Consider the following 61,673-nt stretch of genomic DNA (forward strand, 5'->3'; position numbering starts at 1 on the left):
ACGAAAGAAAATAAATTTGTATAATAAGCTAATTTTTGTACATACTGAATTTATCACATATTTCTTTGCTAATAAGTTATCATTAAAGCATTTCTCAATTGAATTTTGCTACATACAAGTAAAGTCACGTACTAATCTGCATACCAATACTGATTCATTCATACTTAAAATTTAAATTAACATTGTTTTCAATAAAATTTACTTTTTGACCAATCACATCAAATTAATATGCAGATTAGTGCATAATTGTGCTTGTAACTATATTTTTCCTTCTCAATTATCAAACGACATGAAGTCCAATAGTAAAAAGAGATATGTCTCGTTTGGTTGTTGAATTCAACTTAGTTCAACTCAGTTCAGTCTAATTTTAAACTCAGTCTAATATCTAAATGAGTTTTGCTACATACAAGCACAGTTGCGCACTAATCTGTGTACTAATACTGATTTATTCATACTTAAAATTTAAATTAACACTGTTTTTAATAAAATCTACTTTTTCATCAATCACATCATATTGGTGCACAGATTAGTGCACAATTGTGCTTGCAACTATATTCTTCCTATCTAAATACTCAACTCTCAAATTACTAAACTCATCATAACTTAAAACTTTTTTACATGTGGGACCCACAACCTTTTTCAATTTAACACATCTTTATAGGTGAGGCCTGCAACATTTTTCAATTTTTTATAAATAATATTAAACTCATCTTAACATATAAACAAATTTAAACTTATTTTAGATGAGTTCTACATAACTTACTCTACTAACTCAACTTACTATTATTTATAAAAAATTTAGTTTAATTCAACTCAGTTCAACATCTAAACAGAAGCATGATGTTAACAAAATTCAGAAATAATGAAACCAGCCGTAGCAGTTTACATAGCAATAGTAAATAGAGAAAAATGAATATATAATTAATACCAAGTCAACCCAACCCAGTTCAAAACCACCACCAAGTCATTTCCTGTTACGATCTATATATCTTATTATTAATAAGTGCCAATAGCTTAAGCTACAGTTTTTTCGTCTAATATTTTCATTTCCAATTTTACCCTTACTTTTATTCCAAAATTTCGATCGGTTTGCTTATATTTTTCATTTGCTGACAAATGTTTTGGTCTTTTTATTTCCACCTCCGTGTTCCAATGTCTTCGTCACATCTATGAACTTATCACTTCTTCTTTGTTCTTGTTGCCTATCCGACATTCACACCCATTTCTCACAAACCTCTCTCTCTCTCTCTCTCTCTCTCTCTCTCTCTCTCTCTCTCTCTCTCTCTCTCTCTCTCTTCACTTATTCCTCTTCACCGCCACACCCTCGCCTCTAGCAAAGCAAAACAGAGACACCACCGCCTCCGTCAGTGAAGCACGGTCTCTCGCGTCGGATCTCTGACCCGTGGTTTGATCATCCATCCTCCTTTCCAACCTCAACCCCGCATGGCTCCGGTCTCAGCCCGACGAAGACGAAGATGGAGACAAAGGCAGAGAAATACCATCCTCCATCTGAATGAGAAATAGAGGTCGGTGAAGAAGAATACCGATGGATCTTCCCAAAGCTAAGTTTTTTTTCAAAATTTTTTTTCCAAACGACGAATGTTTGAATGATTACTTTACTGAACCATCAAAATCGGAAGATTTTGTTCAATGTTTTTGGGTTTTTTTTTTTTTTTTGGTGTGATGGACATCCGTATGATTTTGATTCCTTCTGTTGGGGTTATTTTCTGTGAGAAAATGATCTATCGGATCATATGCATATAAGCATATGTGGCTTTTATTCTGTTGATCTCTCTCTGCACTTTTTTAATTTATGTATTATTTTCTTTATGGATTTGATGATATGTTCTGTGATTTTGTTTGCAGGGGAAGGAGAATATTACTCCGATTGGCTCAAAGATCACAATAATTTCAACTTCGTGCCTTGTTTTTTATGTATTTGTTTATCATAACCAATGTTTCATTTGTTTGCTTAGGAAAGCCTAATGGGTTTTTTATTACTCTGCTTGATTGAAGTGTTTGGTAGAGTTAAAAATTTCCTGAAATGTTTATGCTCTCACTGCCTTGTATCAGGATCACATGCGACAAGCTGGCGATGATTATAGTCATAGAAGTGCACCATGACGATAGCCTCGGATCGCTTTTATATATATGTGAATTTCTTCATCTCTATGAAATTTTTAATAACTCTTTAAAACTTTTTTCCAATGAAGAAAGATATATATGATAGTATTTGGTTTGGACGGAAAGTGGGCAAGTTGAGTGGAGTAGGTCGATCCATGATTAGAGCAGAGTCACGATCAAGTCGACATCTAACCTAACATTGGTGGAGCCCCATACAGAAACAATTCATCTGAACTTGGTGCAAAAATCAATGTTTGTGTATTTCCGTAGGACAAGACCTTCATAAAATTATTAAAAGAATTTTAAGCGGTGGACTTCAGACGGTAAAATAGTATTTCTCTTATATATGCATGCTTCTTTTGATTTTGTTTGTTTGGCATCTAGCCAACTGCCAACACCATTGATCTATATAATATTCTAATATAATATTTCTTGTCATCATGGTGCAAATATATCCTCATCTTTTTGAAGAATAAAATGGAGGAGGAGTTATATTATCTTGGACCCAAAACATTTTTTTTTTTTTCTTTTTTAGTTTTGAGAGAAGCCAAATTAAAGCATGCAACCAAGACCTTACAAAATGGATACATAGAATTAATTACAAAATATTCAACTTGATCTATCTTTGATTTCCTCTATCTATAGATATATATACATGATACATATAATTATACTTTGGGGGACAGAGGAATTGCTACATACGGACCCTCAAAACCAATAATTGGAAGATACGAGAGAGCTCTTGTACGGTTATACCAATCATCAAACTTTAAGGTGATCTCAGGTACCCAATATTAAGGCTATTTAATTTTGAAAACAATGAATACTGTTTACTTGGAAGATAAGGCAGAACTATTTATAGAGAGAGAGAGGCTTTGCCAGCTGGTTCAAAGGACAGAGACATTAAGAAACATATATGTTAAGTTATTGATCACTAGATTGTGACCTTTAACAGCTTGTACAGTCGAAGATTTTAAAAAACTTCAAATGCATGGGGTCATGCATCCATATCTATATGATCTACTTCAATTAATGTGATTACTGTACTTTCACCCTTTGATTTAATTAGTTGGCATTTCTCTTCTACTTTTACTTTATTCAATATTTTGCTTGTTTTGAAAACACACATAATATCTGACCTCTTTTCTGAATGTGCACACCAAACTCGAAAAAGTAGGGTTTGTTTAGATATCAAGATTGAAAAAGACAAATGAAATAGTCGTGCCTTTATTACTTAGTTTAATAAATAACTCAAAATGATCATTTTGGATATATAGTATGTCAACTTTCTTTTCTATATACACATATTAAAATAGCTTGAATATCAAACTCCCAACAAATAATATTAAATTATTCAGGAAACTAACATTTATTGACTGTCTTGTAACAACTCCCAGAAACGGGTCACACTAAAACAAAAGAAATAGAATTTTAAAACATTTTAATTTTTTTTTTTTACATTTTAGATTCTCAACAAAATTTTATTTATAACTCATATATTAAGCAAAAACATTTAAATGAACTGTGTATTAATATCTAGATAACAAAAAACTTTTATAAACATTATTATTAAATTTTAAGTCATTATTAATGTATAAATTAAAAAAAAATTACAACATTCTAAATTTTATTTATTTATGTTTTTAATTCTTAATATAATTTTATACAAAATTCATATATGAATTGAAACAATTTAAATGAAGTATATGCTAATAGTTAAATAATGAAATTTTTTTATAAACATTATCATTAAATTTACAGAAAGGACGTGCATTGATGAACTTAAGCCGATCACCCTCAATCCACTTCTAAATATTTATCCACACCTCCATGTAAAAATTATCATTTTAGAAAAAGTGTGTAGGAAAACAAAAAGGGATGAGGCCTGGGGATTATATTAATATTTAATTATAACGATTTGAAAATGCATTATTAGTATAATGGTTTAGGTGGTTCACTTTGACGTAATGGCGATTTAGGTGATTTGAATTTTAGAGCCTTGGAATCAATGACTTTTAATATTCAAATATTATTCCAAAAGGAGGCCAGGCCAGGAACCTTTGGCGGTACTGGCCTGTGGTAATGGACAATTGACAAAGATGTGTAAAAAAAACCTACATATATAATATGCTGTTTGATGAAAATTATTCTAATGATAAACAAAAAAAATGATATAAATAATTTTACTATTTATAAGTAAGAAGTAATAAAGAATGAAAAGAACTAATTTGGTAATCTAATATAATTAATGGCATATAGTTTAGAGATGTACTTTTGAATGACCCCTAACCCACCTAATCACAATTCACACAGGTCAGTAGAAGAGGGACATGGGGCTCCACTCTCCTTTGACAAAGTAAAAAGACTGTTCAATAGGCTTTGATAAATCCCTTTCTTAATAGAAATGCTTAGGTTCTTTTTTTCCAAAACGTGAGTATTGGTTTGGTCCTCAACCACTCCCCTCGCTCTCATAAAATAGAGACAACTAAAATAGTGGTCTACTGTTGGACCAAAAAGTGACCCATTTGGGTGTCTGTATTGTGACATTATGCATAACTACTATCTGGATTGCTTTCTATATATATATATAACTATAACTATTACAACTACCATTGTAAAAAACTAAACAAAATATCCATTTCGTTGTTGACTTATTGTGGCATAAGCCATCTATTTCCCAGTAGCGGTTGTCATGGGGAGGAAAATCGTGGCTAAATAACATATTTCTTGTAGTGTTTGTGCTAATCTACATTCGATAATTTTGGGCGTTTGTAAAGATGGAGCCCATAAATAATTGAATTATATAATGATCGACAACTTTGAATTCAAATTTACAAATTCTCAACACGAAATTAACACAATTCAAAACGAAAATTAGCGGATAAACGTCAAGGATCCTTATTAATGGTGAATAAAACTATTCTATTTCTTGGCGGTACAGGTGGAATCGGATAAGAACAATGGAGAAGTCATCGTTTGAATAGTTGAAAACCCATTACGTGAATTTTTTAAAACTTTCATGATGCTCATCTAATCTCTATCGAATAAAAAAGCTTATAGGAAAAGTTGGTGCTAAGTCCCTTTCTCGAAAGCTCCCTCCTACCAACACATCTAAGAGCTCTCGCTCGGATTTGGTTTTGAGGAGACAAAGACCTATGTTCATTCAAAGAACAAAACAACAGTTAGTTCTTGATTATCAACTTACTATGGTTCAAATCTTTTTCTTCTAATATAATCAGATCCTAATAAAAACCATGAAAAATCAGTACCTGATTTGATCTTTGGAACCGAATCGTTTGTTGCAGGATTGCTTTTGGATTCAATGCACGACACCCCACCTGCACCATAAATTAAAAAGAATTAAATACGTAAGCAGTCGAAATAAAGAGATAAAATGATCGACATACTAACTTTATTCAATAATTAAATAAACTCTTCCATTTTATGTACACGTGTTATTGATTCCGGTACATGATTTGGCATATTCTCCCTCTCTTACATCTTCCCTGCCAACGTGCATGTATCATTCGACACATAGAGGTGCTGATAATTATTAGATGTGTCAACAACTTGAAGGAGCTTTCAAAGCATTTTCACGTGCTGGCTTAATTTACGAACCAAATTCAAAATGGTAGCTGGATTATCTTCTAAGTTCTCAAAGCATTCGCATTAGATTGACTATTTTAATTTTTAAAATTTGAAAAATATGTAATTTTTTATTTTTTAGCTAATCACTTAACTCTTAAAATTTATATTAAATTAACCATCACATTCTCTATAATAATAAAATATTATTATTTTTTAATTTTTAATTTTTTTTCTAATGTTCGATAACTTGCGATAATCATATTTATTTTCATATTCATAATCTAATAATCTATAATATAATAATTTTATATGTATATAGATGACAAAATCTCATATATAAATAAAAATTCCATATGTATAATCTATAATAATCACATATCTATAATATAATAATCTCAAAATATAACAAAATAATTTATTATTTTGTCTTACTAAATATCTTGTTGAACTTAAACAGTAGGGTTTTAACTTTTTTTTCACAACAAAAATGCACATGCATGCCAGACCCTACCGAAATACTATTGAGAGCGATATGAGAGACTTCATTAGAAAAGAAAGACTCCCTCATAATATTATCTATTGTTAATTACACAGTGCAAAGTGGGGCTAATCGACATCACCTCTATCCATGAGCAAACATTTTCTTAGATGCCTCACCATGCCAAAAAGTCAACAGAAAGACTCAAAAGTCTCCACAATATTTCACAGGGACGTGGATATGCGTGTGCAATTGTGCATGGAATATGTTGCGTGGGTTGGAATAATGATACGCTATTCTCGCACGTTTTTGGAGCCTATGAAAAAAAAAAGGGGGCCGACGCCGGGGCCGGCGACCAGGCAATAATTTAGAGAATAATTATTTATTAATATCGGTGGGTCTCGCTTGTTTACACTGAATTCCAATTTTACATTTTGTGATTCCGAAATTAATTAATTAACTAATAAAAAAAACCCAATTAAAATATAAAATACTGAAGTAGTATTTTTGGCTTTGTCTGTGTCAAACGTATTGAATTTATCAAATCTAAGGCTTAATTATTATTATTTTAAAAAAAAGTAAATAACTAAAAAAAAAATACTGAACCAACGCCACAAAAAACCATAAGACTTTTCATATGCCCCAGGCCATCTTATTTAAGTGATCACATGTTTTGCTCCGGCCACGAACTTTGTTTTTTTTTTTTTTTTTCTGAGGGAAATATACTACTATTAAAAAACTAAAAAAAATACAGTTAAGTACTATTATATTTGTTAGTTTTAAAAAATAAAGATAGACAATTTCAGAAAATATAATAAACGGGTAGGATAATGTATTAAATATAATGTTATATCATGTTCATAGTGTTGCGAGTAGAGCAGTTAATCTAACAATGTAACGGGTCGAAGACAGACTTAGTTGAGCATCCAAACAAGTCGTAATTCACAAAAAAAAAAAAAAAACCGAAAACCGTTTTAAGGATGGCTGGTTTTCATTTGGTGGGACAGAATCCACTTCTCAGCACAAAAATATTGCATGTGGGTTTCTCTTGTGTGTATTGTCACGTACACAAACCTCCCACATTCCTCTAACGAAATAAAAGTAGGAAAAATATAGTTGTAAGCACAATTGTGTACTGATCTGTACACCAATGTGATGTGATTGATCATAAAGTAGATTTTATTGAAAACAATGTTAATTTAAATTTGAAGTATGAATGAATCAGTGTTGGTACACAGATTAGTACGCGACTGTGCTTGCATATAACAAAACTCATAAAAGTATTCCCCATTGAGCCACCCCGACTTCTATCATTTCGCTCCTCACCTTCTCTTTCCTCTCACTTCTTTTCTCTACTTTTTTTGCCCTATCTCATAGGGTTTTCATGTCCTGGTAGTTTTGTTACTCTCATGAACTCCTGGCCTAAAACTCTGTACAAAGAGATTTTGGCCGTTGTCTTCTTTGGGTTTCTCTTTTTTGTTTTCTTTGGAGGGTTTTCTGGTGGAAAACGGTGCGGATTCGACCTCCTGGGTTTTTTCAGCCGTACCCATGTCTGAGATCTTCGATTTCAGTGGTAAGCTCTCGATTGCCTTAGAAAAACATAAGCGATATACTTTAAATATTCTTCTAAATGACATAGTTAGTAGAGAATTCATCAAAATTAAGCCGTTAACCTCTGTCTCTCTCTCTGTTTTTTTAACAAAAACGGTGGCCCTTTGTTTTAGACCAGACAACTCTGATCCGTAGAATTTTTACAGGCCTTCTATAGCTGTCAGGCGCCGCAGCTATGATACTACGTTGCTCTTCTGTAGTTGTCAGGCGCCGCATAACTATGACACTACTTTGCTCTTCTGTAGATGTCAGGCACCGCAGCTATGATACTACATTGCTCTTGTCTGTTGTAGAGAAATACTTCACAAGAGATGAGTCGTCATAATTTTCTCTATAAAAGAATTATTCAGTTCATCTTCTTTCGCATCTCATCTTCTTCACTTTTCTGAAATTAGTTTGCATTCTTACTCTGCAATCTCTTTCTGCTTTCTCACTTTGCAATGGCTCAGCAATCTTCTCATTACCACTACATGAGGTATTCTGCACCTCATTCACCAGTTGTTTCTGCTTCTTCCGTAGGTGCTATTGTGCAATCTAATAATGATCTGACTAATAAGTCAGATAATGAACTTATCTACGAGCTTGTGAGTCTCGGTACCCGATACTCATCAGCCATTGTCGCATATTCTCAGCGACTACAATCCAGGACTGGTGGGGTTGACAAACTCCACGAGAATATTGCTATCCTTCAGCGGCTTCTTATGGAGTCCAACATGAAGATGGAAGCACTAAAGCGAGATAACAAAGATTTAAAATCTTTGCTTAAATCTTCTTTTCGAGTGGCTACTCCTTTAGATAGGAAAGGCATGCAGATTTTTGAAGAGCAAGAGCGTTTAAAGATTGAGGCGAAAAGCCTCAAATTTCTGTAATTTTGCTTCGACATAATAAAATAATACTTCACAAATATTCATATTTGTATTTCTATCTTCTGTTAGATCTTCTATGTGTTCCATTTTATTTTTCCTTTAATAATGCACAATTTCTTACAAAACCGTAATATAAATCTGAAATATTAATTGTATTTAAGAGATGGTATTTTAGATCTAATAATTTTATTCATCTCCTCCATGAATGTTCTCTAAATCCCAATTGAAACTTGTCATTTTACAAATTTTTTAGTTACAATTCACTTGTAAAATTTTTGCTTGTTATTTGGAAAAATTCCAGTGGATCAAGATATCAACAATCATGACAGTGTTGCTGCTCTTCTGTTAAATATGTTGATTCACATGAATAACCTCAGTTGTTTCAGTATACTGAATGAGATGTACTTATTTTTTTTGTTCTTTATTTTAGGACATTTTGAACTTTTGCCATTTATTGTAATAATAATATAATTAAAGATGAACTGATGACTACTGCATAATATGCATGGAATTCTACTTGCAGTGTACTAAAATGAAGTAATTTGCTATGTTATATGTAATCAACACATTTCCTAATCAATTTGTGCTATTATCTGCTTCTACAAATTATTGATATGCTTTAGTGTTCCCAGAAGAGCAAAAGCACATAGTGAAACAGCTTCTGAATTTCAGGTCAGTGATGGAGAATCCCTCATTTCTCATTAACTTCTAACTGACACTTACTTATCAAATGACACCTAGACAGAAAAATAAATCCATAACTCATTTTGTTGTTTATATCTGTGTAGTGTAATATTTTGTTGTTTATATGTTTATTATGAAGAGGAAGAAAATTGTTAAAATATAGATGAAATTCTGTCTATTTATAGCTAAATGAAAAATTTTTAAATTGTTACACTTAAGAAAAATATCGACTGGGCACACGTGCATCGCACGTGCTGCTTTACTAGTATATATATATATATATATATATATACTAAACGCGGAAATGGCTTTGGAAAGTTTCAGCTACATATTTTCCTTTTCAGAACAAATTTTCATTTTTCCGTTCTAATATGTTTTAATTTGCACCCAGGATAAAAAAAGTCATCTCCAAACAATATTTTAAGATATAAATTAAATAATAAAATTTATTTATTTATTAATAGAGATCTTAAATATTTGAATATTTATTTTATATTCTATCATAAATAGCATAGAATGAAATTAAGAGAACAAATAACATGCACATGGCAAGTTGCAAGTCCGCGGCATATATATTCAACTACACATTTTAATTGCAGGCAAAATGACAACCCTCAGAAAATGAACCATAAAAAAAAAATAAAAAATAAAAAATAAAATCAATTTCCCTTTCGTATGTCCATTTATATACTTTATGAGTGAAGTTACAGTCACCAACTTTGAATCTAAATTTAGATATCGATAAGTGCAAAATATTTTTAAATATATTTTTTTAAAAAATAAAATTTATAATATTAATAAAATAATCAGTTACTTAATTATTAAATAAAAAAAATATCCAAAAAAATAAATCGTGGTCAAATATGTTAAAATGTTTTTATCGTTGAAAAAAAAAATGTTAAAATGTTTTTATCATGCACCCTACCTACTACTATAGCCGCAGAGATGGAAAATGACCCTCTCGTCTTCATTTTACGTCAAAATCAACTGTGAATTTTTTATAATGTTTTATCCCAAAATTGAGTATAATCTGGCTTTGGTGTACAAGTCTCAAATAGATTTATATAAATCTCAAATAAAGAAATTTTATACAAATTCTTGTAAAAAAGTAGACACCATTTAAAAAAAGTATAAAAAAAAATTATTCTTTATTAGCGAAACACTGGAACCCACTTTTTTTTTTTTTTACAAAGAGCTTTTATGTAACTTGTCTATTAGATACTTGTATCTAGCATTATTCGATTTGTAGAATTAAGATTCAAATTATATATATTATAGATATATATATATATATATATTTTTTTGTGATAATTTTAGAGTCTGGAATTTGATCTAGATAATCTTTTTGGCATCATGTCTAGACAACATTTTCTATTGATTATATGTAGGCCTAGTTCTAGATAACTTGACTTCAAAAAAACATATAAAAAATGAAGTAATTATTAAAAACATATAAAAAATGAAGTAATTATTAAGTATTCCGAAAGATGGACAAGCGATACTCTTATTCTTCTATGTAAGCCATGTCAATTAAAATCGGTGCAAACATGAACTATCTTAATTACATGATATATTGTGATTGGATCGAAGTATCACATCACCTGTATTTCTAGGGTACCTAATAGTTTTCCTACAAAGTAAATGTATATTGAGATTACAATACCCATTCATATTGATTGGAAAAGAGTAGGATGCTATATAAAACTACACCCTATAATAAAAGGCTAATGTTTATCTAGCAGTTAGGCCTACTATCACATCTTCAATCGGTGGTAAGCATGCATGCTTGAGGGAAGCACTATTGTTCTAGATCATTTGGTTCCGGAAGCTCACGTCTTCGTAGATGATGAAGACAATGATTCAGAGATAAAGCTCATGAATCTATGATCAAAGCACGTAGTACTCATACAATCTTTGTCACTCTAAGCTCTCAGCTCGATTTCCAGAATAGGGAAACTTCTCTGGCCTCTTGCAATCTCTGTTTCTTTAGAAACTAAGGCTTGCAACATGCAGTACTCATGACTTACACCTCTAATCAATTCTAGGGTAATGATTGCTACTACCCATCTCCTACCCCAAATCTAAAAACCCGCACCTCTCCCCTCCTCCCTCATCCCCTTTGGCTTCGCACCTCTCCGTCCTTCGTCCTCAGCACTTAGATTTCGGCTAGGGCTCGATGCACCTCTCCAGCCGCACACACTATTAGAGCAGCATGCACAATAAAGTCCAAATGTATTGAAGCTGTAGGATCATGATGATCAAACCATTCGTGGCAACATCAACAGACCTGAATTGCAGAAGCTGCCCTCATAGCTCACACTTGATCACCACTGATTTTATTGTAAATAGTTTACTAGAAAGGGACATGGATGAGTTGTTATGTATATTTTGGTCTTTACAGTAAGATACTTTTTATTCTTAGTAGGTTAGTTAACTATCCTAGATAAACGAGATGATGTTTTCCTTTACCCTATTGACAAAGTGTTATTCGTTTTCATTTACAACCAAACAAAGCATACATACGACGAGGCTGTGGAGGGGTTGAGACTACATTCATTGTTTTCCTGCAAGTAGGGGAGATGTCCCTCATCTTACAAGCCACAATTGGTACGCAATTCGCTTGCTTGTAGAAGAACTAAAAATGCTTCTTCTTTTTTGGTTATCTTGCAGAAGCAAAAGACTTTAGAGATTGAGGCTAGAATGAGCGTCTCAGGCATGTTGGAACAGAAGGTAAATTTGATTAGACTCAAAACTACTAGAAATTTTATTTGTAAGTAGTTTAAATATATGAAGTTTGAGTCTTGGCTACCCAAAAAAATGAAGAACAAAGAGGCTTAGTTAGATGGTAAACATTTCTAATACATGAAATTGGAGTTAGATGCTGTTCTAATCTGGATCAGAGTCAATGCTGAAAAGCAGCTGGCTTAGTTAGAGGGTACATCATTTCTAATAGGTCAACAACCACCCTCATGTGAAAGACATCTTAGGGCAATTTCCATGTATTTTCCGTGGAGTTCTAAAATTGGTTCTGAATTCACTAGTTAGTAAAGAATCAGAAAGATTTAGCTATGACTTTCAGTGTGCAGAGCTTCAACAGATTACTATTTTCAACTCTTTGGCTTTTCCTAAACATTTCTTCATATCCTTCCAATGAGAAATACTAGAGTATGAATTTGCCAGACTATGCCAAACTTCAAACTCATTAACTTTATCATCCTCAACCTATCAAATACGAAAACAGAGAGAGATGAATTAAGAACAAGAAAAGTAATACTAAAAAGTCATAGCAACTAATTTCAAGGGAAGGCATCGTCTACATTCTCTTAAGGTAAAGCAAACTCCCTTTTTATAATGATACCAAACTTATACAAGCTTAGGATGATTCCATCGTTAGTTACTTTACATGGAAGTGTCATCTGTTGTTCACTTCTTGCAAATCACACATCTATACAGGACTCGAAATGAACCAAATTAAGAGTCTGCAGACATGCATGCAATAGATGATTCTATGACATTTAATAATGCAAAGCTCACTCAAGGCCACTAGTAATGACCAAAAATAAGGTTAGTCATGGATTAAATGAAAAGATTTTTTAATTTTCTTTTATTTTTAATTTTAATGAGTTATATGAAGAGAAAGAAGATATAAGTGTTGATGACTTTAAAATCTTGAGAATTCTCAAATTATTTTAAATATATGGTCATTTAAAACGTAGAATGAATGACATGGTTGCCTGGTTATTCATAAAACTAAGTAGCTACTTGAGTTCAAATGTAGATTTTTTCATACAACGCTAACTACCAGGTTATAGAGCTGTTTCTAAATTTTCCTTTGAAATTTAGCAATTTTCTCTACAAAACTATGTCTAATGTAAAATAGTTTGAGGATTCTCTGAATAAATAAAGTGACTTCATTAACAAAATACATAAATACATCTACAACCACTACTAAATAGCAAGTAATAACTCCATCCTTACAAGCGGCAACCTAACAGAACCGAAACCAAAACATTGAAGGTGCTAGACAACAGGTTTAAAATAGGCTAAATTTTCTTTTCTTTTCTCCCCACTTTTTTTTTTAAATATTATTTTAGAGTATATCAAACTACTAAATATATGAGTGGAAAATAACAGAACTGAAACCACCAATTTTTGTGCAACTTTCTATGCATTGCAGAGTTTTCAATTTTATTCTAGCTAGCAATGAAATCTTTACTAGATTTGTTTTGATAATTCTCCTTCCACCATCTGTACCTTATAGATAAGAGATAACATGTTTTTATCTCACAAGGAACCACCCCCTACACCTTTCCATGTCACTGAGATGCAAGAAGAAATGAAAGATTCCAATGTTGTCTTGTTTGATGAAGCCTAATGGAAGAAAAAAAAAAAAATATCAAAACAGATCTATCTTGGTGCAACTTCCAATCCAGTAGTGGACGTCTTTTAGAATCCACCAATAATTCAAAGGAAAAGTCTTCTTACACTTGTTGCAAATCTAAAAGCTATGAATATATTAATTGCCAGTTTTTAGCATCTTAAAACCCCAAAAAGGAGAAGCTACTCAACTCTGTATCACTATATTTTTAGTTAGAACCATTTCTCTATTTAATTCTTGGTTATTTATTCTTTATACCAAAAATTGTAGCATGGATTGTCCATATTATGTATGTTTTTGTATTGATGCAAGATGAAGTAATTAGGCTGATCTGTTTGTTTCCCATTGAGTGCCTGCGAGACAATGACCTTTTATTAGTTAAAGGTGTCGTTTTAACTCAACCTCTAACTTATGAGTAGGGTTCTTAGTTTTTATTTTTCATTACAATATTGACAATAATAAATGTTAACTAGAGTATGACAAAGTCTCTATATATGTGATATTTCGAGAAGAGTAGTGCTATCGTGCCGCCCAACTTTGACCGTTGGGCGTGCCCGCTAGCGTAAATTTCTCTTATTATTTTTTTCTTCTTTTCTTTTTTATATTTTTAAATATTTAAAAAAAAATTATACCAATACACTAGCATACTAGCATTTTTCTTCCAGGAATACACAATCTGAATAAAGATATTTTTTTAATAATTATTATTCATAATTACAACCAAGAAGGGAGATTCAATACAATTTGATAAACAATTTACAAGTCACTAGCTTTGCCAACAAATTTGATAATCAAGTAATTACTTTATTGCCTTTGAATAAATTTATATAATATGATTTTTAATGTTCTAAAATATTCTCTAGATGGAGAAAGGGAATGAGCATGCATCTCTCATAACACCTCCTACTGCAAATCCAGTAACAAATCCATCAACCCAGATACTCATTGATCAAAGTTAAAATTTAGTTTTTGTTCATTATCATGACTAGTTTTGTTCCGTAGATGAAACCAAGACCATTCTATCCACTTGGATCAACGTCTCCTACTGCAAATCCATAAACCAATCTAGTAACCCAGATGAAATGAATATTAAATCAAGTTCATTTGATTGTTCTAATAATATCTATACTTTGTGTTGCTTGTTTCCTAAATTTAATTTGTCTACTTTTGCATGTAAAAAAGGAACAAAGAACGGAATTAAATGACGTGCAGCTATATTAGTACATCTTTGTTTCACAATCATTACTATTTTATATGTTAGGTGATACCAATACCATTTTATCCGAATTCCTCAAACTATATGCATGGTTGCCATCCACCAATGCCACATACGTGGTTACCACCATTTGTGGAGTGTCCTGATGCCAACTCATCTACATGGAATAGTTAAGTGATAAATTCGTTCGTTAAGTAGTGCGCTTATTTGTAACCATTTTTGTAATTGTCTTAAAACATTTTGTGGGTGTAAATTGTAAGAAAATCAGTTGTCCCTATTTCACTCATAAGTTAACCCTTCAATTGGTTTACACTCCACAAGTTCAAGCCATTTAGATGAAATCCAAAATGCCACACTTGACTCTATCAGAAAAAGTATGTCTATGCCCTCTACTCATGATACTGTTGAATCCAAAGATGACGATTAGTCCGAGACACAAAATGCTGTGCATATTGGGGGGGGGGGATATCGTTGAGGAGCCGAAGTTGGGGATGATGTTTAGATCGATGGAGGAAAGACATAAAAAGGACATACACTCTTATATGAAATAGTTAGGACATAGTTGATGAGAGGCCTAAAGTGAGCAGATATTCACGTATCATCAAGAGATGCTACGAAGTAGCCACAAATGTAGCAACATGCAATGAGCATACTGAGGATATGCTAGTTAAGTTAGATGCAATGAACTTAGGCTACCGCACCAACAAGCCACCCCATCAAACTTGTTTGAACGTTGCAGTTACAATTGCTGATACAACGACAATTGGGAATTCGAAAAAAGTACTGAGTCCCCTTGTAGTGAGAGGAAAAGACAAACCACCATCTCTTAGAAAAAAATCAATGACTGAGAGAGTGAAACCCACAATGAAGAAGGCTACTCAAAAAGGAAAACGTAAACAGATAAACTCAATGCTCTGTTCTGAATATTTTAGCTTCATATTGTGTAATTTTTTGTTAAGAGTAATGATATATAGATATATTTATTTATTTTTGCTTTGTAGCTGCATGGAAGAGAAAGTGAAGTTGTTGCAATGTGTAGGAATTTATTTGGGCAAACAGATGTTGGGACACAACAAAGTGTTCCCGTTCAACTTACATACGAGTTTTTAATGTTAGGACAAATTATATTGTGTTTTTAATGCTAGGAAAAATTATATGCACTAGGGGTTACTTTGATCTAAGATTTTGCTTATATATTGTTAGCCACCTCAAAACACTACCGTAGTGTTGGACTTTAGTGTCACCGAGTTAGGCATTGTAGTGATTAAGACTCAAGAAATTGTAAACCATCTTCTTTAACTTGGTCATACTCTCTAAATGTTTCATATTTCGTGAGCATGTTGGTTTGATTTTTAACTATTATATGATGTTCACATATGCAACTTGGGGTGGATGGAACCCAGCTGGATAGCTTGCTTGGAACACAACCATGGCTATAGGTCAAGGTGGGAAATATAGAATCATTTTATCACTTGTAGTTTGTATTTGGAACTTTTGGAGTTGGTCATTTTACCACTTGTGGTTTGTATGACACTTGGTCTTCATGTATTTCTTATTAAATTTTATGATGGTGGGGGAAGCAATCTTGGGTTGCAGGCGGAACTTATTCATACAATGAAGGAGCAACCAAGTCTGATATTGGGATGTGCATTTATGACACATCCTTCTGCATTTGCGTCTATTTCTGTTAGTCATTGCTCACAGTAGTTAGCTATCCACGTTAATCAAGGGAACATGTTTTCTTCTACCATCACAAAAACTAAATGCATAATTCCTTCGATTTTCTAAAGTTTTACTTTAGTGTTCCTTGACGATGATGTTGAAAGTTTGTATCATTAAGATCTTATATGTTCTCTTTTCGTTGTTGATCTTAGGACAGAATTGGTGGGTTTGGTCAAGTACCGACTTTGGTTCGATCCGATATCGATTTTATTTTTCTTAAAACTGGTCAAAATCGGTCGGTTCTGATTTTTCTTTTTTTAAAACTGAATCGGATCAAACTAGACCGGACCGGTTCATATATATATATTAATTTTTATATATAATATATAACTATATATAAAATATTTTTATATTATATGATAAATTACTAATTAATAAAATTTTAAATTTTAAAATCTTATATCACTATAGTTTATTGTATTAATAGTTATATTAATACTATATCACTATATATTATAAATATACTATAATATATCACTATATTATATATTATAATATAATATTATATAATATAGTATATAGTATATTAAAACTAGAAAATCAGACTAGAAACCAGTAAAACCAGAGTACCGATTTAGGAGGGTAACTGGTGCGTAATCAGTTTTAAAAAATACAAAACCGGTACATACCGGTTCAATCCTAAATTTTGTCCAAAACCAGACTAGACCGGACTGATTACACCCCTAAATTGATTACTGCACTTACTGTGGCAACGGTTGTTCCTGCTTGGTATTTTTCACATTTACCATAGACTACCATTTGTGAGAGTAGATACCCCTCTTTCCCTGGTCAATCGGCCTTCCTTCTCTATTCAGATAAATTGTGGTGTTGAACTTTAACTGTATGGTACAAATCTCCCAACCAAAAGTGTATATAGTCTCAAGCTTAGCAAACATGTGAATATTTGAATGTTAGTTAATGTGATTACATTGATCTACCTCTCCTTTTTTCGTATATGGAACTTTTTAATATAATTTCTTCTCTTTTTCTTGACTATTTGGGTTTTAGTTTTTTGAAGAATTTTACACTTTTGGTTATTTAAAAATAGAAAAAACAGAAATTATAGTGAGATCTTCTTTATTTACATAGGGCTTGTATGTGACTTATCAATTTGATGCTTGTGCCTAATATTACTTGAGTTGTAGAATTAAAATTAAAATTATATTTTTTATTTTTATTTTTGTGGTAATTTTACTTAGAGTTGGGAATTTGATCTAGATAATCTTTTTGGCATCATGTCTGGGCAACATTTTCTATCGATTATATGTATGCCTAGACATGGGCCATGACTATTTTATTCAGATCAATAATATTTATCTTACTAATTAAAAAAAACAAGAAAACAAAAATATATATGCCTAGTTTTAGATAACTTGACTTAAAAAAGAAGAAATAATTATTAAGTACTCCCAAAAGATGGACAAGCGATGCTCTTATTCTCCTATTGTATGCCATGTCAATTAAAATAGTGCTAACATAAACTATATTAATTACATGACATATTGTGATAGGATACTGTCACGTCATCTATATTTCAAGAGTACCTAATAGTTTTCCTACAAAGTAAATGTATATTGAGATTACAATACCCATTCATATTGATTGGGAAATGGAGCAGGAAGCGATTTAAAACTACACCCTATAATAAAAGGCTGCTACAAGAAATTTATGGTGTTTTAAAAATCTCAACTACATTTTATCGATAAAATCTTTAAAATTAAAATTAAAACAAAAAAAAAATACTATAACCATCCCAAGGGGTGGCCGGAAATCCATACCGCCCGAGTGGCCACAGATAGCCACTAGAATCTGGTAAATAACAAACAACAGTCATCTTTCAACTGTTGTTTAGACATCTTAAGTCAATAGAATATTCTAAAGAAAGAACAAGAAAGAATATGATAATCTTTCTTATTTTCCCCTTCCTCAATATTAATCACTCAAATTAACATTGTAAAGATCTTTGAGAAGCTTGCTCGATGAAGAATGGTCTCAGGTGTCGTCCTTACTGGGGAGAGAGATGGAGGAATCAATCCAAGGTCCATCCTCCATTGATATGCCTCTCCGCATGTGACTGCGACTGTCTTGAGACGATGAAGAGATATGAGTTTGGCTGTCTTCGGATCGCTTCTCAAAGGCTCTGAACTTGGCATCGGGGTTTGTTTCACTGCGCTTGATTATTGGTGCCTGAACTGCAATTTTTCCGTCAAGCATACTTATTACGGAAGACATTGATGGTCTGAGAGTTGGAGAGGGGTTGGTGCATAAGACAGCCAAGTTGAGCATTCTCATTGCCTCTTCAGACGAGTAGCTTGACCCAAGACTTGGATCCACTAGGTCTAGAAGGTTTCCTTGCTCTTGTAGGACATAGGCCTTCAGTTAAATGTAAAAAACAAAACACACAGAATTATTCATTATCATGCATACTTGCACACGTGCGCAGTAAGAGAAGCTTTGAGTTCGCAAAATATTTCGTGTTCTATTTTTTTTTTTTTGAGTGAATACAGAAATAGACCATACGTTTGTGAATTACTTGAGTGTTCAGAATCACTTTAGCATTTCAAGAAATAATATAAATCATGAGAATTACTTTAGCATTTCCAGAAATAATATAAATAAGAACCCTTTTTTCATTGTTTAAAAAGTTTATAAAAAAACAAAAATCAATTTTCTGTCATGAGTTTATATACACGATTACAATATACACATGCTACCATAGTAAGTTGAGATAATTTTATTTATGTGTCCAAGGCAACCTTAATCATGGTAAACTAAATATATCAGTAAGAAGTAAGAAGTATATACTAAGAGATATATTACCCAGTCCAGAAGAAAAACGAACTCGTCCTTTGGCCTGTAACTTGTGTTGCTCTTCCCACTAACAATCTCCAAGGCAACTACTCCAAAGCTGTATACATCTGCTTTGTCAGTCAAGTAACCCCTCATTGCGTATTCTGGAGCCATATAACCTCTGAAGAAAAGCATAAAACACTAGGACAGTGAGGAATTATGCCATTAGATAAAATGAAATACAGCCTAGAGAGGCTTCTAATATCCATTACAATGGCGTCTAACATATTTTCTAAATAATGTGTAAAATCATTACTCGTATTTTTTTTTAGTACCCTAGCAAAAGATCTTTTATACAATAAACAAATCGTGTTTAGAGAAGCTTAATGAAGAGGACAATGTAGAGAGAGATGGGACTCACATTGTTCCAGCAATTCTTGTGCTGATATGTGTGTTCTCTTCTTCATCAAGTTTAGCTAAACCAAAGTCAGATATCTTGGCATTTAGATCCCTATCAAGGAGAACATTTGTTGCCTTTATGTCTCTGTGAACTATTTTCAATCTTGATTCCTCATGAAGATAAGCTAACCCCCTGGCTATTCCCAAGCATATTTTCTTCCTTGTAGGCCAATCCAAGTGTAGCTTGTGCTCCTCGCGACCTAAATTGAAAACCAAGAGAGTTTTCAGTTATAAGTTAAACTATTGAAATACGCAAAAAATGGTTGTCCTTGAAGGATTTACCAAAAAGTGCACGGGCAAGACTATTGTTTTCCATGTATTCATATATTAGTAACAACTGGTTTCCTTCGATACAGCATCCGTAGAGCCTCACAAGATTTGGGTGCAGTACTGCAGATATCATGCCTATCTCGGTGACAAATTCACGGCTCCCTTGCTTTGATTTGGAGGATAGCTGCTTAACAGCGATTAGAGCACCATCTAATAGTTCACCCTAAGACCAAGCAAAGCAATTTCAGAAAAGTACTTTCAAATATGTTTTTTCTATGGCTAAAATTGTTGCAGGTGGTCGTTCATAACTACCTTGTAAACCGGCCCAAAACCTCCTTCACCTATCTTATTTGCAGGGTCAAAGTTACTGGTGGCAGCTTTAATTTGTCTCAAGGTAAAATGACCTGTTTGTAGATCTAGTCCACGTAGTTCTGTAAGAAGAAAAGAATTCAGAGAACTTCCACAAAAGAGATGGAAGGAAACAGAAAAGAAAAAATAAAGAATGTGATGGAATGTGTCTCTGCCAGTATACACAATGAAACACAGACATAAACACATCCATAAAAATGAGGATCCCTTTGTCCTCCAATTGGGATGTTAAAGGCTGATTAAACCAAAATGCAGTCCATTCTACATGTTGGTCTTGAACTTTAGTATCTTCTCCAGGTATCACATCAACAAACACATAAAACAGCCAATAAATAGAACATATAAGTTCAAATGAGAATTAGAAATCCCAGCATTTATTAACAGTGACAATGCCAGCCATTACGAATTTCTGAAGGGTATGGACCTATTACTAGCCAATAATGGCATAAAAATGCCGAAGATAGAGAAAGAGAAGACCACCATCTTACATCCACTTCGTGTTTATGCATATTTATGAGTTGTGCATGTGCAGGTGTGTGTATCAGAGAGAAAGAGAGAGAAGGAGAGAAAGGGGGGGGGGGTGGGCAGTTCAGCTTCTAGCTAAAATTATCCATCAGTGGGTAGCTAGACAATACTTTTTATGTGTGCGTGTATTTGTGCAATTAACTCACCATTATCTTCAAGGTCTTTCCCCCCTAGATAACCCTTCGTTCGGAGAGCTGCCAAAGCCAGTACAAGGAGCACACACGACGCAAGTACAATGCCAGCAATAGCTCCGGTAGATAGACCACGTGAAACATCAAAGTCTACGAGAAGAGAGGGATGTTTACATGAGAAGTTCCGCATAAAAATTATAGAGATCCTAAGTCATGGCAAAAAAGCTTACTTGGTTCTACTGAAATGGCAGAAATAAGAGGACCATAGACAGGTCTTTCAGGAATGGCGGTAGTTCCTTTCCCTGCCCAGTACAAATGAATTTCCAGAGTGCTACCTTCAACAGAAACATCAAATTCCTTGAAGGTGCCGTTACCAGCAACTTTAGCTTCATCCATAATATTAAAATCCTTCAAATATAATTTCCCCTGATAAAAAAAAAAAAAAATTCAAAGTCAAACCTCATAAAATTCAAACAAAAAATTACATCCATTCTCTTTTAAACCCAAACAAAACATTGACAGTTATCACATAACATACTGTCTCCTGATCTTAAGAAACTTTTATCAACTTACTTGAATTGAGACATCAAATATGCGCCTCCCCAGGCTGCTAAATGTCTGATCATCAGAAAACATTATCTCAGCAAAGTAGAGCTTTACTTTGTAGCTTCCCTTTCGCAAACAAAGGCCGTAGTACTTAAGTGATAGTGGGGAAAGTCGGGCTGTTTGGTAGAAGTCTGGGCCAGTCACGTTCAAAGAACCTGAACTCTCCGCGAGGTAGCTAGTCTCTTGTTTACCCGTGAAAACCCCTGTACTACTGTAAGCCCATTTATAAGAAGGAGAACTAAATTGCGAGAAGCCACCCCTATTGGAATCAGCTTCATACTCCTTCCCCATGAATGTGATACTCGGCCCTCCACAATTAATAAACAATTCATAATCTGCAGATATCATAATAACCATTTCATCTAATACTTCCATAGGTGTCTCCAATGAATAGACTTCTAAGTGCAGTTCTTAAAATGAACAATCTTTATTTGTATCTATGCTTACTTTGTGCTTTTCTTGGACAGGGAAGGCCTTTCTTCAAACACCAACTGGTTCCAGAAGTTGAAATTTTAGGTTCAGTCAAATAAATCTGTTTTGAATGCGCAAAATAAATGTGTCTTAAAAAGCAAAGAACTTACGAGCTGTCCTCAGGAGATGAATGACTGGAAACCATATTCCTGTATGATGATATGCATAATTTAAATGTAAGAGGGATGAATATATCAGTCATATGTACACACAAACTACCATTTATACAACAAAAGATTAATATTGAATTCATTTTCTTATCTCTTCAACGGGAATATATTTGCATTCAGAAGTCATTAATGCTAAAAAAACTTACACTGACTCGTCAGCACAAGAAATGGTTGGTGACCCTGAAAAATTGTTGTAAGATATATCCCTGTTGAAAAATCAGGTGCATTGGAAATTTAATTGACAAATCAGACCAATATTCAATAACTACAGATCTAAATATCTAAGCAAAATCGTCCTATCAAATAATATCTAAGCAAAATCTAAAACCAAATCCCTAGACATCAAAACCAAAATCTAAGAAAGCAATAAAACAATCAACACTAAGAGTTTGGTAACAAAGTGAGACTCATTTGAAAAACCTCTTCAAAATCTAAAGGATGGTGTTAGTGGGCCGCCCAGCACTTACCGCTGGGTGTACCGCTAGCAGTGCTAGGCGGCCCACTAGCACAAATGAAGATTTCTTTTTTTATTTTTATTTTGTAAAGATTTTTTTAACATTTTTAATCATTAAAAAAATTTAAAAAATATACAATTTTACTAATAATCACTTCCTTAATTATTAAGTAAAAAAATTAATTAAAAAAATTAAAATGCATGAGTGGTAAGATTGAGCAGTTAGATTAAGGGAGTCCACTAGCATTTTCCAAATCTAAAACCAAACCCAAAGTTATCTACTATAGAAAAGTTTTGTTACAAACTGTTCCTACGTACAAACCCTTGTAGCTCCGAAAGACCCAACTTGCAACCCCACCAAATGACCCGTTTGCCACCCTAACTTTGTGGCTCTAAAACCTGTAACCTTTTTCTATATGAATAATCTTGACGGAAGAACCTCTTTCGCTTCAAACTGGAACTCCAGTGGCTGTAGGCTTTTCTGTGGTTTAGTATGAAAATAATAAACAATGAGAGAGAATCTTGATGATTCGATATGTTTCATGTAGTTTTCTCTCGAGGAAGACAATATAGGAGCTGTTGTGGCCTCTCTCTAACCTAGAAGTCGTGCATAATGATCAGTGTATAGTTAGAGTTTCTTTAGGTCATTTAGAGACTTTGAATCTAAGTGAATGTTGTTTCCTACAATGTTCTCTGAAGAAAAGGTCAGGCAACTGCCAAGCAAACTCTTTATCTAGTTTTTCGATTAGCTCAATGTCAAGCTATTTTGACCTAGTAAACATTAGAACTTGAAGATCCTTGTAAACTATGAATCAATAAAGAATTTAGTCAGCTTTCCAATGCCACCAAGATCACCTCAATAAGATGCCAGGATCAAAAGTTAAGACTGATTTAACATGCCAACACTTTTTGTTTCAATTGCAACCTAGGCTCTAGCCAACATATTTACAACCTAAGCTTTGTCATAAAAATATGCCAACATATTATTTTTATATCAACACCTACAATATCATCATAACATTGTTACACTTCTTACCTAAGAAAGAATGAAAAACAAATAAAATGTCACAATTTATCAAATGAGTCTCACAATCCAGAACACAAAAATCACTGGTGTATAGAAAATTTCACAGCCAAATGAAATGAAGATACTCAGCTTAAAGTAGACTTACAAGTTCTTTTTGCTGTTCAATACCCACTTAGGTACTTGCCCACTTAATGAGTTGTTGTTTAAGAACCTACATGCATAACATACATGTCATCTCATTTCTTGCCAAGTGAATGGTCATTGTTGCAAGGAGACAATTTGAGAACCAAATTAAACATGAAATATTTGCATAAATAAACTAATATTTAGTTCCGATGATTATCAGCTTACATAAAATCTAGATCCAAGCTTTCCACTGGAATTTGGCCACTGATATTGTTGAAGCTCAGGTCTCTACGAGGGGAAAAAAACTCGTATGAACATATATATAATTATTTGTTTCAATGATTTACATACTAATAGTGGAAGCCAATTTGTTGAAAATAATTTATTTACCAAAATTTTGTTCTAACGGATCAATCAAAACTCTATCCTACATAAGGCAATTTCTAAGTTTCTTAGATGAATAAAGCCATCAGCACAAGTTAGTAAGTGATATTGCATAATCCTCCTTAAAGCTTCAGAGAAAAAAACGCCATAGTACACCATGTGACTTATATCTTATAGGCTGATATATCAAGCCTATCAGATAATGAACAAGAAAAAATAAAAATAAATTTAAAATATATGAAAGAGAGAAAACTACCACCAGTTTCAAAAGATTGAAGGACTAATATATATGTTGTACATTGTCCGAATGAGAATCCATTTTTTTTACAACGCATAAGTATTGTACTTTCAAGTTTTTCATGGAATTAAACATCGCAGCTTACACGTCTGATCTGATCTTAGAGCGGTTGCAGTGAATGGTATTGTATCAAATTAATAAAAAATTAATTAATTATTTCAATTCATATCAAATTAATAAAAACAAACAATATTCTGTATAATTTTGTCAAATTTGGTTCATCACAGATGACTTTTTTTGAAGTTAGTTTTTTATTTTGTAATGACACAACATCTTTTTTACACAAGAATTGGGTAAATAAGTGGCTATTCACCAATGATAAATTATCATCTTTTTACTGATGAAACGTGAACTATATAAATTGTTTGCATCCAATGATTCAAACCTTTGACTTGGGGAGGATAATTTCCAAGGCCAAGACCTTACCACTTGGGCCAACCCCTAAGAGTTTACAATATTAGATGCATTATATTCGCAGAAGTCCAGAAGAAAGATGTATTCACCTAGGACAAAGAAAAATAACTTCAAAATCCAAACATCTTTATAATTAGTCTATTTTAAGCAACTTACAATCTCTTCAAATTTTTCAACTCTCCGATATCATCTGGGAATGAAGAATTGATTAAGCAATTCCTAAGCACCCTGAGAGCACAGAAATAAGAGAAACAGCTCAATAAATTTAAGAAACAAAACAAAAACAAAAGGCACATCTTATTATGATACGATTAATGTTTGCTTAAAAGATTGAGCATTTATATATAACTTACAGATATTTTAACTTTGTCAAATTCTTCAAATCAGGGAATCCAATACTTGATCCTTTCAAATCAGATATCATCCTGACAAACAGGACAGATCAGTACAAATCAAATGTACCATCCTTCAGATTTCACATTTCTACTCAATTAATGTCCAGGAAACATGTGCTCACAATTCTTCTAAGTTTGTCAACTGGGATATGCTGGAAGGAATTGGGCCTTCCATGTCCGTGCCTTGCATATAACTGCAAAAAACAATCCTCAGATAGGACAGAAAAAATACTGAACTTTTATGACTCCAAAAACTGAAAGATGGCAGATAAAAGGAATGGAAGTACAAGACTCACAGTTTTGTAAGATTGATCCAATTTCCAACAAAATCGGGTATCTTCCCTAATATTCTGCTCCCATCTATCCTACTGCAGGCAATCACTCAAGTTTGAAGAATTTCTGAATTCTAAAAGCTACATCTCCAAATAAAGTTTTATAGAATGGCACAACTTACAAATCAGATAAATTCTTTAAATTGCCAAATGTTTTCGGTATTGCATCCGTAAAATTGTTTCCAGAAAGAAGGCTGCAAGATAATGAAACATTAGGTCATACTTTTCCTCGAAACAATATGCCAATAAGAAGTGGTGCAATACAAGTGAGGTGCGATTTAACATGAATATGACATGTTAGTCATTGATGTGCATATCCCAAAAGAATGACAATAGAAACTCCCTTTATTTATTTATAAAATCTAGTTCCAGCCAACACACAATGAATATGGGAACCCAGTATCCATACAACTCCCTTACCATTCATCAGGCCAACATGTTCATAATTTGGAGATCAAATCCCTGTCAAGGACATTGGAGTACATGCTGGGGTGCTAGGACTAATCGTAAGCTTAACTCCATCTATTACACAACCGTATGGCACTTAATACCAATGCAAGATCTTCATAATCCACTTCTCAAACGTACCACTTAAATCAATGCTTTCATAGTCCAGATTATCCAAGAAGCATGATTATAAAAGTAGACGGACCATAACTATGCAGACAGAAACAATTCAAGTTTGACATATGAAAATGGCAACTATGGGCTTTGATGTCAGTCAACGCAGAAAATAAGGAGCAAGTACTTTTGAATTTACAAAAACAGTGTGTTCTAAGTCTTACAGTCTTCTCAAATTGCTCAAATTTCCGAAGCTTTCAGGAAGTGGTCCTTTAAGCAGATTATCTTCCAAGATCCTGTAAAATGCCACTTTAACTGTAATCCGGGTAGTATATCATCCTTCTTTCACTAAGGAATAAGATTCTAATTCATGACTTTTTTTAAAACTTTTTTTTAATTAGTAAACAAACAACTTTAATTCATGACTTACAGCTCCTCGAGTGAACTAATGTTACCAATTTCCGAAGGAACTCCACTTATCCGGTTTCCCAAAAGGGGCCTGCAGATTACCAACCGTTACAGATTAACCAACCTACTGACCCTTTGGCCAATACCATCATGGAAAATAATGAAGGCCATCATAGATACAAATGCAAAATAGTACTTACAAATTGACAAGAGGGAGCTGAGCAAAACTTGTGGGAATTGATCCATTGATATAATTGTGAGTGAGATCGCTGTTTAACAAAGGAAACTTCCTTTAGTCTTCAAGGTCATTATACAAATGGGTGCCAATCTTTCATCCAAATCGGTTCAAAAAAAGGGGACAGGTTCCTTTGATGATTGTTTGTATTAATAAGTGAATTTTTATGCCAAAAAAGAAAGTACTCTTTGTTGTTAACATGGCATGGCTTGCATTGTTGTTAACATAGTTTTGGTCTTATCCTATACTACACTCCTATCACATTGTGTTGATGCGGCATTGTTGATCCACCATCAGATTAGTCCTTATTTTTCAAAATAATAGATTCAAAAATTGATGGGTAATGACACGTCAACACAATGAGATAAAATGTGAGATGAGGATACAATATATGGTATTTTCCTTACTGTATTGGTTGTTTCTTTTATGGCTACAATAAATCCTATTTGAAATATTATGATCTCTAGAACAGAAAGGTCTATCAAGGAATGCATGCCCTCCCCCCCCCCCCCAAAAAAAAAAAAAATTTACAAGTATTCCGTAACCAAGAATCTCAGTGGAAAATTGAGCAAACTGATGATGAATGGGGTGAGTTGACATTTTTAATCCAGAAAAGCAGGCATTTTCCTCTTACAGTATTCGCAGATTAGTCAATTCTCCAAATTCAGCCGGTAGAACTCCAGTTAAATTGAGACTCTTCAGTTGACTGTCACACGAACAAAAGATGGATGAAAGCATAAAAAAAAAAACTGAGATATATATATATATAGTAATCTTATACCAGTTCCAATAATTAGTACACTCAGAGACTACTTTAACCAAATTTTGATTAAAGGACTTCGAGTGTTTGTGAGAAAACAAAAAGTATCATGTACATTTATATATATATATATATATATATTTATATATATTGTTGCCGCATATGTATACTGCAACTACTAGTTTTCAATACTAAAGATAACTATTTTCTTGCTTCCCATTAAAAAAATAAAAAACAGTTCATGATAAATCTGATGTTGGCATACATACAGATGCATGTTTATCAAAGAAAATGCGGGAAAAAGAAATAGCAAGGTCATACATTCCCGTGATGCTGCACACAGTGCTATTACAGTCGCATGAGACATTACGAGTTGGAGCGTCGGTTGTTGTACTTGTCAGGTTGACATTGCTAACCTGGCAAAAATTTTCGCTGCTACGCCAATTGAAGTTCTTTAATTTGCTGTATATTGCTTCCAGAGCTTTCACTGTTAGACAAAACCAATTGTTTATCCAAATACATCTTCGTTAGATAAAAAATAGGAATCATGCAAGCAAAAACTAAGAAGGATACGAAAACCAACAATTAAGAGAAGAGAGATTATACAATTCTCTTGTCCTCAAAAGCAAATAAATTTGTATGATAAGCTAATTTTTGTACATACTGAATTTATTACATATTTCTTTGCTAATAAGTTATCATTAAAGCATTTCTCATTTATCAAACGGCATGAAGCCCGAATAGTAAAAAGAGATATTATGTCAACAAAATTCAGATATAATGAAACCAACCATGTTCAAAACCACCAGCTAGAGCTCGATCTATGCTTTTTAATGACGTGTCGGTCTACCAACCTACCCCGTTTTTAATTTCTTGTTACTATATATATGCTAAACGGGCTGCTACCTATTTTCTTTTTCAGAACAACTTTTCATTTTTCCGTTCTAATATGTTTTAATTTGCACCCAGGAAAAAAAAAAGTCATCTCCAAACAATATTTTAAGATATAAATTAAATAATAAAATTTATTTATTTATTAATAGAGATCTTAAATATTTGAATATTTATTTTATATTCTATCATAAATAGCATAGAATGAAATTAGGAGAACAGAAATAGTAAAATAACATGCACATGGCAAGTTGTAAGTCCAAGGCATATTCAACTACACATTTCAATTGCAGGGAAAATGACAACCCTCAGAAAATGAACCATTAAAAAACAAAGAAAAGAAAAAGTGACACGCCAATTCAACCTTCCGCGGAACTTTGAAAAAAAAACAAATCAATTTCCCTTTCTTTCCACTTATATACTTTATGAGTTAAGTTACAGCCACCAACTTAGAATCTAAATTTAATTCTCGATAAATGTAAAATATTTTTAAATTTTTTTTAAAAGAATAAAAGTTACAACATTAATAAAAAAAAATACTTATTTAATTATTAAATAAAAAAAGAAATAATTCTACTTATCATCTCACACATCACAAATTATACTTATTTTATTTTATTTTTTTATTTTTTATATAAGTAAAACAATTTAATTAATTTAACAAGAATAAAATAATATCTTTAAATATTTTCTTAAAAAGAAATTATAATATCACTTAAAAATATTTTTTAATCGCTAAAAAACATTAAGTGGTAGGATAAACATTATCCTTTTATCATTAAAAAGATAAAGAGGACAGAGTAAAGAAAGAGACGGTGGACTCTCGTGAAAATTTCATGCACGTAACAAATAATTAAGTAAAAGGTTGATATCTTAAATCTCATAAAGTGCAGACTACCAAGTGGGCCCTCCGCCATACCCTACAGTAGCTCCATCATCTTCCATGGCTAGGGAAAGAAGATTGACTGGCTCTCTCGTCTTCATTTAACGTCAAAATCAATTGTGAATTTTTTATAATGTTTTATCCCAATATTGGGGATTGGGATGGCACTACAATTAAATCACAAACCCATAGTTTCCTTTAAAGATTGAAAAAAAAAAAAAAAAACACGACATTCACGGAACAAATCGAACACAAACACTGTATAGAACCGGCTTCACAAAACATCCCTTGTTAATATAATTCGTTAATATAAATTTTATTTTAAAAATTTTAAAAATTGAATTATTTATTATATTTTATATAAAAATTTTAAAAAATTATAATAATTATATGAGATAAGATGATTTGTTAAATTAAAATTAAAATTAAAAAAATTAGGAATAAAAATTCTAATTGCCTTGAAAGTTGGAAATGAAGAAATTAAAAATCAACTCGGTAATCCGGGAAACAAAATTGTCGCATAAATAAAGTGATTACATAAAAATAAACTCGAAAATTCTTTATATCTATAACAGTTTTCTAAAGCTAATTAGTTTTAGCAATAAATTGTAATCAACCACCCAAATGTCTAAAGAAAAATTCTATACATAAGCCTTATTATTTTTTTTATTAATTTTTTTCTCTCATCAAACATATAGTATATAGATAATAAGTAGAAAAATTTAATTATTTTATAAAAAATAAAATTAAAAAAATTTTAAAAAATATAAAATATAAAAAAATGTGGCGTGTCATGTGAAACTAATAAATAGCAAACCTCATGTCTAAATTTCGAAAATAAAGGTACGTACCTTCGTTTTGTGCCAAGGGTTGAGCGTTCGTTCCAAACTCAGTAGTGAAGGAATTCAAGACCAAGATGCCAAGAACAAGAACATAGACAACCTTATGATCTGAACTCAAGAACCCCATTTTCTTCTCCCAACAAACTCAGACTACTGCTACTGCTAAGGTCCAATGCATAAGAGACAACAGGCCAAGAATGTCGACCACACTAACAAAGACCACAGAGAGAGAGAGAGAGAGAAGTCGACGAGGGGCTTGAAGATAGGTAGAACCAGAGATCATTTAAAACACACGAAAAGTCATAAGTACGGACTTAAAAAATGATTTTATTGACCGACGAGAAGCGCCCGCCACTCTTTCAACTTCCTCACGACAATAATTGCTACTCAAACTCCACTAATGAGCAATTGAATGAGCAATTGAGCTTTTATCTTTTCTTGTTATTTTAATTTTTTTTCAAATATTTTTTTAAATTTATTAAAAATTTTATAAAAGTAAATAAAAATAATAAATTCATTAAAAAATATTTACTTAACAATTAAATAAAAAAATTAAAAAAAGGGGAATCGGCCACCATACGTGGGTTTAATATTAGAAAAAAGATACACAACTTTTTATTATTTATACAACCTCTATACATCACACTTTTTATTATTATTAGAATAGTGGGCTGCGTTTAGACGTTGAGTTGAAATAAATGTTAAAAGTTAAATAAAATATTATTAGAATATTATTTTTTAATATTATTATTATTTTAAAATTTAAAAAAATTAAATTATTTATTATTTTTTATATTAAAAATTATAAAAAATATAATAATTAGATAAAATGAATTAAAATAAATTGAGAGAAGTTAAGTACGGCAAACCTGACATCTTTTAACAAGGAAGGAGATGACAGAAAAATAAAGGAGCATGCGACGTATAGGTGGAAATCTTCTACGGATTAGTTAATTTTGTATTTTACTTTTTTTAAAAAATTATTTAAATATTTTTTAAAAATATAAAAAATTACATATTCATTTAAAAATATTTATTTAATAATTAAATAAAGAACAATGCTAGAGCCGCCCTCGTGGCTTCCGCTAGAGTCACTGGTAGGTTTAAAAAACGTTTTTTTTTATGTTTTTTTTAAAATTATTTTTTAATATTTTTAAATATTAAAAAAATATAAAAAAACTTATAATAATATTAAATAATTTTTTCTTAATTATTAAAAAATAGACTAACAGTGACTCAGTGAAAGCCACCAGCGATGGCTAAAGTACTTTCCAAAAATAAAACAGCGAACGAAAAGTCATGAGTACGGACAAAAATGATTTTATTGACTGACGAGAGGTGCCCACCACTCTCACTTCCTCCTTCTCGTTTTTTATTTTTGTTTCGATTACTGTTAGCTAGGGGGCCTTATGCCTTTGGGCCCACACGAACATCTTTATGCTCCCTAGTCCAAACTACCACGCCTTTAACGTGCAATATGATCTCCAAAGTATCAGTGTCAGTTCGCTTTGCGCTTTTGTTAAAGTTAAAAACAATTTTTTATAAAAAAAAAAAAACTCACGCGTAAGAGTTAAAAGAGTAATATTGCTTTAACAAAAGCTATGTCACTATCATTATCCTTTTGCTTTTGGAAACATTCCTATCACATAGAATTCTTATCGAAATTTTCTACCGAAATTTTTTTAATTTTTGTTTTTATTTAATGATTAAAAAAATATTTTTAAATGAATATGTGATTTCTTGTATTTTTAAAAAATATTTAAATAATTTAAAAAATTGGAAAAAAAAAAAAGAAAAAGACAAAATGGCGGGAACGTGGCTGCTTTTTTTTTTTTTTTTAATTTAAATGGTCAGATATTAAAGGGTGCATATTAAAACTTATTCTTCAAATTGGAGAGCTTAAAGACAATTTTGACTGTTTGGGATATTATATATATATATATATATTATATCATAGATGGAATGGTAATTGGTGGGAGAAAATGTAATCTTTACATTTATTTATGACTGTATCTTAGTTAATTTCTCAAGTTGAAAAGGCCACATGTCCTCGTACTTAATGAAGTTAGGGTAATAGACTTAGATTTAAAATTTTTCTATGCAGTCTCCTCTAACCGTTTCTCTCTCGTCGTCCTCCTGAAGGCGATTAGGGCGTAACGGCATAGGTGGTGAAAATCGGTTTCTTTCACTCTGGTGGAGGGAGCTGCGTGAGTATCGTGTTTGCCCTGGGTAAACAGAGAGGATCGATGGGCGGATTGGAAGATCTTTGGGGAAATCTGAAGCTGAATGAGGAAGAGTGCGTTCCGATCGATGTGCCGTGGAGAGATAACGCTGATCTAAAAATGCTGGGGGAGAGAAGCATCATCGGGAAGGTGTTTGTGGAGCGGACGATCAGAGGGGAATTCATCAGAACCACCATGGAAAAAATATGGAAGGTGAGTAAACCTCTAACTATCCGTGAGCTAGGATCGAACTGTTTTGTGATTTCTCTAGTTAATAGAAAGGATAAACTGAAAGTGTTGAGGGGCCGCCCGTGGTTGTTTGACCACCACCTGTTTGCATTAATGCCATACATAGGGAAGGCTCAGATTCAGTCGGTGGAGTTTTTTAAGCAGAATTTCTGGATTCAAATGAAGAATTTGCCATTGGATTGTATGAATCGGGAAATGGGAGTAAAATTAGGGGAATCCATTGGGAAGGTCAATGAGGTGGAAGTGCAAGAAGGAGGAGTTGCTTGGGGTAAATTCTTGAGAGTGAATGTTGAATTGGATATAAGGAAGCAGTTGGCGAGGGGAAGGACTATAAATGTCTTGGGGGAGAAGCTGTGGATTCCTTTCCAATATGAGAAGTTACCTAGGATTTGCTTAACTTGTGGCTGTATTGTTCATGGTGAGAAGGGGTGTCTGCAGGTTAGGGGAGGGGCTGGACAGTATGGGGCTTGGATGAGAGCAAAACAGATTGGTAAGGTTCGATTTGAGCCTAGTAGTGAGGGGGAAGAGGAGGAGGAAGGGAGCGGGGGTAATAGGGATAGTGGTGAGGAGGTTGTGGGGTCGGTGAAGGTGGATTTGGAAAAAACAGTGAATGAGTTGGAAAGGGATGGAATAGAGGAAAGAGGGGGGGAAATAGTGTTGGGGAGTGTGGAAGAGGAGAGGGGGGATGAGAATCCTGAAGGGCAGATAGTATCACCTAATTTGGTTAATGTTGGCCAATTTAAGGGAGCTGGTATGGATGTGTCTTGTGTTATGGAGAAAGCAGGAGGGGGGGAAGAGAGGGAGGTTGTAGAGAAGGAAAAAGGGAAGAGAGGGAGCTGGAAAAGAAAAGCTAGAGGGGTGGGAAATAGAGAGGGATTTAGCTCTATTCTGGCTAAAAGAGGGCAAGAGAGTGGGAATGAAAAAGAAAGTGAGAAGGAGTGTAAAAAACAGAAAATAAATGGAGCTGTTTTGGAGTTTTTTGATATCAAAGTGTTGGCGGAGGCTGGAAGTCAGCCCCGCCAATCATTATGAATTGTCTAAGCTGGAACTGTTGAGGGTTGGGCAACCCTCGCACAGTTCAAGACCTTTGCCGATTGGTGAAGGAGAATAAGCCCTGTTTGGTGTTTCTGATGGAGATAAAAATAAAGGCAGGAAGAGTGGAAGCTTTAAAAGGAAGGTTGGATATGGAAGGTTGTTTAGTAGTGGATCCAAGGGGATTAAAAGGGGGTCTAGCTCTGTTTTGGGCTAGAAGTATAGACTTGGAAATTCTAAGTTTCTCTCAATGGCATATAAGTAGTAAAATAAAAGGGGAAGGAAGGAATAAAGAATGGGTGTTTACAGGTTTTTATGGACACCCGGAGGCTTCTAAAAGGTGCTTGTCGTGGGATCTATTAAAAATTCTGGAACCAATGGCAGGTGAGGCTTGGTGTGTAGCTGGGGATTTTAATGAGATCCTGTTTCAAGCTGAGAAATTAGGGGGGGGGGGGGGGGGGGGAAACAAAGAGAGGAGAAAGGGATGGGGCATTTTAGGGAGGTGCTGGAAGGGACAAGGCTTGCTGATCTAGGGTATGTGGGATGCCCTTATACATGGAGTAATAAGCATATGGATAGTACCTTCACAAAGGAGAGACTGGACAGATTTGTTGGCAATCTAGAGTGGAGAAATATTTTTAATAATGTGAGGGTGGAGGGGTTGACTACTTTAAGTTCAGATCATATGCCTATTTTACTAAAGGCATGTGGTTCCTATAGAGGTGTTGTTAATAGAGTGAGTTGTTTCAGGTTTGAAGCTGCGTGGGTTAAAGATAAGGAATGTGAGGAGGTAATAAGGGAAGGATGGGTTTACCAAGGGGTGGAAGCAGGGAAGTTGAGGGGTGTGCAACACCTTTTAAAATCTTGCAGTGGCAGATTAAGGAAGTGGGCTAGGATAAAAGATAGAGAGAGGGGTAAGGAAATAAATAGGATGACTGGGAAAATAAAAAAATTACAAGTTGAGGAGGGACCAGAAAATGTGGAGCGTATTAGGGAGCTTCAAAAACAGGCAGGGAATTTGTTAGTCCAAGAGGATATTAAATGGAAACAGAGAGCAAAAAAGAATTGGTATAAACTTGGTGATAAAAATATCAAGTTTTTCCATGCATGTGCTTCTCAAAGAAGGAAGAGAAATCAGATTGTAAGTGTTATGGATATGGATGGGAGGGTATGGGAGGAACAAAAGGATATAGAAGGGGCTTTCTACAATCATCATCAGGATGTGTATAAATCTTCTGACCCTTCAAGGTTGGATATTGAACATTGCCTATCAGCAATGAACAGAAGAGTAACAGAGGGGATGAATGAGGAGCTGCAGAAAAATTTTACTAGAGAAGAGGTGGAAATTGTTGTAAAGCAAATAGGGCCTATGAAATCCCCAGGCCCAGATGGATTTGGGGCAGCTTTCTATCAGTCCTATTGGGATGTGGTGGGGGAGAAGGTAACAGCAGCAGTGTTGAGTGTGCTGAAAGGGGAAGAAAATGTGAGGATATGTAACCATACTCATGTGGTCTTGATTCCAAAGATGAAGGAGCCAAAAACTGTGGGGGATTTCAGGCCAATTAGTCTTTGCAATGTATTATATAAAATCATTGCAAAGATTTTGGCAAATAGATTGAAGGGAGTACTTGACCAGGTTATTTCCTCAAATCAAAGCGCATTTATACCGGGAAGGCTTATTACAGACAACATTGTGGCTGCCTATGAGATTGTACACTCAATGAAAGTGAGACATAGGGGGAGAAAAGGTAGTATGGCATTAAAGTTAGACATCTCAAAGGCATATGACAGAGTTGAGTGGGACTTCCTGAGAGCTGTAATGGTGAAACTGGGTTTTGGAGAGAGGTGGGTGGGGCTCATTATGCAGTGTGTGCAATTGGTATCCTATGCTATAATGGTTAATGGGAAGGCAAGTAACTCTTTTGTTCCTTCTAGAGGTTTGAGGCAAGGTGACCCACTATCACCTTACCTCTTTCTTCTGTGTGTGGAGGGCTTGAGTTCTCTTATTAATAATGCTGAAAGGCAGAGTGTATTAAGAGGGGTTTCAGTTTCAAGAGGGGGGATAAGGGTTACACATTTGTTGTTTGCTGATGACTGTATTGTGTTTGGACAAGCCTCTTGGCAAGAATGGTTAAAGATAAAACAGTTACTTGAGATCTATAAGAAGGCATCGGGGCAGCGTTTAAACAGGCAGAAAACTTCTTTATTCTTCAGCAGAAATGTTAGAGAGGATATAAGGAGGAAAATAAGAAAGGATATAGGGGCTGGAATTCAAAACAATTGTGAAAAATATTTGGGGTTGCCTGTGATGGTGGGGAGGTCACAATATAATACTTTTAGGGTGATTAAGGATAGGGTGTGGAGTAAAATCAGTAACTGGAAAAATCTTTTCCTTTCCCCAGCTGGAAAAGAAGTGTTGCTGAAGGCTGTGATCCAGGCTATACCCACTTACCATATGAATGTTTTTAAACTTCCAGTTAAACTATGTAAAGAGATTGCTGCATTAATGGCCAGATTCTGGTGGGGCTCAAAGCAAAATGGGAATAAAATACAATGGAGGAGTTGGGCCAAGATGGGGGTGGCAAAGGTTGAAGGGGGTTTGGGGTTCAGGGAGCTTCAGTGTTTTAATAAGGCTCTCCTTGCCAAACAATGTTGGAGGGTCTTAAATATGCCTAATTCAATTGCTGCCATGGTGCTAAAAGATAAGTATTTTAAAAATTCAGATTTGTTGAATGCAAAGCTGGGTTGTAGTCCTTCAAAAATCTGGAAAAGCTTGTGGGGGTCTCTTGATTTACTAAAGGAAGGGTTGGTTTGGAGAGTGGGAAATGGGGAGAAGATTAAAGTATGGGGGGACAAATGGGTTCCACGTCCAAACCAGTTTTGTATTCAATCTCCTAGGTGTGTCAGTTGTCCTGAGCTTAAAGTGAAGGATCTGTTGATAGGGGGTAAATGGAATTCTGGGTTGGTGAGAGAGTTGCTGCTAGAAGAGGAAGTTGATTTTGTCTGTGGCATTCCTGTTAGTCAAGCAAATGCAGGGGATAAAAGGATATGGGCTCTTACGGGGGATGGGAAGTATAGTGTAAGGAGTGGTTATCATATGGAAAGAGCTAGGAGGTGTAAAGATGCAGGGGGGGTTTCAGAGATTAAGAATAGTAGAGAGGTTTGGTTAAAAATCTGGAGTTTGAATACACTTGAAGTGGTTAAGATTTTTATATGGAAAGCTGTTGTTAATAGTCTCCCTACAAAGCAAAATCTGTTTAAACGAAAGGTGGTGGACAATCCCTTTTGTCCTGTGTGTAAAAAAGAGGAGGAATCGGTATGCCATGTGATGTGGAGTTGTAGGGCTGCGATGGATGTATGGGCGGATTGCTCTAGTCCAGTTCAAAAATGGCCTCGGGTGGAGGGGGATTTTATGGATCTTTGGGATCTGATATCAAAGAAATTGAATGAGAAGAGTTGGATATGGTGGCAACTGTTATGAGAAATATATGGTGGAGAAGGAATAGGTTTATTTTTGAATCAAAATTTATCGGTCCAAAGGAGATACACATGCAGGCTAAGGAGAGTCTATTCTCTTTTGTAGAGGCAAATAATGAAAAGGGAGGTATTACACGGTCTTCAAAGGTGCAGATGGGAAATCTGAAATGGATAAAACTTGGAAAGGGGTTTATGAAGGTTAATTGGGATGCTAGTTTGGATTTGGAAAAGAGGAAGATGGGAATTGGGATTGTTGTGAGGGATGAGAAGGGAGAATTGATGTTGGCTCTATGCAATCAGTTGCATGGGATCTTTACTCATGCTGTAGCTGAGACAAATTCTTTGTGAAGAGCCTTACAGGTATGTGCTGAATTACAGTGGACAAGGGTCATCTTTGAAGGAGATGCCTTGGGGGTTATACTCTCAATAAATGGAAAGGAAAGATGCTGGGAATGGCATGGGCAGATTATAGATGATATAAAGGATTGTTTGGATAATAGAAAAGATTGGTCAGTACAGTATACAAAAAGAGATAATAACAGAGTAGCACATAGTTTGGCAAAGATGGGGTTAAACGTAGAAAATGAATGTATATGGATAGAAGGGGGTTCGGAAGAAATTCTTCCATTTGTAATACGGGAAAAACTCTGTAATGGTTCTGTTTTGAGGTAATACAGAATTGGTTTCTGTTTTCAAAAAAAAAAAAAAATGAAGTTAGGGTATAGAATTCTATAACCTTCTCCTAGTTAGCTTAATTCCTCTAATCTGGTTGATCCAAGGTTAGGCTCAAACTACAAGAAGAAAGATGTTGGTTATGATCATCATGATTAATATAATGTACGTACGTGGCTCTCCTATGCATGCGGCAAGTCATTTATGTAAGCCATTGCTCACGGTAGTTAACTATCCATGTCAATCAAGGGAAAAGGTTTCTCCTACCATCACAAAAACCAAACACATAATTCTTTCGATTTTCCAAAGTTATACTTTAGTTTTCCTTAACGGTGATGTTGAAGTTTGTATCATTAAGATCTTAGATGATGTGCTGTAAGTTCTCTTTTCATTGCTGATCTTAGGACGAACTTAGGCTATAGACTCACTTCCAATTCTTCTACATAATTTAATTAGCATCATTTTTTTTTTTTTTTTTGTATACTCCATGTGAAGCACCTATTTGTACTTACCCCCCCCCCCCCCCCCCCCCCCCCTCCCCACCAACACCAAAAAAAGAAAGATGATTACTGCAGTTACTGTGGCAACAGTTGTTCCTGCTTAGTGATTTTGTCACATTTACCATAGACTACCATTTGTATCTTGATGGAATCATTGCTTTGATTCTTGGCTAAATGCAAATCCTTTCAATGATAGCCGGACAGTTTTTACTTCTCTGTGAACGTTATGCATCTTGGACATTTACTATGTTATGAATTTCATCTTTTACCCTTCTTGTGGATGGAAATGTTGGCAATTCTGGGATAGTTGTGAGAGTGGATACTCCTCTTTCCCGGGTCGGTCGGCCTTCCTTCTTTGTTGAAATAAATTGTGGTGTTAGAACTTTAATTGTAATGGTACAAATCTCCCAACCAAAAGTGTATATAGTCTCAAGCTTAGCAAACATGTGAATACATTGATCTACCTCTCATTTTTTAGTATTTGGAACTTTTTAATATAATTTCTTCTCTTTTTCTTGACTATTTGGGTTTTAGTTTTTTGAAGAATTTCACACTTTTGTTTATTTAAAAACAGAAAATACAGAATTTAAAATGATTTCCTTAATAAGAAATGATTTGTACATGCCTCTAATGAACAAAGTCTCATACAAGCCATTGTAAAAAAGTAGATCCTACCTAAAAAAATATAAAAAAAACTATTCTTTATTAGTAAGATCTAATTTTTTTTTATAAAGAGCTTGTATGGGACTTATCAATTTGATGCTTGTACCTAACATTACTCGAGTTGTAGAATTAAAATTCAAATCAATTTTTTTTTTTGTTGTTTTGTTTTGTGGCAATTTTACTTAAGAGCCGGGAATTTGATCTAGATAATATTTTTGGCATCATGTCAGGGCAACATTTTCTATCGATTATATGTATGCCTACATACAGGACATGCATATTTCATTCATATCAATAATATTTATCTCTTACTTATTAAAATGAAAAAAGAAAATATGTATGCCTAGTTTTAGATAACTTGACTTAAAAAAAGAAGAAGTAATTATTAAGTACTCCCGAAATATGAACAAACGATACTCTTATTCTCCTATGGTATGCTGATGGCTTTTTAAATTTGTCTTCCAAGTGCAAAAGCTATCAAAGTAATTCATGCTAAGGTCATTTTCACAGGGACAACAATGTTAATGAAGATCAAGCATATAATGAGTTGTGTTTGTGTAAGGAACATGCTTGTGAAAGAGGCTACTTACACAATTAAGAAAAGATACAAGAAAATAAAATTTATATAATGATGTGGAGTGTATTAATGAAGAATGTTTTAGATCTTTTCTCTATTTTTGTTAATGGAATAATTTTTTGAATGCTTGTAAAATTAAAAGAAATGAATAAAGAAATAAATGCTAAAGAAATGAGTGGAAGAAAAATAAAGATCGCATGAAAATAAACACATAAGAGGCAAAATATCAAATACTTGAGCTGCGGATAAAGCCTCTTTTTGATCCAACCTTTCGTTAATTTTCAAGGGTGCTAAATCTCAATCATCAATCCAGTTAAGGAATTGATTATTGGAAAATGAAAAGTTTACATTCGGACATGCACCATTTCTCTAAAAGTCTTCACTGTATGACTAACCAAATTCACAATAGCATCTAATCGAAGGAAACCTTGATAAATTCAAACCTCTGTTGTGCCTTAATGTCTAGAGCAAAGCAAGAGCAAGAGAATCCTTCAATTCTCACCACAAAATCTGGTTTGCAACAAAGTAAAGAAGAGTTTATACGAACAGAAGTTTTCATTAACTCAAAGCCCAAATCAAACCGAGACACTCTCCACAACTCATGCTGAAAAGTTAACCTAACATCATCATCTCAGAAAAATAGAAATTAAAACAACTAAAGCTAAAACTCATGGAGGGTTTGCTCGGCACAATAACCCAGCGGCGGTAGAATAATATTCACCCAAAACGTAAAAATGAGAGAATCTCGAATAGCCCCCAGAAAAATCTGGAAAAACGAAAAAGAATTAAAACCAGCCGACAGCCAGATCTGGAAAACCCAGCCTAAACTGCCGAAAAACAATATCCGAATAGCAATTGACCCCCAAAGTAAAGAAAAAATAAAAATAAAACCGAGAGCGTTCGAGAGCCGTCCCAAAACTCCTGGAGCCCCAAAAATATTCTAAGCATAAAAATTCGAGAGTGAAAATTCTCATCTCATTATTATAACTTTTTTAAATTTTCATGTAAAATATAATAAATAATTTAACTTTTTCTTAATTTTTTCAAATCTTAATACAATAATAATATTAAAATATAATATTTTAATATTTAATCTTAAAACTCAAAATTCTCATATGAGAATTCTCAGTGATCAAACAGAATTCCTTAGCACCGTTTTCAACCCAGCAAATTAAAAATTAAAAAAAAAAAAAAAAGAGTTAATAAATGAAAATCCCCTTTTGTCCGTGCATGATCTGCTCTCCGTTGAAGTACAACGTCCTTGCCCATTTGTTTCGGCTCCCGCTTGATTGGTTGGCTCCCATCCTCGTGCGTGAGTCTGTGCGTTGCTCTACGTCCCAACCGTCCCAGCTCCTGCATCTTGAGTTGAGGCCAAAAACCCCATCTGTCCGTGCTGTACGTGCTTTACCACCAATCTCCAGGTGCATAGTTAGGTATTTCTAAGAATATCCATTTTGTTGTAATATTCCTCTCAGATGAGATGTAAGCTCATGTATTTTTTTTTTTAGGTTTGCTACGGATCAGCTACTGTTCACGGCTGATCCGTAGTGGCTGACCTGTAGCACACCTTACATGTAAAATATATTTTTTTTTAAACACAAAACTGACGTAGTTTATTCCTCCCCCTATCCGATTCCCTCTCTCAACTCACCCAATCCCGCCGTGCGCCACCTGCAGCGTCACCAACTACCTCATCGACGACCCTCCAATCACATTCGACCGTCCACGGCAGCCCCCAAGCGCAGCCTCCCCTCTTCTCTCCCGAAATGGGTCTTATATGAATTTAGCCACCATGCTGCCGCCGTACGCCAGCCCAGCCACCACCACCGAGCCCCATGACCTCCCAGCAACCCCCACCGTCAAACCCAATTCACGGCAACCCTCTCCTCCCTCTCCATCGCATCTCACAATCCGAAATAGGTTTTCGCCTTTCTCGCCACCATGCCGTTGCCGCTGTACACCAGCCCAGTCACCACCACCAAGCCCCACGACCTCCCAACAACCCACACCGTCGAACCTAAGTCACGCCAACTCCACCGCACCTCTCTCATCCCCTTCCATGCTCAGTCATCCCTCTCATTTGGCCTAGATGGACGCGGGGTGGGGGTGGGGGAGGGGATGCTGACGCCGGGTAGTGGGGGTGGGGGTAGAGGAGGGGAGGGGGCAGGAGGGGCTTGGGCGACACACGGGGTAGAGAGAGGGAGAAAAAAGGCTTGGTTTTGTTGTAGGGGTGTTTTTGGTCATTTTACTCTATGACACCTAAGGTGTGCAGGGGCGGATCTCAAATAGGAGCTGATGCCAATACTTTTTTTTTTTTTTTTTGAAAAAGTCTAGTTGCAAGCAAATTTGTGCACTCATATGTGCACCAATTTATTGTGATTGGTCAAAAAGTAGATTTTATTGAAAACAGTGTTAATTTAAATTTTAAGTATGAAAGAATCAGTATTGGTACGCAGATTAATACGCGATTTTGTTTGTATATAGCAAAACTCTTTTTTTTTAACAGTGTCCTTCAACATTTAAGTAGGATACAAAATGAGTAAAATTAGGGTATTAATTCTGATGTGAAATAGTTACATTATAAATTTTTAAGTACAAAAATATCAAAATTTATTAATTCACTCAGTGTCATAATCTATTCTATAATTAAGTGCTTAATTTATTTTGGTTAAACAATTTAGTCACTTTAACAACTTAATTATATAGTTTTGACACCTTATCATACCCTCTAACTAACTTATAGCTAGTTTCTAGCAAATAATGTGATAACAAAATGAAGGAGCCAAGAGTGAGCCACTGAACTAAAAAATCTCTATAAAAGATCAAATCATATTAAAATCCTGGACATTAGAATGGAGTTAGGTCAGGTTATAGTTCAACACAAAGACTTATAAAATTCTCAATAACTCAAACAAGGGGAATGTATCTAAGCTGCAAATCTTTGAGTGCATAAAGTGTGTGAACAGATTGCTATTTGTTGGGTTCAAGATTTCTCACAATAGTTTCAGTCTAGCAACTATTTCAAGAAAAGCCAAAATGTCTTTACTCAAATTAAAAACTATTACATCGACGGCTTTCATGCTATCACACTTTGAAAGACCCATTTTTTTTTCCTTTTTTAAAACGGATCCCGGTGATTAGGGCTGCAACCCGAGTAACCCGTTTTGTGTTTGGGCCCAATTCGATCCGACCCAGTGACATGGCGGTTCAGTCCGAAATGACTCGACCCGACCTGACACTGGAAGCAGAAAGTAGGTAAAACCCTTCATCCTTGCTTCTCAACGAGAACCCTTCATTGCCATGCTTCTACAATTCTTGAACGAGATCAACCCGCACGGTATCTACTGCATCAGAACTGATGACACCTTCTTCCTCCCACTTGGACAAATCCCTGCCGTTGGTGGATTCCAATTGTCACGATTAGCCCCACTTGGGCAAATCACTAGCCTTCCGTCGGCCTACATTAGAGACTCTGCTGTTTCGGGGCTCGAATCAGATGGCGGAGGTGAGATTTCGTCCCTGCTCTGCCCCGTACTTCGACTCTGGTATGTTCTGCGTTGAGTTTTCTCTTCGCATGTAACGTCTTCGTCTTCTTTCTCCTTGACCGATCTACGTCTTCTTCGCTTCTCGTCGGTCTGAGTTGACGCGTCGGCGACAACCTTTTTGGTTGACTCACTGGAAGACTCGGCCTTGTAGACCTTGTAGTCGTTGAGATTGATCAAGCTCCACGATTTTAGCTTCACGATCAATGGTCTCAAAATCGCTGGAGTTCTGGTCGGTTTCAGCGGGTTCGACCCGCAACTTCCTTCAATCGGCTTTTTCGGACGGGTTAGTTCGGGTCTCACGGACGGGACGGGTCAGAGCATTTTTTGCACAGGCCTACCGGTGATAGGCAACCTTTTCCAATGTACTTGCACCATTTTTTTTTTTTTTTGAGTTTTTCATTCACTTTTCCTAAGTCATTAAGATATGGTTCATTGTAGTTCTTGCTAGTTGCTTAGATGAAAACCACTGATTGACATCAATCAAACAACAAAAGTATCTATCTTGTGTCTATTAAGGTCATCAATTAATAGCTTTGAAATACATTGCCTAAGTTTGAGTTGCTAAGACTTATCATAAGGTCTTGTGTTGAACTTAACCCTAAACTAGTAGGAATTAGTGTAACCCAAGACTGCAACTATCTGATCTTAAGTAGAGAAATGTGAAATTAGTAACTTATCACAAAAAAAAAAAAAAAAATTAGAATCCACAATTATAAATCCTGAGAGACTAAGTGGTACAATACTCTTCTTACCCCCAACTAAAAATGGGCAGTGTCCTCACTGCAAATCATGAATAAACAATGCATGAAAGTAAATAGGTCGAAGGAAATACTTGAAATGGCTGAGGGGATCATGAAAGTAAAAATGAAACCAAAAAAAAAAAAGAACTAAACAACGCTGAACTTGAAGAGATAGAATGAAGAAAAAGAAAGAAGGAAAGAGAAAAAGAAAATGAATGAAAGAACAAAACATAGATGTGAAATAAACAAAAACAGAAAAAAAAAAAAAGAAAGAAAAAAATTAAAGCAAAATATAAATGAACTAAGGGTCATGAAAATAAGGAATGGAAGTATCCGCAGGTGAAAATTTTTCCAAAAAATGTTAAGTCGGTCATTTACTTTGAAAGTGTTTCCATTTTGAGGATTAGTAATATCAATAGTTCCATATGGAAACACAGTCTTAACTAAATAAGGATCACTCCACCTCCCTGGAAATAGGTGAGGGCGAGAATTGTAAAATAAAACTTGTTCATTAGACTCAAAATTCTTTCTTTGGATGTGCTTGTCATGTAACATCTTCATGCGCTCCTTTCACAATTTGGAATTGTCATATGCATCTCATCTAACTCTGAAATCTGAATCTTTCTCACAAAACCAGCATGGTCAATAGAAAAATTGAATTGTTTAACAGCCCAATATGCCTTATGTTTAAGTTCAACGGAAAGGTGACATACTTTTCCATATACCAAGCGATAAGGGGACACGTTAAGAGAAGTTTTAAAAGCTGTCCTATAAGTCCAAAGTGCATCAGTCAACCTTAAAGACCAATATTTTTTGTTGGGATTGACTATCTTTTTGAAGATGTGCTTAAACTCCCTATTAGCTAATTCGACTTGCCTATTTTTTTGAAGGTAAAATATGGAATGAAAACCTTATGGTGTATACCATATTTTTTCATAAGAGTAGCAAAGGGTTCATTGCAAAAATGGATTCCATTCTTATTAATGATAGCTCTAGGCATGCCAAATCTAGCAAAAATATTTTCTTTCAGGAACTTAAGCATGACCTTATGATCATTTGTTTTACAAGGAATGACTTCAAACCACTTAGAAACATAATCAACCACCACTTAGGATTTGGTTAAACAATTTAATCACTTTAACAACTTAATTATGTAATTTTGACACCTCATCACATGCCATGTCAATTAAAATAGGTACTAACATAAACTATTTTAATTACATGACATATTGTAATAGGATCGAAGTATCACATCATCTATATTTCTAGAGTACCGAATAGTTTTCCTACAAAGTAAATGTATATTGCGATTACAATACCCATTCATATTGATTAGAAAATGGAGTAGGATGCGATATAAAACTACACCCTATAATAAAAAACTGATGCTAGAATTTTGTGGTGTTTAAAAAATCTCAACTACACGTTTTTATAGATAAAATCCTTGAAATTAAAATAAAAAATAAATAAATACTATAACCATCCCAAGGGGTGGCCGGAAATCCTACCGCCCGAGTGGCCACAGACAACCACTAGAATCTGGTAAATAACTAACAACAGTCACTTCAACTGTTGTCCTGACATCATAAGTCAACAGAATATTATAAAGAAATACCAAGAAAGAATGTGATAATCTTTCTTATTTTCCTCAATATTAATCACTCAAATCAACATCGTAAAGATCCTTAAAGCTTGCTCGATGAAGAATGGTCTCGGGTGTCGTCCTTACTGGGGAGAGAGATGGAGGAATCAATCCAAGGTCCATCCTCCAGTGATATGCCTCTCCGCATGTCACTGCGACTGTCTTGAGATGATGAAGAGATATGAGTTTGGCTATCTTGGGATATCTTCTCAAAGGCTCTGAACCTTGCATCGGGGTTTGTTTCACTGCGCTTGATTATTGGTGCCTGAACTGGAATTTTTCCGTCTAGCATACTTATTACGGAAGACATTGATGGTCTGAGAGTTGGAGAGGGGTTGGTGCATAAGAGAGACAAGTTGAGCATTCTCATTGCCTCTTCAGAGGAGTAGCTTGACCCAAGACTTGGATCCACTAGGTCTAGAAGGTTTCCCTGCTCTTGTAGGACGTAGGCCTTCAGTTTCATGTAAAAAACAAAACACACAGAATTATTCATGATCTCATGCATACTTGCAAGTTGCCAACAAAAAACTAGATGGCATGCATGAAGGAGGAGCATGTCGACACCAAGCACACGCATTTTATTATTATTTTTTTTTATGAGTGAATACATAAATAGACCATACGTTTGTGAATTACTTGAGTGTTCAGAATCACTTTATCATTTCAAGAAATAATATAAATCATGATAATTACTTTAACATTTTCAGAAATAATATAAATAAGAACCCATTTTTCATTGTTTAAAAAGTTTATAAAAAAACAAAAATCAATTTTCTGTCATGAGTTTATATACACAATTACAATATACATATGCTACCATAGTAAGTTGAGATAATTTTATTTATGTGTCCAAAGCAACCTTAATCATGGTAAACTAAATATATCAGTAAGAAGTAAGAAGTATATACTAAGAGATATATTACCCAGTCCAGAAGAAAAACGAACTCGTCCTTTGGCCTGTAACTTGTGTTGCTCTTCCCACTAACAATCTCCAAGGCAACTACTCCAAAGCTGTATACATCTGCTTTGTCAGTCAAGTAACCCCTCATTGCGTATTCTGGAGCCATATAACCTCTGAAGAAAAGCATAAAGCACTAGGACAGTGATGAGTTATGCCATTAGGTAAAATGAAATCCAGCCAAGAGAGGCTTCTAATATCCATTACGATGGCGTCTAACATATTTTCTAAATGATGTGTAAAATCATTACTCCTATTTTTTTTTATTACCCTAGCATAAGATCTTTTATACAATAAACAAATCATGTTTAGAGAAGCAAAATGAAGAGCAAGGTGTATGGGACTCACATTGTTCCAGCAATTCTTGTGCTGATATGTGTGTTCTCTTCTTCATCAAGCTTCGCTAAACCAAAATCAGATATCTTGGCATTTAGATCCTTGTCAAGGAGAACATTTGTTGCCTTTATGTCTCTGTGAACTATTTTCAATCTTGATTCCTCATGAAGATAAGCTAACCCCCTGGCTATTCCCAAGCATATCTTCTTCCTCGTAGGCCAATCCAAGTGTAGCTTGTGCTCCTCGTGACCTAAATTGAAAACCAAGAGAGTTTTAAGTTCAAAGTCAAACTATTGAAATACAAAAAACTGTTTGTCACTGAAGGATTTACCAAAAAGTGCACGAGCAAGACTATTGTTTTCCATGTATTCATATATTAGTAACAACTGGTTTCCTTCGATACAGCATCCATAGAGCCTCACAAGATTTGGATGCAGTAGTGCAGATATCATGCCTATCTCAGTGACAAATTCACGGCTCCCTTGCTTTGATTTGGAGGATAGCTGCTTAACAGCGATTAAAGCACCATCTGATAGTTCACCCTAAGACCAAGCAAAGCAATTTCAGAAAAATTATTTTTAGATACGTTTTTTCTATGGCTAAAATTGTGGCAGGTGGTCATTCATAATTACCTTGTATACTGGCCCAAAACCTCCTTCACCTATCTTATTTGTAGGGTCAAAGTTACCGGTGGCAGCTTTAATTTGTCTCAAGGTAAAATGACCTGTTTGTAGATCTAGTCCACGTAGTTCTGTAAGAAGAAAAGAATTCAGAGAAGTACTTTCACAAGAGAAGGAATGAAACAGAAAAGAAAGAATAAAGAATGTGATGGAATGTGTCTCTAACAGTATACACAATGAAACACAGACATAAACACATCCATAAAAAATGAGAATCGCTTTGTCCTCCAGTTGGGATGTTAAAGGCCTATTAAACCAAAATGCAGTCCATTCTAAATTTTGGTCTTGCACTTCAGTATCTTCTCCAGTTATCACATCAACAAACACAGAAAACAACCAATAAATACAACATATAAGTTCAAATGAGAATTAGAAATCCCAGCATTTATTAACAGTGACAATGCTAGCCATTACAAATTTCTAAAGGGTATGGGGACCTTTTACTAGCCAATAATAGCATAAAAATTGCAAAGCGAGAGAAAGAGAGGACCGCCATCTTTAATCCATCTTCTTTCCTTTCGTGTCTATGCATAGTTGTGCATGTGCAGGGTGTCTACACAATACTTTTTATGCGTGCGTGTATTTGTGCGATTAACTTACCATTATCTTCAAGTTCTTTTCCCCCCAGATAACCCCTCATTCGGAGAGCAGCCAAAGCCAGTCCAAGGAGCACACATGATGCAAGTATAATGCCAGCAATAGCTCCGGCAGATAGATCGCGTGAAACATCAAAGTCTACAAGAAGAGAAGGATGTTTACATGAGAAGTTCCTCATAAAAATGATAAGAGATCCTAAGTTATGGCAAAAAAACTTACTTGCTTCCATTGAAATGGCAGAAATAAGAGGACCATAGACAGGTCTTTCAGGAATGGCGGTAGTTCCTTTCCCTGCCCAGTACAAATGAATTTCCAGAGTGCTACCTTCAACAAAAACATCAAATTCCTTGAAGGTGCCGTTACCAGCAACTTTAGCATCATCCATAATATTAAAATCCTTCAAAACTATATTCCCCTGATAAAAAAAATTCAAAGTCAAACCTCATAAAATTCAACACAAAATTAAATCTATTCTCTTTTAAACCCAAACAAAACATTGAAAGTTATCACATAACATACTGTCTCCTGATCTTAAGAAACTTTTATCAACTTACTTGAATTGAGACATCAAATATGCGCCTCCCCAGGCTGCTAAACGTCTGACCATCAGAAAACATTATCTCAGCAAAGTAGAGCTTTACTTTGTAGCTTCCCTTTCGCAAACAAAGACCATAGTACTTAAGTGATAGTGGGGAAAGTCGCGCTGTTTGGTAGAAGTCTGGGCCAGTCACGTTCAAAGAACCTGAACTTGCAAGGTTGCTAGTCTCTTGTTTACCCGTGAAAACTCCTGTACTACTGTAAGCCCATTTATCAGAACGAGAACTAAATTGCGAGAAGCCACCACTATTGGAATCATCTTCATACACCTTCCCTTCGAATGTGATACTCCGCCCTCCACAATTAATAAACAATTCATAATCTGCAGATATCATAATAACCATTTCATCTAATACTTCCATAGGTGTCTCCAATAAATAGACTTCTAAGTGCAGTTCTTAAAATGAACAATCTTTATATGTATCTATGCGTACTTTGTGCTTTTCTTGGACAGGGGAGGCCTTTCTTCAAACACCAACTGCTTCTAGAAGTTGAAATTTTAGGTTCAGTCAAATAAATCTGTTTTGAATGCAAATTGAGAAAGCAAAATAAATGTGTCTTAAAAAGCAAAGAACTTACAAGTTGTCCCCAAGAGATGAATAACTGGAAACCATATTCCTGTATGATGATATGGATAATTTAAATGCAAGAGGAATGAATATATCAGTCGTGTACACACAAACTACCATTCTTATAACAGAAGATTAATATTGAATTCATTTTCATATCTCTTCGACGGGAATATCATTTCATTCAGAAATCATTAATGCTAACAAAAAAAACTTACACAAATGACTCGTCTCCACAACTAGTGTTTGGTGACCCTGAAAAATTGTTGTAAGATATATCCCTGTTGAAAAATCAGGCACATTAATCCTTGTTGACTTTTACAAAACATCTCATCTCATCTTACTTAATCATTACAACTTTTTCAAAGTTCCATATAAAATAAAATAAACAATTCAATCTTTTCAAATTTCAATACAAAAATAATATTAAAACAATATATTCTAATAATATTTTATTCAACTTTCAACTTTAATCTCAACTCATCTCATTTCTGAAGACAAACGAGATCAACAAATCAGACCAATATTCAATAACTACAGATCTAAATATCTAAGCAAAATCGACCTATCAAAAAATATCTAAGCAAAATCTAAAACCAAACCCCTAGATACCAAACCAAAATCTAAGAAAGCAATAAAACAATCAACACTGAGATTTTGGTAACAAAGTGGAGACTCATTTGAAAAACCTCTTTAAAATCTAAAACCAAATCCAAAGGTATCTACTATAGAAAATTTTTGTTACAAACTGTTCCTACGTACAAACCCTTGTAGCTCCAAAAGACCCAACTTGCAACCCCCCCAAATGACCCGTTCGCCTCCCCAACTTTGTGGCTCTATAACCTCTAACCTTTTACTAAATGAATAATCTTGACGGAAGAACCTCTTCCACTTCAAACTGGAACTCCAGTGGCTGTAGGCTTTTCTGTGGTTTAGTATGAAAATAATAATCAATGAGAGAGAATCTTGAGGATTCGATATGTTTCATGGAGTTTTCTCTCGAGGAAGACAATATAGGAGCTGTTGTGGCCTCTCTCTAACCTAGAAATCGTGCATAATGATCAATGTATAGTTAAGAGTTTCTTTAGGTCGTTTAGAGACTCCGAATCTAAGTGAAAAGGTCGAGCAACTGCCAAGCAAACTCTCAGTCTAGTTTTTCGGTTAGCTCAATGTCGAGATATTTTGACCTAGTAAACATTAGAACTTGAAGATCCTTGTAAACTATGAATCAATAAAGAATTTAGTTAGCTTTTCAATGCCACCAAGATCACCTCACTAAGATGCCAGGATCAAAAGTTAAGGCTGATTTAATATGACTAGGTTGATCTCATCAAATCTTGCAAATTTGCAATCTTTACACTTATTGTTCCAATTGCAACCTAGACTCTACCCAACATATTTACAACCTAAGCTTTGTCATAAAATTATGCCAACATATTATTTTTATATCAACACCTACAATATAATCATAACATTGTTACACTTCTTACCTAAGAAAGAATGAAAAACAAATAAAATGTCACAATTTATCAAATGAGTCTCACAATCCAGAACCCAAAAATCACTAGTGTATAGAAAATTTCACAGCTAAATGAAATGAAGATACTCAGCTTAAAGTAGACTTACAAGTTCTTTTTGCTGTTCAATACCCACTTAGGTACTTGCCCACTTAATGAGTTGTTGGTTAAGAACCTACATCCATAAAGTACATGTCATCTCATTTCTTGCCAAGTGAATGGTCATTGTTGCAGAGGAGACAACTTGAGAACCAAATTAAACATGAAATATTTGCATAAATAAACTAATATTTAGTTCCTATGATTATCAGCTTACATAAAATCTAGTTTCACTTCTCCAATTGTGTCTGGAATTCGGCCACTGATATTATTGAAGCTCAGATCTCTACAAGGGGAAAAAAAGTCGTATGAACATATATATAATTATTTGTTTCAATGATTTACATACTAATAGTGGAAGCCAATTTGTTTAAAATAATTTATTTTCCAAAATTTTGTTCTAACAGATCAATCAAAACTCTATCCTACATAAGGCAATTTCTAAGTTTCTTAGATGAATAAAGCCATCAGCACAAGTTAGTAAGTGATATTGCATAATCCTCCATCTTCAGAGAAAAAAACGCCATACACCATGTGACTTATATCTTATAGGCTGATATATCAAGCCTATAAGATAATGACCAAGAAAAAATAAAAATAAATTTAAAATATATGAAAGAGAGAAAACTACCACCAGTTTCAAAAGATTGAAGGACTAATATATATGTTGAACATTGGCCGAATGAGAATCCATTTTTTTCACAATGCATAAGTATTTTTGTTGAACCATGAGCTGCCCATCCACTCAAAACTAATTATTGAACTTTCAAGTTTTTCATGGAATTAAACATCGCACCTTACACGTCTAATCTTAGAGCGGTTGCAGTGAATAGTATTTTGTGTACACACCCCAACAATACATACAATAAAAAATTAATTAATTGGGTTGAAACAATAGTCAGTATAATTTTATAATTATTTCAATTCATATCAAATTAAACATCACACATGACTTTCTTGAAGAACTTAGTTTTATATTTTGTAATGACATGGAACCCAAAGACTGTAGACACAATATCTTTTTTAATTGGTTAAATACTGTACCTGCACAAGAATTGGGTAAATAATTGGCTTTTCAACAATGATAAATTATCATCTTTTTACCGATGAAACTAAATTGTTTGCATCCAATGATTCAAACCTTTGACTTGGGGAGGATAACAATATCAGATGCATTATATTCACAGAAGTCCAAAAGAAAAATGTATTCACCCAGGACAAAGAAAAACAACTTCAAAATCCAAACATCTTTATAATTAGTCCATTTTAAGCAACTTACAATCTCTTCAAATTTTTCAACTCTCCGATATAATCTGGGAATGAAGAATTGATTAAGCAATTCCTAAGCACCCTGAGAGCACAGAAATAAGAGAAACAGCTCAATAAATTTAAGAAACAAAACAAACACAAAAGGCACAGCTTATTATGATACGATTAATGTTTGCTTAAAAGAATGAGCATTTATATATAGCTTACAGATATTTCAACTTTTTCAAATCCTGCAAATCAGGGAATCCAATACTTGATCCTTTCAAATCAGATATCCTCCTGACAAACACAAACATGATAAGATCAGTACAACTCAAATGTACCATCCTTCAGATTTCACATTCTACTCAATTAATGTCCAGGAAAGGAACATGTGCTCACAATTCTTCTAAATTTGTCAACCGGGATATGTTAGAAGGAATGGGGCCTTCCATGTCTGTGCCTTGTATATCACTGCCAAAAAAAATCCTCAGATAGGACAGAAAAAATACTGAACTTTTATGACTCCAAGAACAGAAAGATGGCAGATAAGAGGTATGGAAGTACAAGACTCACAGTCTTGTAAGATTGATCCAATTCCCAACAAAATCGGGTATTTTCCCTGATATTCTGCTCCCATCTATCCTACTGCAGGCAGTAGCTCAAGTTTGAAGAATTTCTGAATTCTAAAAGCTGCATCTCCAAATAAAGTTTTATAGAATGGCACAACTTACAATTCAGATAAATTCTTTAAATCGCCAAATGTTTTCGGTATTGTTCCCGTAAAATTGTTTCCAGAAAGAAGGCTGCAAGATAATGAAACATTAGGTCATACTTTTCCTCGAAATAATACGGCAACAAGAAGTGGTGCAATGCAAGTGAGGTGCTGATTTAACATGAATATGACATGTTAGTCATAGATGTGCATGTCCCAAAAGAATGAAAATAGAAACTCCCTTTTATTTATTTATTTTATTTATTTATAAAGTCTAGTTCCAGCCAATACACAATTAATATGAGACCCAGTATCCATACAACTCCTTTACCATCCATCAGGCCAACATGTTCATAATCTGGAGATCAAATCCCTGTCAAGGACATTGGAGTAGATTCTGGGGTGCTAGGACTAATCGTAAGCTTAATTCCATCTATTACACAACCATATGGCACTTAGTACCAATGCAAGATCATTATAATCCACTTCTCAAACGTACTACTTAAATCAATGCTTTCACAGTCCAGATTATGCAAGAAGCATGATTATAAAAGTAGATGGACCATAAATATGCAGACAGAAACAATTCAAGCTTGACATATGAAAATGGCAAATTTGGGCTTTTATTTCATGACTTTTGAATTAACAAAAATAGAGTGTTCTAAGTCTTACAGTCTTTTCAAGTTGCTCAATTTTCCGAGGCTTTCAGGAAGTGATCCTTCAAGCAGATTATCTTCCAAGTCCCTGTAAAATGACACTTTAACTGTAATCTGGGTAGTATATCATCCTTCTTTCACTAAGGAATAAGATTCTAATTCATGACTTTTGTTTAAACTTTTTTTAATTAGCAAACAAACAACTCTAATCCATGACTTACAGCTCCTCGAGTGAACTAATGTAACCAATTTTTGGAGGAACTTCACTTATCCGGTTTCCCAAAAGGGACCTGCAGATTATTAACCGTCACAGATTAACCAACCTGCTGACCCTTTGGCCAATACCATCATGGAAAATAATGATGACCATCACAGATACAAATGCAAAATAGTACTTACAAATTGACAAGAGGGAGCTTAGCAAAAGTTGTGGGAATTGGTCCATTGATATAATTGCGATCGAGATCACTGTTTAAAAAGGAAACTTCACTTAGTCTTCAAGGTCATTATACAAATGGGTGCCAATCTCCCATCCAAATCGGTTCAAAAAAAGGGGACAGGTTCCTTTGATGATTGTATCAATAAGTGAATTTTTATTCCAAAAAAGAAAGTACTCTTTGTTGTTAACATGGCATGGCTTGCATGGTACATGCTTGGCAACCAAACTCGGAAAAATATTATGATTTTTCTACTAACCTAGTTTTGGTCTTATCCTATACTACACTCCTATCACATTGTGTTGATACGGCATTGTTGATCCACCATCAGATTAGTCCTTATTTTTTAAAATAATAGATTCAAAAATTGATGGGCAATGCCAAGTCGACACAATGAGATAAAATGTGAGATGAGATTGCACGGGCGCCACCCCCCACCCCGCTCCCCCCCCAAAAAAAAAAAAAACATTTTACAAGTATTCAGTAACCAATAATCTGAGGAAAATTGAGCAAACTGATGATGTAATGAGTTGAGTTGACTTCTTTAATCCAGAAAAGCAGGTATGTTCCTCTTACAGTCTTCGCAGATTAGTAAAATTTCCAAATTCAGCCGGTAGAACTCCAATTAAATTGAGTCTCTTCAGTTCACTGTCACACGAACAAAAGATGGATGAAAGCATAAAAAGAACTCAGATATATATAGAAATCTTATACGAATTCCAAGAATTAGTACACTCAGAGACTACTTAACCAAATTTTGATTAAAGGACTTCTAGTGTTTGTCAGAAAACAAAAAGTATCATGACGTCATCCATGTTTTTGCACATTTATATATATATATATATATATATATACTGTTGCTGCATATGTATACTGCAACTACTAGTTTTCAATACTAAAGACAAATATTTTCTTGCTGCTTATTAAAAAAAAAAAGTCCATGATAAATCTGTTGTTGGGATATGCAGCTGCATATTTATCAAAGAAAACGCGGGAAAAAGAAATAGTAAGGTCATACATTCCTGTGATGCTGCAAACAGTGCTATTACAGTCGCATGAGACATTACGAGTTGGACCTTCGGTTGTTGTACTTGTCAGGTTGACATTCCTATCCTGGCAAAAATTTTCGCTGATATGCCAATTTAAGTTCTTTAATTTGCTGGATATTGCTTCCAGAGCTTTCACTGTTAGATAAAACCAATTGTTTATCCAAATACATGCACGATAGATAAAAATTAGGAATCATGCAAGCAAAAACTGAAAAGGATATGAAAAGCAACAATTAAGAGAAGAGAGATTGTACAATTCTCGTCCTCAAAAGCAAATAAATTTGTATGATAAGCTAATTTTTGTACATCTTGAATTTCTCGCATATTTCTTTGCTAATAAGCTATCATTAAAGCATTTCTCATTTATCAAACAGCATGAAGCCCAAATAGTAAAAAGAGATATTATGTCAACAAAATTCAGATATAATGAAACCAGCCGTAGCACTTTACATTGCAAAGTAAATAGAGAATAATGAATATATAATTAATACCAAGTCAAACCAACCAAGTTCAAAACCACCAGCTAGAGCTCGATCAATGCTTTTTAATAACGTGTCGGTCCCGATTTGCGTATCAATGTTGCTGCCTTTATATTTAAAATTTACATTAACATCATTTTTATTAAAGTGTGACTTTCTAATCAATCACGTTGAATGGATGAGTGTATTGATATGCGAAATTGCTTACAACCAAAATTTTCTAATATTTTAACATATTTGACCACGTAGTATTTCTTTTGATAATTTTTTTACTTAATAATTAATTAAGTGATTTTTTTTATTAATGTTGTGAATTTTTTTTAAATATTTAAAAATATTTTACATTTGTCTAGACACAAATTTAAATTTAAGTTGGTGGCTTTAACTTGACTCATAAAGTATATTAGTGGACAGAAAGGGAAATTGATTTTTTTTTTTTTTTTTTTTTTTTGGTTTTATGGTTCATTTTCTGAGGAGTACACGAGCAGAGTGTTAATTATACAAGACAATAATTATTTTATTATTTAATATATCATAATACTCTCTTCTAGGAGAGATAATGAGTTGAGTATTTTAATTAAATAGGATAGAATATAAAATAAATATTCAAATAGTTAAGATCTATATTAATAAATAAATAAATTTTATTATTTAATTTATATTTTAAAATATTGTTTGGAGATGACTTTTTTCTGGGTGCAAATTAAAACACATTAGAACGGAAAAACGAAAAGTTGTTCTGTATATATATATTTTTAATATTTTTAAATATATTTTTTAAAAAAATTATATTATCATTTAAAAATATTTTTTAATCACTAAAAAAAATTCTGTGGTCGGATAAAGCATTTATCCTTTTTATCATTAAAAAGGTGAAGGGGACAGAGTAAAGAAAGAGACGTTGGGCCCTCCTGACAATTTCATGCACGTAACAAATAATTAAGAAGCAAAAGGTTGATATCTCAAATCTCATAAAGTAGACTACCAAGTGGGCCCTCCGCCATACCCTACAGTAGCTCCATCATCTTCCATGGACAGGGAAAGAAGATGATGACTCTCTCGTCTTCATTTAACGTCAAAATCAATTGTCAATTTTTTATAATGTTTTATCCCCAAATTGGGGATGGGGATGACGCTGCAATTAAATCACAAACCCATAGTTTCCTTTAAAGATTGAACAAAAAAAACACGACATTCACGGAATAAATACCGTATAGAACACAAAAATTTTAAGATTTAAAAAAAATTAAATTATTTATTATATTTTATATAAAAATTTTAAAAAATTATAATAATTATATGAAAAGATATGATTTGTTAAATTAAAATTAAAAAGAAAACTTCAGAACAAAATTATCGCACAAATAAAATAAAAGTGAAGTGACTTTATATGTTAGGTAAGATCTTATAGATTTTATGAAAATAAAATAGATCTAATAAATTTTATAAAAAAACATTAATATATAGATTTATTTTATATAATATTTTTATACATGTAGCATTTGAGAATAGAGAGAACAGTTGCAGCAACAAATTGTAAACAGCCATCCAAATGTCCTTTCGAAAAAAAAGGTACGTACCTTCATTTTGTGCCAAGGGTTGAGCGTTCGTTCCAAACTCAGTAGTGAAGGAATTCAAGACCAAGATGCCAAGAACAAGAACATAGACAACCTTATGATCTGAGCTCAAGAACCCCATTTTCTTCTTCCAATAAACTCGAAGTACTGCTACTGCTAAGGGTCTAATACATAAGAGACTACAGGCCAAGAATGGCAACCACGCTAACAAAGGCCAGAGAGAGAAGTCGACGAGGGGCTTGAAGATAAGTGGACTAGAGGTCGTTCAACGAGGAAGGAAATGAGGAAAATTAAAACAACACACGAAAAGTCGTAAGTACGGCAAAATTATTTTATAGACTGACGAGAAGCGTCCGCCCCACTCTCTTCTTCCTCACGACTAGAATAGCAACCACCCTAACAAAGGCCGAGAGAGAGAGAGGGAGAGGGAGAGAGAGTGAGAGTGAGAGAGAGAATGAGTGGTCGACGAGGGGCTTGAAGATAAAGTGGAGCCAGACATCGTTCAACAAGGAAGAAAATGAGAAAAATTAAAACAACGCACAAAAAGTCACAAATACGGACAAAAATATTCAGTTCTTCCACCGACGGGCATTATCGCGTACACCTGCGGAGGCCGATGACGTGGCGGAACTCATCTTTTGTTTTATATATTTTTTTTTAAATAACAAAAGTGTATAACGAAGAAGTTGATGACGGCAAAGCAGTGTGAGTTTTTCCTCAACACGTCCAGATCCATCTTCCCCCCTTCCTCAGTGAACAGTTTTCTATATCCCTTTGTTGTAAGAGATTAAGGACGCAGGTTAACTACAGTATTCCATCTTACCCTTCCTTCGTCATTTTCGGCTCCCAATTTGTGGGTCGCTCATCTCTCTCATTTCTTCATGGAAGCTCAGTGGCACTGGACATTAACACACCTAGGCCAGGTCATGGCCTCCCAATTTCGGCAAACGACATGAACTCCGTCGGCGGCGTCTCTGGTTGGTAATCTCAACTCTGCACCCCACAAACGTTTTCATTATTTAGAGTTTTTGGTTCCCTTTCTTCTCTTGATTATAACACGGGTGCAGCATAAATTTTGTAGCCCATTTTGTGCTGCTTCACACGGATTTATGCCCCAAAGAGAACATTTTTGTAGTGTCTTGTTGAATTTATTTGGTACGCCCACCTCGAGGTTAATTTTCGTCACTTTCATTTCAACTTCGCAAGGAATTGGTTACATTCCGACAGATGAGAGAATGTCACTAAAAAGGCACAATGGCATTAGGTGTAGGCATGCTGCATTGAGATCTGATTCAAAGGCCTGTAGGTATAGGTTGAAATCCACAGTGGCACTGGACATTTCAACAAAATAGATGCCTTTGCTAGCCTAAAGGGGAGAAACAAAAAACATTTACGTTGTGATACATGATCTAACCATTGTAATCTATAAGACTTGATAGCAAAACGTAGAAGTATTGTGGAATGAGCAGCATTGTCGTGACAAAGCAGGCCATATTTGGCAGCCGCAAATCCTAGTGCTTAATGTCCTTAAACACTAGTACAAGAAAAAAGAAAAAAGAAAAAACTCCTCGATTTGAAAATTGTTTTCTCATTAATTTATGTTCTATTTTTTGGTCTATTGGCGACAAAATCGCTGACAATAATCTCTCTTTGTCTATCACAAACGGAATTTGATCATGGTTTTTGTTTTTTTTTTTGGTTTTTCTTCCTTTTTATTTTGTATTCTGTAAGCTGCATTATGTAGCAGAGTTTTAATGGACAAGTACCAACCATGCATGCTTTCTTCACTTTTTGGGCAGGGTTTCCTTTCTTTATCTACCAATTACAGGATTAGCCAGATTCAGTAGAAGGGTTAAAGTTTTTAACCTGGTTTCACAGCTTGAAGGCCCGATGTTATGCATGCTATGCTTTGAAAACTAGCTTGCTCTAGCTCTTTTGCAGCAACAGCAGACCTTGACATTGAAATGGAAACAGAATCCTGTCAAAAGGTTTCTAGATTAGGCAGAACATAAGTCAATGTGAAGTAAAAAGAAATAAAATGGAAGAACTCTCAAAGTCCCACTATAGATTGTATCTAATTTATGGAAACTAACCTCAATCCCTCTTGACAAACTAGTAAGAGTTTACTTCCGAGAGAAAATTGGCTCTAAACAGACTGCACAAAATCAGGGTTGAGTTTAGTGAATGGCAGCCCAAAGAACAACCCTGAAAAATTGTTGCGTACTGTCCTCTTAAGAATTGCTGTGTACTCAGATCTGTTTTTTGTCCTAGAACTATTATTTTGAGGAAACTTTGAGATGCAACTTGCACTATGTACTGAAAGAGTATTAAAAAATTCTAGAGCGCTTTTCCACCCAATCTTCCCTCTTCTTCTTTGGACTCTTTAAGCCACTTGGGTTTGGATGAGTTTTTCACAATATCTAGAGCACTTTATCATTCAGATGTTATTTGCATAGCGTGCGACAGCCACTCTGTTGGTGGAATTGGAGCATGGCTAATGGGTTAATCTTGAGCATGGTAAATTTATTAGACCAAAAACAAAAAAGTTTAGCTTTTTAGGCATCTACTCACATGTTGTTAAGGAAAGCAGCACTTTTTACTTGAGAAAAAACTACACCTTGAATTTTCACACTGGAAGTCCTAAGATAAAGGGTAAGCTTTTCTTTCTTTTTTCCTTTTTTTTTTTTTTTGATAAGTAAAGATAAAGGGTAAGCTACGGGCAAGTTCTAAAGAAATTCCTACAATGTGTCTTTAAATATGCATGAAACACAAGCTTCTTAAAAAATATGCAGAGAAAGTGGGAGAAGAGTGAATTATTATACCGTACTCGCAGTATTATATTTTATTTGCACCAAGTATTTTAAATGTGCTGTGGGGGAAGAGGAGATAAGGTGGTGCAACCGTTCATGATAATGCAAAAGTAAATTAAAGGAGAGGCACCCCCACCCCCAACAGCAAGATCTCCCCCTCCTGGCTTCTTTTTTATCCAATCCAACCTCATTCTCAGAGAACATGTTCCTGTATTCATCACTTGTTGACAAATAAAATAACTATTTTATTGTGTGTTATGACACGTTTTTACTATGTATACAACTACAGTTAAACAAACTTACAGTTTGTCTGTAATGTTTAGACGCATGGAAATACGGCCGAAGTTTTGGAGTCAAGTGGCCAGATTGGAGAAACAGTCATTGAAACTCAAGAAAGTGTAATTGATCTTGTTTAATTACTTTACGTTTTGGAGTCAAGTGGCCAGATTGGAGAAACAGTCATTGAGACTCAAGAAAGTGTAATTGATCTTATTTAATTACTTTACGCACAAGTATGGAGTTACAGTTTTAACTGTTAGATTATGTTCACAGATGCAACTTGGGGATGGGACACAACCAGAGCTTTGTGGAGCTGTAGGTGGGGAATCTGGTTTTCAATCCCAAGGATGATGTCCATATGGAGCTGTTAACTACAAGTATTGTTAGGACGTGTTTTTTTCTTAGTGGAACTTTAATGGAAAATTAATTCAGTCCCTCGGATATGTTTCTCTGTTTTTCCTGCAGAAATAATGATGTATATCTGAAAATGGGATTGGACAGCACTTTGGACATGTTAGGACTGAAGATTTATGGAAATACTTTCATTCGATGGTTTTGTCTTTTGTTGGTGTATTTGTTTACTCTCAAGTTAGAGAAGTACAATACATTGTTTCTATTTTAGTTTGGAAACTGAACTGGTGTATGTCATTCCATGGTTGTATGTTGAGTTGTAAGTGTTAATTAATACTTGTGAAGTAGGGATTATGTTATTTATATGCAATGGAATGAGGTGCTGCTTGGGCAGCCCAAACTATGTTTTGTTAAAGTTAAATAAGGGACTTGAATGAGGTTCTAATTATATGAAATGAGTGCAGGAATTTGCCATGTAATTTATGGATGGTCTCTTTTTACCATGCAACTTGCCATGATCGGTCTCTTTTTGCAGTTGGATCTCCCATTTATAAATACCAAGAGTAATGATGCGCATGCATCTTTTCAGAATAATCAATCTATGACACCTGACCAAGCTAAAAATATTAATTTTCTCACAAATATCATACTTCCCAGCTTGATACAAAGCTTAGCAAACCTGAACATCAAGGTATTCTAAAAGAATGATGATATTCTGCCAACTGATATACAATTCGTTTACCACCTAACTAATATATAATAATAATAAATAAAAAGACTGACAAAACAGTACTATAAAATTATTTTATAATTTTAAAATGTATTTTTCACTTGCAAATAGTAAACTAATGGTAAACCACTCGTGCTGCTATCCTTACCCATTCTAAAATAGAAAGGTAAAACAATAAAGGCCACAACAGTCCCACCATATA

At 34.3% G+C, this 61,673-nt stretch overlaps 2 protein-coding genes and 1 pseudogene across 16 annotated transcripts; 1 reads left to right on the top strand and 2 right to left on the bottom strand.

Annotated features, from left to right (window-relative positions):
* Positions 1–18,300: 18,300 nt before the first annotated feature.
* LOC122281095 (probable LRR receptor-like serine/threonine-protein kinase At1g53430) lies at positions 18,301–30,841 on the bottom strand. The gene is made up of 24 exons (XM_043092363.1): positions 30,478–30,841; positions 28,174–28,339; positions 27,727–27,798; positions 27,058–27,126; positions 26,880–26,948; positions 26,674–26,745; positions 26,011–26,082; positions 25,853–25,924; positions 25,679–25,750; positions 25,515–25,586; positions 25,318–25,389; positions 24,291–24,353; positions 24,085–24,150; positions 22,605–22,664; positions 22,399–22,437; positions 22,265–22,308; positions 21,785–22,152; positions 21,442–21,637; positions 21,227–21,361; positions 20,499–20,617; positions 20,199–20,409; positions 19,879–20,116; positions 19,488–19,638; positions 18,301–19,040 (listed from the first exon to the last, which is right to left on the bottom strand). Exons 1-24 carry the CDS (start codon positions 30,593–30,595, stop codon positions 18,660–18,662), a joined length of 2,997 nt encoding a protein of 998 aa, XP_042948297.1. The 5' UTR covers positions 30,596–30,841; the 3' UTR covers positions 18,301–18,659.
* Positions 30,842–45,517: 14,676 nt separating this feature from the next.
* Positions 45,518–57,439, bottom strand: LOC122281091 (annotated as a pseudogene).
* A 440-nt stretch (positions 57,440–57,879) lies between these two features.
* Positions 57,880–61,191, top strand: LOC122281103. Of its 15 annotated transcripts, none has more exons than XM_043092373.1 (4): positions 57,880–58,006; positions 58,195–58,278; positions 60,664–60,709; positions 60,856–61,191. In XM_043092373.1, exons 1-4 carry the CDS (start codon positions 57,991–57,993, stop codon positions 61,010–61,012), a joined length of 303 nt encoding a protein of 100 aa, XP_042948307.1. In that variant the 5' UTR covers positions 57,880–57,990; the 3' UTR covers positions 61,013–61,191. The 15 variants fall into 15 exon arrangements, 1 of the variants encoding a protein (XP_042948307.1); XR_006230144.1 differs by lacking the exon at positions 57,880–58,006 and adding an exon at positions 60,435–60,590 and having other exon boundaries at positions 58,136–58,278; positions 60,856–61,162; XR_006230145.1 differs by lacking the exon at positions 57,880–58,006 and adding an exon at positions 60,435–60,509 and having other exon boundaries at positions 58,136–58,278; positions 60,856–61,162.
* Positions 61,192–61,673: the final 482 nt, after the last annotated feature.

Source organism: Carya illinoinensis, chromosome 11 (assembly GCF_018687715.1).
Source record: "Carya illinoinensis cultivar Pawnee chromosome 11, C.illinoinensisPawnee_v1, whole genome shotgun sequence".
Classification (NCBI taxonomy): domain Eukaryota; kingdom Viridiplantae; phylum Streptophyta; class Magnoliopsida; order Fagales; family Juglandaceae; genus Carya; species Carya illinoinensis.

Coding starts and splice junctions, on each gene's coding strand:
- LOC122281103 (XM_043092373.1), top strand. Junction 58,279..60,663: donor CTCCGTCGGCGGCGTCTCTG/GTTGGTAATCTC, acceptor TTATGTTCACAG/ATGCAACTTGGGGATGGGAC. Junction 60,710..60,855: donor AGAGCTTTGTGGAGCTGTAG/GTGGGGAATCTG, acceptor TTTTTCCTGCAG/AAATAATGATGTATATCTGA.
- LOC122281095 (XM_043092363.1), bottom strand. CDS start 30,595: ATGGGGTTCTTGAGTTCAGATCATAAGGTTGTCTATGTTCTTGTTCTT. Junction 24,354..25,317: donor TTGAAAAATTTGAAGAGATT/GTAAGTTGCTTA, acceptor TTCCCCTCGTAG/AGACCTGAGCTTCAACAATA. Junction 22,309..22,398: donor TCATCTCCTGAGGACAGCTC/GTAAGTTCTTTG, acceptor TTCTGGAACCAG/TTGGTGTTTGAAGAAAGGCC.